At 38.0% G+C, this 60,948-nt stretch overlaps 4 protein-coding genes across 8 annotated transcripts; all 4 read right to left on the reverse strand.

The window, feature by feature from the left end:
* Positions 1 to 7,348: 7,348 nt before the first annotated feature.
* lpar3 (lysophosphatidic acid receptor 3) lies at positions 7,349 to 15,962 on the reverse strand. 2 transcript variants are annotated; one of them, XM_042007043.1, is made up of 3 exons: positions 14,256 to 15,962; positions 12,774 to 13,531; positions 7,349 to 9,525 (listed from the first exon to the last, which is right to left on the reverse strand). In XM_042007043.1, the coding sequence occupies exons 2-3, from the start codon at positions 13,516 to 13,518 to the stop codon at positions 9,233 to 9,235; spliced, it is 1,038 nt and encodes a 345-aa protein (XP_041862977.1). In that variant the 5' UTR covers positions 13,519 to 13,531; positions 14,256 to 15,962; the 3' UTR covers positions 7,349 to 9,232. The 2 variants fall into 2 exon arrangements, with proteins under 2 accessions (XP_041862977.1, XP_041862978.1); XM_042007044.1 differs by having other exon boundaries at positions 14,122 to 14,260.
* A 343-nt stretch (positions 15,963 to 16,305) lies between these two features.
* Positions 16,306 to 35,329, reverse strand: mcoln2 (mucolipin TRP cation channel 2). Of its 2 annotated transcripts, XM_042007040.1 has the most exons (14): positions 35,169 to 35,329; positions 34,397 to 34,550; positions 33,935 to 34,108; positions 31,859 to 32,015; positions 31,670 to 31,748; positions 31,500 to 31,596; positions 31,322 to 31,421; positions 30,957 to 31,069; positions 30,506 to 30,655; positions 28,694 to 28,795; positions 28,344 to 28,466; positions 24,659 to 24,865; positions 23,718 to 23,851; positions 16,306 to 16,774 (listed from the first exon to the last, which is right to left on the reverse strand). In XM_042007040.1, exons 1-14 carry the CDS (start codon positions 35,210 to 35,212, stop codon positions 16,738 to 16,740), a joined length of 1,671 nt encoding a protein of 556 aa, XP_041862974.1. In that variant the 5' UTR covers positions 35,213 to 35,329; the 3' UTR covers positions 16,306 to 16,737. The 2 variants fall into 2 exon arrangements, with proteins under 2 accessions (XP_041862974.1, XP_041862975.1); XM_042007041.1 differs by lacking the exon at positions 35,169 to 35,329 and having other exon boundaries at positions 31,859 to 32,010; positions 34,397 to 34,537.
* A 375-nt stretch (positions 35,330 to 35,704) lies between these two features.
* On the reverse strand, positions 35,705 to 48,254 carry clcc1 (chloride channel CLIC-like 1). Of its 3 annotated transcripts, XM_042007037.1 has the most exons (13): positions 48,197 to 48,254; positions 46,085 to 46,214; positions 45,867 to 45,974; positions 45,477 to 45,587; positions 45,072 to 45,293; positions 40,360 to 40,500; positions 40,168 to 40,267; positions 39,861 to 39,958; positions 39,256 to 39,402; positions 38,715 to 39,159; positions 37,495 to 37,541; positions 37,336 to 37,386; positions 35,705 to 37,001 (listed from the first exon to the last, which is right to left on the reverse strand). In XM_042007037.1, exons 2-13 carry the CDS (start codon positions 46,211 to 46,213, stop codon positions 36,897 to 36,899), a joined length of 1,704 nt encoding a protein of 567 aa, XP_041862971.1. In that variant the 5' UTR covers position 46,214; positions 48,197 to 48,254; the 3' UTR covers positions 35,705 to 36,896. The 3 variants fall into 3 exon arrangements, with proteins under 3 accessions (XP_041862971.1, XP_041862972.1, XP_041862973.1); XM_042007038.1 differs by lacking the exons at positions 37,336 to 37,386; positions 48,197 to 48,254 and adding an exon at positions 46,478 to 46,482 and having other exon boundaries at positions 36,900 to 37,001; positions 37,495 to 37,591; positions 38,596 to 39,159; XM_042007039.1 differs by lacking the exons at positions 35,705 to 37,001; positions 48,197 to 48,254 and adding an exon at positions 46,478 to 46,482 and having other exon boundaries at positions 37,369 to 37,386; positions 37,495 to 37,591; positions 38,596 to 39,159.
* Positions 48,255 to 48,879: 625 nt separating this feature from the next.
* ftsj3 (FtsJ RNA 2'-O-methyltransferase 3) lies at positions 48,880 to 60,653 on the reverse strand. The gene is made up of 21 exons (XM_042007036.1): positions 60,489 to 60,653; positions 60,240 to 60,345; positions 59,885 to 59,931; positions 59,697 to 59,776; positions 59,448 to 59,547; positions 59,117 to 59,311; positions 58,908 to 59,023; positions 58,630 to 58,734; positions 58,303 to 58,403; positions 57,573 to 57,659; positions 57,347 to 57,490; positions 57,104 to 57,239; positions 56,732 to 56,928; positions 53,154 to 53,268; positions 52,877 to 52,958; positions 52,614 to 52,776; positions 52,378 to 52,472; positions 52,018 to 52,120; positions 49,759 to 49,942; positions 49,572 to 49,666; positions 48,880 to 49,463 (listed from the first exon to the last, which is right to left on the reverse strand). The coding sequence occupies exons 1-21, from the start codon at positions 60,553 to 60,555 to the stop codon at positions 49,199 to 49,201; spliced, it is 2,583 nt and encodes an 860-aa protein (XP_041862970.1). The 5' UTR covers positions 60,556 to 60,653; the 3' UTR covers positions 48,880 to 49,198.
* Positions 60,654 to 60,948: the final 295 nt, after the last annotated feature.

Raw genomic sequence — 60,948 nt, forward strand, 5'->3', positions numbered from 1 at the left:
GCGATGCGACCAAGCTCTGGGTCTTCTAACCAGATACTCCCACACTAGGTGCTCTGATGAAAGGGCACCATCAGCTCAGTATTTAACAGCCTGTTCACAAAAGACAAATTTTTACCCAAATACAAACATTCAAAGCCAGGGCTGAACCGATTGAGAGAGGCAGTGTTGGTGTTGTTTGATTTTAACTGCATCGTTTGTTTATCATTTTGTTTTACATTAGTATTGCTTAGTGTGTCTTTTTTAACATTTACCTACCTGGGCACTTGATTCTGGCCAATACAGCAGATGAATATTAGATTTTAGCATTGTCTGGCATGAAAAACAACATATATTGTGTCTGTCCCTGTAAAATAAACATTATACACTGAAAACTGATTATTGGAGCTCTTAATAAGATAATAGTTACAGTAATAAGACACTGTCAGAAACCCTTTCACATGGACTGGTGTATATATATGTATATATATGTGTGTGTGTGTGTGTGTGTGTGTGTGTGTGTGTGTGTGTGTGTGTGTGTGTGTGTGTGGGTGTGTGGGTGGGTGTGTTAAGATCTGCATAAATTTATTGGTCCTTGCCACTATTTACCTCTGTACTCAAGCTTGAAATTAAATACTCTGAGCGTCTGCTGCCCAGCCTTAATCAGTCACCAGATTCAGTAATATACTTCCCAAAGAGCCACAGTTTATAAAACTCCATCTCTGGGGAATGAGGTGTTACTTCTCCTCCACTAGATGGAAGTGAGTGCATTTGAATTAGTTGAAAGATTTTCTTTTCATTCTTGCAGAGAAGCTTTCTTATCAGTCATCAGACTGAATAAATGTATAACAAACAATCAGTTTTCTGCTTGTCCTTGATTTCTGTTTTGCTTCTGGAGCCCATGGACTTTTTCATTTGCAACTAAAGAATATGTGTTTTGGATTCTCACAGCAATCCAGGTTAATGATTATCTGCTGTTTAACAAATTCATTAATCATCATTAAAATGTCCACAGGGCTGAACTTTATGTTTATTTGTTTTTTTGTTTTAGTTTTTTTTTTTTTACTGGCTTGAATGCGAGTGTCATTGTGGTACTATGAGAAAGGAGACATGCTGCAGTGGTTCATAATAACTTTGTATAGAATATTGCTTGCATATCAAATATTTACTTACCATATCGATCACAAGTTATCAATAAAAAGTTAATCAATACCCAAATCATCTAACACATTTGTTGATGGGACAATATTCAGTTATTGTTGTATAGTTTCTCCTACAGAGAGCGTCTCCTGTCCCTGCTTGGAGATCAGGCAGAAGAGTCCACCACATGATAACCATCCTCCTTCCCTCAGCCTACTCCTGTTAAAGAGCTCTGCTGGTTAAAAAGCAAAGATCAAAAGGAAGCAGAAGGTTGTAATCTGCAGAGAAGGCTGTCACGCTCACGGAAAGGAGGTTACAACAAACTGCAATCTCAACCAGAATCACAGAGTAGCTGAAAAGATGAGGGCGAAGAGGAGAAGGGATATCATTTTCTATTTATTTTCTAGTGCAGTTACCAAGATTGAAGATAAATACTACAGATATTTATAAGGTTTACAGTTCCATTGTAACCCATGCATTTACCTATCTCAATAAAATAATCCAACAAATCTCCCTTCGCTAAACATTTGATCATTGTGTGTCACTCAAACACACTTATAGATATATATATCTGCTGCTGATGTCATGTTACAGCTTCCACAGGACCTTTAGAGCACAGCATGTGAGTTTTACATCCCAACAATTGACCCCATTACTCACAACTTCAAAGTTTTCCTATCTGTAGGCTGTGTGCCCAAAATGTAAAAGCTAAACATAAGAAAATACACACAGCAGTGAAGCAGGATGTTGTTTTTCACTTTGCTTTCATAACAACTATGCTGCAGGTGTAGGATGTCGCTGCATTAAGGTGTATGAATCTGCACATGTTGAGTCACATTCTATGAGTCACTGCAGAAAATAAATAATTCAGTTATCAAAGTGCTCATTTCCACTTGTGTTAATTCAAACTAAACTTGTGTGTTGAGGGTATTTTGTTACCTGTGATTTTGCACACCCAGCAGTCATCAAACACCATGTTTATTAAGTGATATGTCCCATGAAACCTCTTCTGCTGGTGGATATGAGACCTGCAGGTGGTGTCAGATTGCATGAGCAAAGATATAATCTGCCTTCAATATCAGATAAAGTTAAAGGAATGAATTAACTGAGTTTTGTACTTTACAATGTGCTGTAATGCAAAAATGAACTGTTTCATTCATCCATTTTTATTTAATTTAATTATTGTTTGTTTATGTTATGTTTGTTAATTGTGTTGTTTATGATGTAGTATAGCTCTGGAAAGGATCTCTGCTATTACTTATTTAAGAAGGTGTGACCAAATTGACAGTTTCTGCTACAAATGAAAAAATGTCCAGTATCCAGGATGAAGGAGATCCAGGAGTGCATCCAGAAGATGGCCCCCAGTAATCACCTGCTAAGAGAAAACAGGTGAAACCCAGGACTGAGGAGGTGGTGGAACCATCATGGAAGGATAAAGCCCTGTGTAGTGTCCAAAATGCCACCAACAAATTGAAGAAGTGGCATAACATCAAAAAGTCCTATCAGTGGCTAGAGAAGACGGACTTGAAAGACAGCACAAAATCATTGAGCATGGCCACATAGAAACAAATCGATGTGATGATTCTAAACAACCACAACCTCCAGAAGAACACGAGAGGCTCAACAAATACCAAAAACTGAAGAGGAAAGTTGACAATAAGTGAAGAAAGAAGACTACAGTATTATTATTCCCAATAGTAATTGTAACACTGTGACCTCTAAACTGGGAGAGTGGCTTCAACAGATCCCAGGAACACCACCTAAGATTTCTGTTCAGAAGAGGACAGACCTAGAAACAGCCTTTAGGAACCTTAAAGGATACATTTTAAATATATTGGTTGGTTATGTTCTTTATATAATAGTAAGTACAACATAAAATGTAATTTCATAATAACAGTGCTGATTGTTTAGCTGAAGTTTTTAAAAGTTGTCTATTCAGTGTCAAAAACAAATCCAGTGTCAGCAGATAAGAATGCAAAAGACACTTAATGTCTAAACCAACATTCTCCAGGAACCATGAACCCCAGATGTGGGATGGATACAGCAGTTCATCCCATTAGGGTTGTGTTTCCATAATGGACACTTGCATTGTGGCTATTAGCAGAAGTAAGCTGTCAGTCTAGTTGATTAATGGATTATTGATTGTTGTCATGTATTATTTATATATACATATATATATATATACATATATGTGTGTGTGTGTGTGTGTGTGTGTGTGTGTGTGTGTGTGTGTGTGTGTGGAGAGAGAGAGAGAGAGAGAGAGAGAGAGAGAGAGAGAGAGAGAGAGAGAGAGAGAGAGAGAGAGAGAGAGTGAAAGAGAGAGAGAGCTTACTCCTTAAAGATTATGTCTGATTGTCAGTAGCTTCACACAAAATATCTTCACAAGCGCTACTGTGTAAACTGTGTAACTTCTTTTCATCTCACTTAAAGTTCAGTGATTAAGCTCTGTGATGGATGTATGGTCGCATTTGTGTGTCTCTGTCTGTGTGTGCATTGTAAGTAATAAAAGAGGCTGGCATTAGGAGATGTCACTCGCTAACCTGAACAGGAAAATCTTGTTTGTGTCTGCATACTTGCAGAAGGAAAGTAAAGCTTCACTGTGTATGAGACAATGAACTATTCTTTCTCAATTACTGCGTTTGTAGAATGCTGCACCCAGCCTATCAAATTCCTGTTATGTAGATCAGTATTCATGCATATATATAGTCATAGTCAGATTTCACAGTAAATTATTAAACATAAAACATTGAAAACAGCTTACACACACAAACAAGCAATGTTTGTGCAGCACTTAATCCTTGTTTTTTAATTGCTTTAAAGAATTTTCACTGAGTCAGGGATGACCATAAAATAATTGTTTTGTTTAGGCTATAAAGAACAGCTTAAATTTGAAATATGAGTAGTATGTGAAGTATGCTGAGCAAAAATTACACTCATAGTATTATCAGTACAAGAATGAGTGGATAACGGAAATAGTGGCTGAACATGTGACATATCCAGTATAGCACACTTACAAAAGCATTGTAATTACGGCATATAAAAAAACGTAAATTCAATTAAATTCTGCTTTATTTGTATAGTGCTTCACAACAACGTCATCTCAGGGCACTTTACAGACTAATTAATTCTAACCAATTTATAATAAATAATAGTTTAGTTGAGTAAAACCCACAGACTGCATCAAATTTTGATCCCCCCATCCTGAACATGCAAGGGGTGACATTGGAAAGGAAAAACTCCCTTTTAACAAGAAGGAAAAACCTCTGGCAGAATCCGGCTCAGGGAGGGCAGCCGTCTGCCTAGACTGGTTGGGGGGGAGAGGACAGGAAAGAGAGACCAGCAGATGCTGCAACTTTTAGCCAGGAAGACCTGCTGAGAGAGGACAAATGTGTTAAATCATTTAATTGATTATTGTATATATATCACTGTCTTGATAACAATGCACCCTTAAAAGTTTGGGGGAAATCTTTCTAAGACAAAATTTGTTAACTGATGTCAACCTGTTAACTGTTTTAATTTGAACTGAATGTCCCTACATGAATCTTCATTGTAATAAAAGGCTGTGCATCCATCGTCGCCTACATCTGTTTACTTTGAGATTTAGGACCAAACAAATCACAACATTGCTGAACATCTGTGACTTTTAACTGGCTTTTCAAGCATGCATAATTACAGCACAGCCGTAAAGAAAATCTGCCTCTTCGTGCAGTTTACAGTTCATGTTTTTGGGAAAGTTAAACCAGAGTGGCAGGCAGCAGTCACGAAAGGTCTGCAAAGAGCTCTGCAAACAGAACTCAGTACTTAACAGCATGTACTTGATGCAAAACACATGAATTCACAGTCAAATGTAGATTATGTGTGTGAGGAAACAGTCAAAGCAGCATGAAGACCAGTGACAATATTACAGCATTTGCTTTTCTGTCTCTTCAGGCACAACAGACTGAATGATGTTCATGTGCTACTTGACAAACAGAAGGAAAGGAAGAACTCTGTATTTGTAAATATACCTAAGAAAGAACCAGTCTTACATGCTTTCAGTTTTGAAATGGAAACTCCATTGAGTTTAGCAAAGCTTGTATATAAATGTAGGAAACCTTTACATAATTGTAAAGCTATTTCTGGAAAAGTATAGAGCTCTGTCTTCCCCCTTTGCTTCAAAGCATTTGTACAGTATACTTAAGAGGTACTTGACAAATTATAACAGTTTCCATTGTGGTGTCCTTGGTGATTTTCTATGCTGCCTACAGACTTTGGTCTAAATTTTCAAACTTTCATTTGTTCAAAATGACTCAGATACAGTAGATGTTTTTTCTCCTTTAAGATGGGTAACACTCCCTTGAGTGTTGTATGACTGTTTGAAACACACCTTCTTATTAACCAATAATTGTCCACCTTAAAAATCAATGTGGTTCATGCTGAAGTGTGGTCACTTGTCCTTCCTGTCAGTTCCATTAGTACAAAGTGAGAGTAAATGAAACCAAACCACATTCAGCTACAACTTTGTCTCATTAAAAATGTAAAAATTTAAATGGATTTGAATACTTCAGTGATCCTTTACCAAATATCCCAAAGCAGCTGTAGATACTGGAACATCTTATGATCAGACACATCAGAACATTTAATATTAAGGGATTAAACCCAGTGCATACACCCTACTCTTGCAGTTTGCAAGTGAAAGATCTTGAGCAAGGTTCTGTAATATCCATGCTTGTATTGTAAATTAGCCTAAAGAGTTTCCAGATATGCAATATTAAACTAATAAAACTGAACTTTTTAAGACTTGAGCTTTGGTTTGCATTTTCAATTTTAGATTCCAGTTGCACATAATTGAGTATTATAGTACTGACAACCAAAGATGTGATGTCCACATATGTAGGTACCTGGTCAGAGGGGGTTGACTAAATATTTTATATGCTTTAGCTTGCTGACTTGTTCATACCATTATGTTTATACTTCAGCTGGGCATGTTGGCTGTCATTTATCTCTTTTATTTATCTAAGCTAGGGGCGATAAATGCAGTGTGTGCCTGAAATGACTATCACCAGGCAGTATACATAAGGGCAAGAAGTATTATGTGTAAGTCATTTAAGTACAAACAATGGACTACTAGCTATCAGAAGAGTCATAGATCATGCAAGTCTAAAATTACAATAAGTATTTATCCCATTCAGTATTAGTATTACTAAATGCATTTTGCAGTATTTGTGCCAAATTACCCGTTTCTGTCAGATATGAGTGGTGCTGACTAAGACACAGAAATAATGGAAAGTAAATTTGTTAAGAATAGTTACATTGACCTGAATTTAATTAGTACATGTGATACAAATAATTGAAAAAATGCATTTCTATGTCAATTAACAAAGACAATCAAGGCAATTTTTTTATTTTATTTATGTCATAGTTTTGCAAACTCCTCTGGGTCCTTAATGCCATTTGTGTTCAAGGGAAAATGCCCTTAGGGTTGAAAGGGATACTGTCAAATGCAAGGTTGTGGTCAGCAACAATACTCTGGTAGGCTGTGGGGTTTAAATGATGCTCCATTGGTACTAAGAGGTCTAAAGTGTGCCAAAAGAATACCTGCCACCGTTGTCACAAGGCAGGATCAATCCATGCCCTACCATCTGAATGTTGCAGCTGAAACTAGACTCATTAGACCAAGCAATGTTAGCCTGTCTCCCATTGTCCGAGCGTGTTTAGATTGTAGCAGCTGTAGTTCATCATCGTGTTGTACGTTCACAGATGGTATTCTCCATATCTTGATTTTTACAAGTGTTTATTTGCTTTTCTGTCATTTCCAACCAGTCTGCACATTTTCCTCTGACCTCTAACATCAACAGGGCATTTGCATTTGGGCAACTGCTGCTCACTGGATATTTTCTGTTTTTCAGACCATTCTCTGTAAACCCTTGAGAGGGTTGTGAGTGGAAAAAGGTAGAGCAGCAGTTTCTGAAACACTCAGACCAGCCCATCTGGCATTAATAATAAAGCCACATTTAAAGTCACTTAAATCCCCTTCATTCCCCATTCAAAGGTTTGATTTGACCTTCAGCAAGTTTGTCTTGACAGCGTCTATTGGCCTTAATGCTTTGAGTTGCTACCATGTGGTTGCTTAATTAACAATTTGTGTTAACAAGCAAATGAATAGATATACCTACTAGCGGCCAGGGAATGTATATGTATGTATGTACTGTATGTGTATACATAGAGTTGCCACAGAGAACTCACACTAACGCACCAGTCATATTTATTTACATGAATTAAAGTACAAATTGGAAATAATTCAAGCAATGCTGTGTGCAAGATAATATGGGACCGAATCATCTACTTTCCTTTCCTTTCATAAAGAATGGTTTTATATTTTCTTTGCTAAATGAGACAATGAAGAAAGAACAGAAACTCCTCACACTTGGCATTAACAAGTTCTTATCATGGCTGCTACCTGAATACTTGCAGGTATTTCATTCAGTTGGAAATGTTTATTGGCAAAAGACAGTATTTGATTGGACTCATAGTATCAACTGGTTTCCCACCAGTTTCACTAACTATTTATAATGTCCTATGTCATTAGAATGACTGAGTCAAATGACACAAATACTGCTTTCAAACTGGTGGTCTACAAACCGCTATGGGGTATTATAGTACCACAAATCTGTTTTACAGTCAGATGCCTGACTGATATGTTGCTAGAAATGTCATGAATACTAAAAGATTCATATCTTTAAAAAAAGGAAATAAAATAAAAATAAAAAAAAAACAGATGTCAATGTATGAATTTACAAAAATGATCTCTAAAGTTACATAAAGTTATGGGGCGTTAATTATTTTAAAAGTCCAACAGTCCAGAGTGCACAGGAATAAACATGGAAGATCTCATTTCAGTGAACAAACTGGAGCTTAAAACCTTTCCAATCACCACTCTCATAAAGGCTAAAACTCCCAAGATCAATAAAAAAAAATGCTTTGATTATGTAAGGTCCTTTACAGCATAACAGACATAAATACTGTACATGTGATGAGAAGTCACTGAAAGTCTGTCAATGATTTATCAAAGGTATAATCAGAGCAGTCTGTAGGGATTTGTGTTGGTGTCTGTGTGGGAAGGGAGTTGTCCTCGTGCCCTCTATGGTTCCTGCAGGCACACAATGTGTGCTGAACATCCAGCAAGAATCCAGTGTTGCAACATACTTTTACAGCCCTTCTACGGTCAGATACAGTCATAGCTGTTTCATCACTTTAGCAACTGTTACTCAAACAGGTAAATAAGAGAAGCAAAAGAAAAAGTTACATTAAGTTTGTGTCCACAAGGTGCTGTAAGGGGGAGTTTCTGTTTGAATAGGTGAAGTAAATGTTGAGAGAACTGACAAAATGTAAATGGTGGCGACAATGTTGTCAAGCTGAGCATGAAAAACATTCAAGTAGAGCTTACAGTACAGCAGTTTACAGTATTTTATACATTGTATTCTAAAAAAAAAGTACTGCCCCTGCCAATGCAAAAACTAAAAAAAGAAATATTAAATTTACTTATTGACTAGATTTTCCACAGCAATATTTTTCTGTCAAAAGCTGCATTAACAGTAAACATACCAGATAATTCCAACAAATATACACAAAATGTATATTTATATTGTACACTAACTTTTGCAGGGATAAAAGGACTAGTATACAGCTGAGTACCTAATAATGACTTCTTTCAGTCGTGATGCACAGTATCAGCCAAATTTAAATGACCCAAAAGAATGCGAAAAGGAAGAAAAAATATGTATATCAGGATGAAAATGCAACAGGAATCTTCCATTACACAAAAGTGAGAGTCACATGTCCAACTATTTTAAAATTCCACAATAACACATCTTTCCGTGCATTAGACGAATCAGTGGCACACGAAGAAGAAATCTAACAGCAACTTCAGCACAGCATTGCGGCTGGTCTGCAGCATTTCTCTAAGAAAATTCTTCTGATTTGAAGACACAGAAGACAGCTGCAGCTGAAATGAGAGGCCATTCTTTCATGTCAACTCCAAGCTGTACCTTCATAAAATAAATCCACTCAGAGGTGACCAAGGTTCTGCAAAATATTTCATTAGCTCCTGTTTCTTTAGTTTTCTATAATCATCGCTTTACATTTCCTCGGATGGACTGTTGCTGGTATCCTGCCCCGAGTTCAGAGGCCTGGCGTTGGCCCGCGTCGACCGCTGCCTACGAGTACCATTGCCAATGCAGCGCATGAGGTTCTTGAAAGTTGTCCACATTTCTTCATCCTTGTAGGAGTAGATACAGGGGTTCATGACAGAGTTGAGTACAGCCAAGAGCAGCAGCCAAGGTTTAAATTTCATGACATTACAGCTTTCGCAGCCAAGGCCATCCATTAGTAGGACCAACAGCCCAGGGGTCCAGCAAATCACAAATGCTCCTACAGGAAGAAAGAAAGAGAAACATCATTCAGGTTGTTTTCAAAAAGTACCTCTTTGTGCATGTAAGTTAGATTCAAACAATCTCTTGAGGGTTTCATAATTAGAATTGCAAAAAAGAAACAACTTAGGGAGAAACAGGGAGAGGGCTCAAGAGAGATATTAGACTTAGCTTATTGTAGCATGCTAACACGATTACTACAACCATATTAAGAAAACATGTGGCAGAGAAACCGCTTAAAAGGTAGGAGGTCAGAAAATGATAGGGTTTGATAGGGTTAATATTAATTCAGTTACATTTTACAATACTCTTGACATGCTGCTTTTGCAGTGTTATTTCCATGGAGCAGCAGACACATCTGTCAGATGCCTGACTGATATGTTGCAAATACTAAAAGATTATTATTATAGTGTTATTTCTACGGAGTACAGAGGAATACTAATACATTCTGAAGCATGTGTGTAGGCTTTGGGAAACTTGTTTTCAGTTTGTGATGATCTTCCAGGAAACTTTGATGGCAATTTACTGTTAAGGCAGTGTGATATAGCATGCATTAACAGTATTTTTTGCAACAAATTTGTCCTTACAGTGTTTGCTAATGGTTTAATAAACAGTCTTTTTTAACCTTTAACTGTGTGTGTGTGCTATGTGTTTGCTCAATAATAAGGTAGGTAGGTCATGTGGTTACTGAAGGATCCAATTAACCATCTTCAAACATGTTTGGGCCCAAGCTGCCAAAGGATTTTCAAGTCTAAAAGAAGCTGCAAGCAGCAACTTGCCTGCACTACCATCACCTCTATAGCTTCACTCCTAAAATCCTGCAGAACAAACATGCCCTGTTCAACAGCTTCCCCTTCTTTGTCTCTGGATACGAAGAATTGTTGAGCTCAGTTATTATACTTTTCACAGTACTTAGGCCAGAAAAGAAAAAAAAAAAAAAAGTTGCCCCATTTTAACAGTGGGGTTATATTTACATGAGCAGGCTTCTTCCACTGTACGTCTTTTGTGTTTGATGTCCAAAATAATGTTCACTGAATTGTAATTCACTGATTTATTTAAATAGGCTTTCACTTAGAGATTTAACAGCCATTTCACTAGTTTAAATGATGACATTCTTCTTCTTCTTTAACCTCTGATCAAGGAAAATGGTTTTATAGGTGCATATTTCAAACACAGGTTCCTTATTATTTAAAAAAAAATCATAAAATGAGGCAAAGTCTAAAACTGGTGAGATTCATTTAATGGTGCAATTCACAAGCCCCAACACTTTGAGGTAGTAAAAGATTGACTCTAAAGTAGATTGTAAGTCTGCATGATTTTACTAAACAAGAACAAATAAGACACAGTAGAAATTTAAGCATGAGGGTGTAAGAGAAGACATTTCCCTCTACATGAAAGACATGTGAACTATTGAATTATTTCAATACAAAGTAAAACATAACTGCTATTTTTAGTTTTTACCCCACCTCAGGAATATATGTCTTTTACGTCATTTTATTCTGGAAATGAACGCATGTCTGGTTTACATGTATTGGAACTGGTTTATCCAGTTGCAGCTTCTATGTGTGCTGACGATTTTATGGCTAGGACAAAAGTTCTTTTCTTTTTTTTTTCCTAGTAATCGGCCAGTCCCCTAGACCTTCTGACAACATTTGAGACCTTTTCTTTTTTTACATATAGCTGGCATATTTGTAAGAGTGCCTCAGGTACTTTAACTTTGTACCCATGCTTGTACATGATTCCTTCTCAAATTAGAAACCCACTTTTTGCTATAAAGAAAATATTTCAAGCTGACTACAAAGAAATGATACTTGTGTGCCAAAATATGCACAACCTAAGGACGGCTGCATCTGAAAGCAACAAAGTTCTACAATGTGGTTTTTCCTTTTTGGTGTGGAGAGGTGGGGACGTTCACTGAAGGCCAGTGTGGTGGATGGTGCGCCACACAAAGCTGTGCCGCAATGTCCTTTCAGTGAGAGATAATTACACAGCAGTTTGGAATAAAGTGTGTACAAAGGCAAACAGCTCCTATGTACATCCAATACAGCATGGAGCCATGTGGACAGATGAGCCCAGTGCCAACAAATTACTGATCGTTTTAGTGGGGTGACAATAAGTATTTGATGCATGTTTTTTTTCAGATGACTGTATGACTGAAAACCCATACCTGTATATAGTCTCATCTTCCTGAAAATGTTTCAATCTGACCCAGCATCCTTAATACACACTTACTATGCACTTAAACTCAAAACATAATATGCTTTTTACAGTCTCTTAATGAAGAATACATGCCTAATGTCATATTGTCCCCTGCATAATGGAAAAAAACAGGGAGGGGAATGATTTCAATCCTGAATTGTTATTGTACGGCATCCTGTTGCAAGGTCTAAACAAAGGCAACCTACTCCCCCCGGGTATCTGGATGTCATATTTGGTCCCTTTCACACAAAAGGCCTGCTACAGTGCTATGAAGGAGACCTCCTGATTGTGCTTCCTGAGCTCATTCCCGACTGAAACAAAGAGCAGAGGTATTATACCACTCCGGTGTCTGTTTCCAGACAGTATGCCGGCATATTCAGAGGTGTGGCATGTCACAGTCTGTTTGTTGTGTGATGTGTCTTACCACGCAAGCTCAAACTTTCACAAACTCTTTAACACTGGCTCCGTGTCTGACTATCTGAACTGCCAGATTTAAGGTGCAATAACAAAGTCATTCATTTCTTCTCTGCAGTCAACACACAGAACAGGATGGTATAATAAATTTCTAAGAGGAGCTATGTGAGGAAGAGGCTATAGTAAACACGTTACTGTAAAATACATAAATAACTTTTTCAAAGGGCGACTAAATAAATCCATGTTCATTATTTAAAGCTTAAAAAAATAACATTAAATTGACAAAAACTTTATATTCAGTTAATGATTTAAGTTTGTCTGAACCATACTAATTTTTTCGCTTCCTATACGTGAGGATAAACTCCTCTGTACCTTGTTTTTTATTCATTCAACTCTTCAGCTTTTGTTTAAGACTCCCTAAGAGTTACTGATGATCAAAACACACTACTGAAAGCATGCTTGTGTTCTTCAGTTGGTGGTTTTCATGTCAGGAAAAGTTAGACTTATAAACATGCTCAGCAGAAAAGAAAACCTTGATGAAAGAAAGAAATGTGCAGAGCAGTCTTCTGTACTCTGACTCACTAATGCATCATCAGTTCTGCTGTGCAGATAAACATCTTTATAAGCAGCACTTACCAAGCACAACCATGACTGTCTTAATGAGCTTGATCGGAGTCCTCTTGCGGTTGATGGAGCCACTGGTGTGGGGCATGAGTATTGCCGTCTTCCTCTTGACGTAGATGTAGATCCTCATGTAGATTGCCACCATGACAAGGAACACCACCAGGTTAGAGACTGACCAGAAGATCAAGTAACTCTTGCTAAAGATAGGAGCTAGCTTGGAGCAGTCATCAAGGTTACAGATACAGTTCCAGCCTAGACTAGGCACGGCCCCCATGAAGATAGAGATGGCCCACACCAGAAAAATCAGCAGGGTCACCCTTCTTTTTGTCAGGTTGCTATGGACTTTCCAGTTCATCACAGAGATGTAGCGCTCCAGCGCTATAACAAGAAGATTAGCCAGTGAGGCTGAGAGGCTGATGTCCAAAATACCTTGGCGGATGAAGTATTCTCTGACCGTAAGTTTCGGTGACACATCGCCCGTGTTAAACATTAGGTACACGTATGCTATGCCTGCGAGGAAGTCCGAGGAAGCAAGGTTGGCAAGGAGATAGTAAAAAGGATAATGAAACCTCTTATTGGTGATGACAGCAGCTATGACCATAGCATTGGAGACCAGGATGAAGATGCAGAAGAGAGAGCCAACCACCCGGACCAGGATGAGCTGAGTATGGTCCCATTGATGACCACCACCACCGCTTTTGTTATAAAAGAAGGCCATGGACTCATTATAGTGACAGCTGTTGCTCTGCTGGGCCATTTTACAGGCAAGTCTGTGAAATGAGAATGCCAAAACAGAACGTACTTTAAATATACAAGACCATCTTCCATCTAACATCATCCACAAATTTGTAAGATAATTATTTTCCAGTGAGTATGCATTCAAAATAAAAGGATCTAACATTTAGACTCCAATATCATTTTTTTTTTTACATTGAATTAATTTCTTGTTAATCAAAACATATTGATAAAATATGGCATAAAAATTCATATTTGAGGAATTCAGTCTTCAGGTTGAATTAGATTAAAAAAAAAACTGCTGAAAAGATTAGAGATCAGCGCACATCGTGCCAATTTTCTTCAAGGCCAAATAACTTTCAAACTTAGAAGATATTTGAAGGACACCTGCCAAAACTCAATTACAAAAAACAAAGTGTTTTAAATCAAACTAAAATCACAGTGGCACAGTTTGGCAAGATTGTTACAGCACAAAAATTAACGCTAGTGAGTGGGAAAACTATTATCTCAGCCTGCATAACTATGTACAAACATTTCTCTTCCTTAACAATTCAAACGTGCTCGAAGACTAGTTTCTATGGCTTCTTTTGTTCTGCAGCTTTACTACAACTTAAACTTGGCTTACCGACGCCAGATGAGAGAAACTTCAGAAACAGACGGAGACAAACTGCATATCACAGAAAACTCGCGGAGGTAAAGTGTCTTTTTTGAGTGGAATTAACAAAACTGAAAAGCCACGATTAAGCCAGGTGAGATTACCTGTGGGGGGGAAAGGGCTTTTCCTGGTGCGCTAGTGAACTAAAAATTGCGAAATCCTCCGTGCCGGGTCAGGAACCATGTCAGCATGATGAGTAGGAGCTGTGGAGAGAGGGAGTGACAGAGAGCAGAGTACTAGACTGAAGGCGGAGAGGAGCAGTTTCACTTCACGAATCAGCGCGTTGACGCAGAGGGCGTGAACCAACCACACAGCTGAATTCCTCTGGTTGGCCGCGCGAGCTCAGGTACTGATCAAAGTTTTATTAATTTTGCACTTGTTTTTTCTTCATTCAAAGGCGTTTTTACAAAGATCGTGGTTCTCATTTCCTCCATCCCATTTCCCAAACCACCTCACCTGGTGAAATCAGTGTTGTGCTCGTCTATCGATAATGAGCAAACAGGGAGTCAGAGCTAGAAAAAGAGCCCGCTAATCCACTTATTTTTAATTATGTTTTCATTTCTGTTCCTCTTACTTGATTTTTATTTTTTTTTTTTTACTTTGTTTTAAATCCCATCTCAACTCCTCTGACTTCTGAACAACAAAAATAAAGTAGCTTAGTAAAAACTTTAGTTGCAATACAAACCTTGAACAGCTATACAAAGAAACAACCTCAATTCATAAGATATCGGGAAACCTTAAAAATTTAAATAACTGACTGCAATGATTGTCTTTACAACAGAACATAATCAAATGTTGAAGAGAAATTTTACAAATTCATGAAAAAAAGGAATTCTAGAATATGGTAGAAGCAACGCATCTAAAAAAAACATTAAAAGTTGGGTAAAAAGAGCTTACAGAGGCAGAGTCAGACATAAAGCTGGGTGGATTTTCAACTATCTGCAAAACTAAAATTAAAAAAAGAGAGAAAAGAAAAAAGAAATCAAATGTATCTACAAATTTTGAAGCAAGTTCAGGATAATGTTCAACGTAAAATCCAGACTTCCATTAGTGCCAATGGAATAGTTTGCACCTCTGGAAAGACACCAAGGTGAATACAGGTTTTATATCAACACATGCTCCCATCCAAACTTTTTCCAGGGAAGGCTTTGCAAACCTCTCCAGTTTATACAGCATCCATATGTGGGCTTGTAATACAATGTACAACACTAACATTTTTTTTACATTTTGAGCACTGTATGTCATTTGTCTACAAATGTGCTTGAACCAATGTCCAATGCAGAACTTTGTAAATGAGCATTTTTCTGCATTTGCACTTCAACTCAAGTAAAACCAAAAAAGCAAAAAATAAATAAATAAAATGTAATGAGCCTGTTCACACTGCAGACCAACAGATTCATCATCTACCTGAGTCCCCTGCTGAAATTGCATGTCTGTTCATATGGAAATCCTCCGTCTCTTTAATGCGGTGCTCACTCTGACTTTCAACAAATAAGCCTGTTTAGTTTGAAACAGTCCTTGCATATGGACTATTGTCATTGGGTCCCGTTGTGCTGAAAATTATTAGTCCAGTTTATTGATCCAAACTAAACACTGACTTGTTAAAAGGATCTCAGTTACTAACCAGCTCCTGTTATTAAAATGATTCAATTTACTGTGGCTTCTATTCTGCCGAAAGGTCTGTTTTTAAAGAAAGTATTATTAATATACCAGCAAGATTACCGCATGGAAAGAAATATTTAGAGGCAATTTATGGCCTGTTCTCATAAATGGATGTGATAGAACCACCTCCCCCTTAGGCAATGAATTAGTCAGGAGATGTTTTGGATAGCACAAAGGACAACAGGGAGATTAACCTTAACAGTAAACTAGATTAAATGAATTTTTCTTTAATTTTATCTACTTGAAAACTGGTAGTCCTTCGCATTGTAAGAAGTTCAGCACTCGTTTGTCTTATCTGAACTTGCTGAAAGATTTAATGATGATGCTGACTAATTTTATTCTGACATCATTATTCGAAACTCACCCTTTGCAATTCAGAGAAAACTTTGAAGCATGTAACTGTACAAGACTTATGTCAAGTTTCCATAGCTACTACTCAGCTACTGTGTTCTACTGGTCATGTGAATAAATAAAATTGAACAAATTAGACAATATGTTTCATTGCAATCTTTACTACAACACTTGACAAATAAATTACATCTAGCACTATATTATGCTTATCACCAATTTGTGCAACATTCAGATTCAGAAAACCCCGAACCTAGTTCTTTTGCATTGAAATGCACCTGCAGACCTTAAAAAGGCCCAATAAACATTTGATTAGTATCATGAAATCGCAGTGGACACAGCAAAACTTTTTTTTTCTTTGTCAGAGTTCAAACTTTGAAGCACATGGTCTAGTTTTATGGTCAGATGAGGGAACCTGATTGGATATTTCATGTTACACTTCACCAAATCTCACTAATGTAACACTATTTTCCAGGACTTTGCAGTGGAAGCCTTTGATCTATGAGTCTGTATAAGTGAAGTCCTCTTCCCAGCATCCTTCTCCCTGAAACAGCTCATCTGGAGGCGGGAGAGCTATCAGCTGATCAGTATGACATCATCATTTGCTGGAACTCTGCAACATGAAAAAGACTGTGTGTGAGCAATGCCAAAAACAAACTTGCATATTTCACACATGAAATCAGTAGAATTATTTGTGAGATTGAGGGACATCTCCATTTACCTTCTGTCATGGGATACATCTCAGTGCTATTAGCAGTTAAGATGTCAATATAAAAAAAAATCCACCCAAGTGCTCTTACATAAGCCTGTGTGAGCATTGCTGTCTTACAGAGTTATGTTTCACAAATGTGTGTTAGTCCCAACTGTAACCAATATCTACAACAGGGTTTAAGCATGTTAATGCATTAGCAAACCACAGGTTACATGAAACAGATTAATTGAAATGAGCATTTTACAACACTGGAAATGTGAGCAAAAAACCGACAGCAGATTAATTTAAATCCATTACAAGCCATCACATTTAATCAGCTAAGCTCAAAGCTGTGCTGACCAACTGCTGCCAATTGTTATACACACTGAGCAAAGACGAGAGTTAATTTATTTTATATTATTGCAGGAGAAAATAAATTAACACAAAACATTACCAGTAGGGTAAGCAGGTGTAACAAAGTGCAATATGAAATTAGCTTAATTCTGTGATTACTGCCCTATTCATTAAGAAGAGGAATGTTTTTCCTCTAAGGTCTATCAATGATATCTTTAAAAAAAAAAAAACATAGCATATTGGCAAATATTTGAACCACACCTTAAACAGACACGACTTCTAAGATTTTTCATAAACAACCTCTAGTTGCATTGCACTTGTTACAAAAGGATATCAATTCAAGTCAGAAGCTACTCGTTCCAACTTGTGGGTTTTATTCTAAACTCTTGCTAAAATATTCATTGTGATTGTTGGAATAATCCCCTGCATGGATCATTAATCAGTTTTTAGGAGTCATACTAGCCCAAGCTTGTCTCTTTCTTCTTGGAAATTACACCGTCATGCACTTACAACACTAACACATACACAATCAAAGGGATACAGAACAGTTTAAATTTCTAGTCCTTGTCTGTACAAATTCTGAGAATCAACAAAGAGAAAAACAGAAAAGCAGCTTGGACAAAAATGTCACAGTAAAATACAACACGAGAGCCAAAAAACTCAGAGGGGAAGCTTTGAATATAGTATAACCATATGATGTGATCTTTTCCTGGATAACCTCAGGAATGTTTACCAGGTCCATACACCAGCTTCAATGTCAATAAACTGAACTGATACTGAGATATAATCTCACCTCCTGTTTGTCAGCTTTGACTCTGAATTTTGGTTGGCTGTTATGGACACATCATTTAAGGAGTTAAAATTTGACATTTGTGGTATTTTATCTGAAGAACTGAATACATCACAGTCTGCCTCAAACTTTACTTTGACTTTATGTCCCAAATGGATAAACACATGCACCTTCCTGCACACTGGAGGCTCTGGAGCACATAAGGAGGCAGAGACATGAGCTCTGCCTCTTTGACATGAAATATTATCAGTGGACTGCAGACTGAAGAGGCCTGAAGTATGAAAATGAAGAAACATTAGGGTTTCCAAATTAGGGCAGTGTTTCTCAAACACTTTCTTCTGTTTCACTCAGTAGAAATTCTGCTCATTATGGAAAACTTTGAAACATTAGTTGATCTTAGACATCTGCTTAAAGCAGATGTATTGATATCGTAGTTGTGAGCATCTCATTTCTCATTGACCAACTCTCAGACTCTCGCTTCCACAAAGTGGTGAATTTTAAGGATTTGAATGCACGTCGCAGGGAGGAAGTTACAAAGCAAAACTGAGCTTTCAACCCAACAATCACGGTGTGCAACTTCACATCCTCTTTCACAAATAATATTCTTGAAAAATAAACAAGAAATTAATACAAAAAAAATTATACTGTATGTTTATAAAACAACTCAAGATTCAATTTAATTCATAATCAATTAAAATTTATTAATGCATAATTTCTTAATAAGAGCAATTAAAAGAGCAACAACCACACTCATATTTATTTAAAATTACTTTAAATCAGTATGTAAAGAGCTACACAGATTTTCACCAACTGTAAGATTTGCTTTTTGGTTTTGAGTTGGGAAATCCCTTCATACCCAGTTCTTGCCATTTACAAATGCTGTGATACTGCTTTTAGCCGTTTCACTCCAAACCACTGAAACATCTGTCTAGACAATGTGAAAGCAGCTGCAAACACGAACATTTAAATATTTAGTCCGGCTTTTATATGCATGTTAAAAAACAAAAAAAGAATTATCAGAATGATTAGATTTTAATTTCCTTTAATGAACAATACATTATTGATAATTACTTAATTATATTAGCATTGTACCGTTTAAATTTAATAAATCTTTGGGATAATATCCTCAGGAACATTTACCTTTTATTGCTTTAATAATTTGTGCATCTTTTAAAATCTAAACAGCTCATAAATGTCTTATTATTTAATTAACTTCTTAAGCTTCTTGTGTGGTCGCCACCATCTTAAATTACCTATATTTTCAAGTAAATCAGATTAAAGTGATTTAAAATGTTCTGAATGAAGCTTTATTGATTGATCAGATTGTTGGGCCAGTATGATTTCATTTGACAAAAGGTAATTTTCCACATACCAAATAACTTTAATTTTTAAATCTAAACATGCAGTGACTATTGTCTTTCATCTAAAAATGATGGCAAAGAGGTTAATTGTTTATAGATAAAACTTCAACTATATATGCAGATCTAATTTTTGCCAGGCCATCAAGATAAAAGGCGGCAATTGTCTGCAATTAAACAGTGTGTGCAACTTGACAAGAGACCTAATGACAGAACTTGGACAAATCTAAAAAGCCACTAGCAGTTTTCTGTTAATTGCCACCACAAAACGCATATTTAGTTGCATTACATAATGGCTCTGTAACTAAAACTACACTCACTTGAACAATTAAGCATCCAGAGCAGGAAACCCCGGATGGTCCAATAATAGGAAACAGCTTTCAGACATGCAGGAAAGACTCCAGAGTTGGAGTGTTAATGTCTGGTGAAACAATAATGATGCAGGAGACCTGAAAGCGGAAACAGCTGCAATATTCAGAACAAAGCACAGAAAATTCCTATAGCTACTTAAGAATTCAGCTCTCCTCTTCTAATGATTAACTTTTTACAGTGTTTTTTTTATTTTGTGACTAAAAACTGTTGAAACCTATTCAAATGACTAAAGCATTTGCCTCTTCTGGAGTAAAAAACATAGTTTTAAACTCAGTCACAAAAACAAATATATATACACTATATATAAATATATATATATATTTTTTTTCTTTTCTTTTTTCTTTTTGTTGCTATTTTTGGTCTGCCTGTTTTGTTGTTTCTTTAATGTAAAGATGTATGTAGAACTTTAAACTCTTTCAAAGCACAGACATTTTTTCAGGACCGCAGTTGAGTTCAGAAATGAATGTATCAATAGTACGTAGTATGTATCAATAGATATAGCACCATAAAAGCCAACCAAAACAACAAAACATATTTATTACTAACAGTACCTTGCACAAATTACACACAGATTAAAGGTGACCAAGCATTTTTTTTATATTACTTAATCAAGTTTTGGCTTTCAGGAGAAAAGATATTGGCACTGAAACAACACAACAGAAATTATTTATATACCTCCAGGCAACGTTTGCTATTTTACAGTTATTTATGTTACCGTTTACCCACTATCCTAACTAAACCAACTCCAACTCAGTTAATATTTGGCACCAACATGCGTCAAAAAGATCTTCTTGGCATCATTTCAAGCATAGAGGACCATTATTTTAGTTGTTTTCAGATAAACAACTTTGTGATTTGGTAATCTTATTGATCAAAGGTTTGACAGGAATGGTAAAATGGTAATTGGTCTGTATTTATATAGCACTTTTACTGTACCTGGAATAATACCCAAAGCTTTTTACATTATACATCACATTCACATATTCACACACACATTCACACACTGATGGCAGAAGCTGTCATGCAAGGTGCTAACCACGACCCAACAGGAGCAATTTGGCTTTCAGTGTCTTGCTCCAGGGACACCTAGACATGAGCTCAAAAGGCCAAGGATCGAACCGACAACCCTCAGGCTACAAGACAACGACTCTACCCACAGCCACGCCGCCTCCCAGGAAGTGGCATCATCACAATTTCCAGGTCAAAATAAAGATCCATTAGCAACATACAAGTAATAGCAATCTTTTTTTTTTAAACAAAAATGTGATAATCATGTTATTATTGATCACTCATGGTGGATTTACTATATAGTGTCTAAATAAATCCCACATTTTGTAACTGGATTGTAAACCTTCTGGATGGGATGTAAATACCTGAAAATCTTCTGTAGACCACCTAAAGATTAATGAGGTAGTGCACCCAAAAATGTGTTTTTTGAGCTGTAAACAACACAGAATTACTTAATTGTGATGAAAACTACATATACTGTTGTTAAAATTTGTATTTTTTATTTTTTTTTTGTTTATTTTAATAACGGGATTTTGTGGGTAAAAAATGACTCATACCGCCCTCTACATGGCAAAACCAGGTTATGTTTTTCGTGACATAGAGCTGTATCACCAGAGAAATTTTTAAAAACCCCACAGTACCTTCCCTCTAGATGCAAACAGACGGGTCCTCGCCTTAGAAAACGGCATAGAAAACCAAGGCAACCAATGCATATAAAGGGATGTGAGCTTATATGGTGTAGATTTGCTAGTTTCAGACTTCTATTCTTTCACAGTTTCTGATGAAATATTCCTGCAATGGGATGGATTTGTGGTTTGAGGGACGTAAAAGTAACAACAGACGGACAGCAGCTCAAATTGTAGCAGCAACGTACAGCGGCAGTTCCTACAGCTGCCACAACCTGCCGCGAGTCTCCACAGCTTTCCAGAGTCTGCTGGAGCTGCTGACAGGTCAGCCTAACAGCTCAGATTGATACGGTTCAGGACCACCTTGTTCATGTGTAGCTGAGGAGATTCATAAGGGGAAAAGTCTTACACCACAATAACCGCTCTGTGGTGTAGGTGCTTTATGAATCTCGCTTTCCATCTTGCCAGTGAGCTGAGCTGCTGTCTGTCAATCATTTCTGCCTGAGTATTCACGACCCACCCACTCTCCACTCGCTGATCATCCCACACCTCCCACGCCAACCCTTGCAGTTTCAGGTATTTTTCAAATTTGACAGTGGGTGGAGTTACACAAAAAGTAGCAGGTGTAATTACACTTTACCCCACAGAGTTACACAGTACTGTTCCTAAGAAAATGTTGACAATATAACTGGTAACGTTCAGGGGTGCTGGTGATCTAGCAAAGTTTAAAGTGTTAAAAAGTTATTATGAAAGAAAGGAAATTACTCATAGTAATTCTACTAAACAAAACCAAACACTAGGGAGACACCAAATGTACCACACGACACATCACAGAAGAGACGATGAGTTCAACTTCAAACTCCCAACAATAATCTTGTCTATCCACAGTACTGTAACAAAACATTATGGCTCATTATGAATCCCAGCATCGAGAATCACTTGTTTATGTCTAAGGCAATGAAGCAAATGGAGAGTGGTGGGTAGAGGGGAGAGGCTGTGGTGACAGTGGAAGGAAGGGGGGGGGGGGGGGGGGGGTTCTTCCCAGCATTCAGTCTTAGTTTCTCTGTAATCAGTCCATCACTGGGTGTGTCTGCATAGCTCCCACCACTAATTTCATTGCTCTCAGACCAAGCAAGACTGAGCCAAACCTCAGCGTGGAGGAAACCTTGTAGCCTGCTGATGATAGGGATTTGCTCATAGAAAAGGAATGCAAAGAAAAGAGAAACTTAAAGAAAACTAGGTCTTGTTGTAGCAACAAGGTATAAGCTATGAAAAATAAAGTCCAATTTACATTCATTTTAATTATTTAAATTATTTATTTAGTTCACTGCAAAATATAAAGAAGTGAACTAATTCATATCCTCTGATCAAGAAGGTTCGGTTTTTCTGCTGCATGGTGACATGTAACTAATTAAAGAGACATAAAATAATACTATAATCAAAAGGTAAAACAAGTTTTAAAACTTAAAAAAAAGTAGAATAATTTTCATGAAGTATGCATTTTACCCCCAGACCTCAAACTGAGCAGTTGGTTTTAAACTGTTAAACTGGGTCGCTTGCCTGAGAAGACAAACTCCAACAGTACGAGATAATCCAGTCCTTATGAAATTCAGTTCAATCTTATGCATGTCTGACACTACATATTATTCTTATGCAAATAGACAAAATGTAGTTAAATTAATTTTTAAATTAAGGTTTTTAAGATTTTATGGTTTGTGTGTCTTATGACTCTTGCACCACATTAATTTCTCATTTATTTTTTTTCTGATTTTTCTTTTACTATTTTATTGCATCTTTATACTGAGTTCAGTATTTAATAGGTACATGAGCAACAATTAAAATAATTTGCTTAATGAAAAAAAAAGTAAAAGCGTTAACTTTTTTGTGTCAAAACAAATGCTGTCTTGAATTTCAGCACAGCTTATGTGGAACTGTGGGCAGTGCTGACCAGTTAGGGTCTTTCTAGCAAAACAAATGTGTGTAAAGATGTTGATGATGCAAGTAGACCTGGTAAAGGGTTTGGCAACACATCAACCTTGTAGTATCTGCTCAAATCAAATAAAACCTCAACTTGGTACAGATGAATAAATTAATAAACATCACCAGACACTGTCTACAGAAGAGAACCTTAAAAAGTGAGTGAAGTACAGCGAATGTAGTTCAGTGTGGGGGGAAAAAAAGGTATTAGTGTCATGAAATCTTAAATCAAATAAATGTCACTAGCTGTCAAATCTCAGCTTTAGACTACAATATTATATTACATTTATGTTTGTGGAGAGCACCTCCTAAATGTGAAGTTGTTTTAGGCAAGGTGTTTGAATAAGAATATTGAGGAAGCATTATAACATCAGTCATACCGTCGGCAGCAGCAGACCACAGAGTGTTTCAGCTCCATTTCTGTCAGGCAATTCTCCTCTAAAATGGGGAAATCCCTCTGGTCTCGGAGGAACTTCTGCAGGTCCGTCAGCGGGAACCCATCCCTCTGATATTTCTGTTAGCAGGGACAGATAAAGTTACACAGCTTCATATTTCAGGTGAGATTTGAGACAAAAGCAAAATTACAAGTGAAGAATACGTGTAAAATCTGAACAAACAGCTAATCATATTACAATTACAATATAGTTTGCAAATTATAAACAAATAGTTTTAATTATGGTGCTATTAACAAAGAATGCAGGGCACTTCTGCTGCTGTGTATGCTGGTTAGATTAAGTTTAGTATTTGCAATGTTGATATTGTGCATGTTGATATTTCAAAAAGATAAAATGTTGATTGAAGTTCTAGTTTTGTACTGCATTAGCTGATCTGTAGCATAAGCTCCCAGCTAATACACTTGCTTAAGGCATTAAACAGATACTTTCAGTAATTATAAACAATTGAACTGAAGCTCTAGTAAAAAAAAAAAAAATACTCAAGCCAGCCACTTATTTAATCAAAGGCCAGACTATTTGCACATGTTCTTTTCTGTTATTTACCCCTTTGTCAGCCTCTGTTTCAGTCTTACTTTTGTTCTTGAATAATTTTTCTGTTTCTCTGTAAGAGACAGTTTGCCTCTTCTGTGGACCAGATCTTCTTTTTGACTTTATGTCCATGACATGGTTGATTTTACATAATCAAAAACAAAGAAATCACTCCATTGTAACTGGTGCACCTCTTTGCAGGGTGATTGTCATTACGTCCATATGACTCAAGACAAGATTCTGTATAAATGTTTTTTTTAATCCTAACATGTGTCGTAGCACGAACACGAAGAAGTGCAACAGCTTTCACCTCACATGCTTCACTAGCACAGAGTTACCTTGATAGTCTCATAGGAATCAGTGATGAGGGCGATGAAGAGTGATAACACCATGTAGATGAAGAGGGAGATGAAGGAGTAGAGGTAAGCTCTACTGAAGAGCCACACCAAAGTGTTTTTGTCCTTCAGCTGAGCAAAGGTGGTGAACATGTCATCGCCGTTCAACAAAGAGAACAGACACTCTGCCACTCGACTCAGGCCCTCAAACTATAGGAAAGCAAAGAGGGGGGGAGAACAATGCAATAAACTGTTAGCATTGTTAATGTCCTCGTACCCTTAACTGTTTAATCCCCACCACCTGACAATTCAATCTTCGTCATGGGGCCATAATGTTATGGTTCATTGCTGTACAGTTTAACCGGAAAAAAAAAAAAAAATTGCACATGGCCAAACTTTACAATACACATCTGTGAGGTCATTTTCTTTACCTAATAAACATCTTTGACTGTAGATTAAACAGAATACAGTTTTTCATAAGGTATGGGTGACTTTGAGAAGAATCCAGGAGACTGACAGCTGACAAGAGTGGGAGTGAAAAAAAAACTAAACAAAGGAAAACAAGGAAGCAAATGACTTTCAGGGAAAGTCTGATATCCAGCCACATACATTAAGAAAAAATGTTCCACCAAAGTGTGATAGCATCTAAAAACAGCATCCCTCTGTGGCGCTATGGATCCAGGGCACAGCACTTGAAGACGTGTGGAAAGGCAAGTCATAGGACATCCTCTGTTTATTCTTTCAGTAAATACACAAAGGATCCTGGAAGGGTACTAAAGGGGACTGTCCCAGCCACCACAGTGTAAATATTATTTGATTACTGCTCTGAGCAAATTGTGGAACAGAAACCTATTTCACCTCAACCAAACCTTCAACGAATGTGATACTGATGTTATACATTTCATTTCCTTTTCATGTTGGCTTTAAATGTTGAAAATACCTGTTTAGTGAATACAAAAACTGTTTCAGGTGTTTGTATTAAAACTATAAATAAGTCTGTTTTATCCTCTGTCATTCAAACAGATTCATGGCTGAGAAAAAAAAAAGGCTTGGAAATATTTGTTTTAAAAGCTCAAAATACAGATTTCTAATAAATTTGGATTTAAAAGCCCAGATCCTTAGTTTTAATTTCAGACAAAAGCTAAAGAGGTGAAGTTATATGGCAGGGTTGCCCAAGTCCAGTCATCAAGATCTACTATCCTGCAACTTTTAGATGCAACCCTTCCCCAACACACCTGAATCAAATAAATGGCCAGACTTTCAGGCATCTGTAGAGCTGAATGACATGTGGATGACGGAATTGAGCCATTTGATTCAGGTGTATTGGAGAAGAGTTGCATCTAAAAGTTCCAGGACAGTAGATCAAAGACTGGGTTGTTATATGGCATAAATCAGTCCAGACAGTTGGACTTTTAGAAAAGATTTAAAAGTATGAATAGACTAAGTCATAAAGACAGATATTGGAGGAGAGAAAGAGAACTCTCGAAAAGCTCTAGACCAGGGGTGGCACACCTGACTTAAACTAATGAGTCATTGTGCAGATCCTTATAGGCTGTTGGATCCATTTAATTTGAGTCAGGTGTGTTGGTGCAGGGATGCATGGAAAACTTGCAGGATTGTGGCTCTTGAGGACTGACGTTGGCCACCCCTGCTCTAGACTCTGTCTTAGACATATGAGCAGATGGTGTCAACAGCTGGTAAGGAGAAAATGATCTGAGAGTGCAGGAAGTAATGTATGGGTGGAAGAGTTCAGAAAAGGTGGGAGAACATGAAGTCATTGGCGTTGTTTAAGGATAGGAGTGATTTGTGACATTTAGGATGATGTGATGACTATAAACACAGGTTAGTTGTGAATGTTTAAAGATGGCACACTTCAACTGTCAAATTTCAATCACTGACAAACAAGAGAAAAAGAGAAGATTCTGCACATTAAACAGCTGCAGGAAAATAAACTAAAACTCTTTCGGTTGATGACCAGTATGATAAAGATTGTATCATTGTCCAAATATTTTCAGACCTGTCTGTATTTACACCAGTAACACTGCATCAGTTTGAGATCATCAACAAATTTATCATAAGATTGAGATAAGCTGACGTGAAGCAGCTGCTCTCCATCCTCCTCCATCTCACGTCTACTTCTGCAGAAGATGACTTGTTTCACTTCCGCATGGTCTTGGTCTTCTGTAAATAATTTATCTTAACAAGCAAAAACAGCTAAACAAATGTCTCATGTTTCCTGGTGACATTCGTTATCCAAGCATCTCCCAATTAAAGTCACCATCTGTTCAGAAGTGGTCTAATCTTTTGATTACATTAAAAAAAGAGAATAAATAAAAAAGAAAAAAAAACTTTATGTTCTCAAAGTGGCCAAACATTAACAATGCTGCTTTGTTTCTCACTTTCTTTTTGTTTAAATCTGCTGGCTATTACCCATTGTTGCCTGAGCAGAATTTACTTTTATGTGTGATCATTAATGGATGTAAATTTGAACCAATTTTGTTGCTCAAAAGAAAGAAACAACAGAAATATGATGTTGTAGTTTTCTGCTAATCTTAGAGAAAATAGCTGTAAAATCTTCCTGGTTCGAGCCATTCCCCATTTCTCCTTGGTAATTTCCTTAATCTGTAGTCTGTAAATATATAATTTAGTCACTTATAAATGAACAGAGAGCAGAAGTCACTGAAGCCAATAGAAACACACTGACACCTAGTGGTTACACTAGTTACTTACAGCTTCTTACTGAAAACTCAGTGACCTCGTATTGCACCCAACAAAAGATTTTTTTCCCTTCTAATTTCCTCAGTTTGAAGCAAAAAATGCTGAAACAGCAAATTAAGAGCAACTGTTGGAGAACACCCTGATGAGTAGCAGGTTTCTGTTTCCTCTACAGTAAGCAAAGTTATGAAGAAAGTAAATGATCACATGAACATCTGGATCCCAGTAACTGGAAACACAATACAAACACATAAACGCCCTATCTTAAACAATAAGAAAAGCTTCTGTTAAACAAATAAGGCAAATATAAGCAGGTAGTTGCTCAGAGAATTGCAGGATCATGACTTAAGATAACAAAATGGTAATAATAATAAGGTAATAATAAGGTAGTAATTTTATGACTACTAGCAAGCATGTAATCATAAAACAGTTACACATATCTTAATGAACATTTCCATGCTGCACAAATTAATAAGATGGCTTGCATTTCCTGGTAGACAAAGGAAAACTGACAGCTCAACAGTTTTCCTAAAGTAATGAGTGTTGAGATGTTGGGTGGACATTAACCAGTTTTTTTTTTTTTTTTCTCAGACTGGGTTCTACCTAAATTACATTAGTTACCAAGCAGTTAAACAACATCTACAAGTTAAGAAATGTTTGTAATATGACCTTCTTAAATAATTATATATATATATATATATATATATATATATATATATATATATATATATATATATATATATAAAGACTATGCAATCAGGCTCAAGTACATTTTTATTCAAGCTGATACTTTTGTTATTAGCAGATCTGCATGAAAAAGTCAGATTAGTCACTCAAAAAGTTTTGACAGTTCCTCATTCTGCAAATTTCCTCACATTTCTCACAGCAACAATCAGAGCAAAGGTCTAAATGAGAATTAATGTAACTCCCAGGTTTCCACTGCCTCTGCCCTTTTTAAACCCATTACACTTACCTTCTCATGGTACGGCCCCAGTACGATCCAGCCGCAGAATGTATAACCGAGGTAGATCATGCCAGCACAGCAGCAGAAACGCAGGACTTTGGGGAAAGCTGCTTTCATTGTTAAAATCAAGACCTAAAACAGAAGTGCACAGACATTAGGTCTTTTTTTAAATCTAGGAATATCATAGCTCAATTCTTCTGATTTCTCTTATGGATATTAATGGTTTTACTTCACCAATCTCTTTGAGATTCACTTAGCAAACTTAAGCTATAAATCCACAATCTATAAAACATCTTATGATAGCTCAAGTATCTATGCAAAGGCCCATGCAGCCAAAAAACCAAAAGAGTCAGACTCACATTGTATTTCTGGAAGTATCCCAGATACCTGATCACGCCGACCCACACCATTAACGTAGACGTGCCCAGGAAGATACTGCACACATCATAACTTGTCAGACTCTACAGAAGATATGGACAAAATAAGAGGACTCAGATGGCAGCAGCATCAGGAAATTAAAACCTCACTCAAGTAAAACTTGTTCTGACAAAAACTAAAACATTCTTAGTGTGATTTTATTTTCTGTGGCATCAATTGCAACCAACTCTACGGATTTCAGACTTTCTGCTTAAACAGGCACGCAGCTGGAAACTGCTGTGTGTACGAAATAAGTGCAGTAACTTATTAAGACATGTCTAAACATATATAGAAATACCCTATAAACCCGCTTGACCAGCTTATTTCTTGAGAAGTTTTTAGGAATAATTCTTAAAAGACTTTTAAAAACTCTTCTTTTGATGTTAGCCGCCTATTGAATAATGAAAGCCAAAAATATTTTATTATACTTTTTAAATATATTTTCTTTAAAGTTCTTGTGCAATTTTCTCCCCATTTGTTCTTGACAGCAGCCTACCGTAACCCATTTCTGATGTGGCTTCAGTGAGCATGAGATTGATCAACTAAGGGGTCAGAAAAACTCAGATCCTCATTAAAGTGTTCCAACAGAAATCACTGTTAGAGCCTGCTCCTCTGCCGTACACTGTTTTTCTAGACCTACACTTCTTTTGTCCAGTTTGCTCCATTTTTTAAAGGACACATTGCATAACGTGTTGAGATGAGCCATGTTTTTAGCCTGCAGCTCTTTAAAAATCATGTTGTTTGTGTCCCTTCCCGTCCAAACTGTTCCCTTTGGCATTTTTTCATAAATGCAACAAAAAAAATGGAAACAAATTTTTGGTCTTTGTTATAGGCTACTATCAATTATAAAATATACTATTAAAATTGCTACTTTGACAAGTTGTCTGTTTCACATCTGACCATCTGTATAAAATGCAGCTCTTTCTATAGCTATAAACAGCATCGACACTGAACTTTGGAATGAAATTACTCAAATACTCAAGATTATTTAACAGCTACAACTTACAGCTCATCACACAATTCCTTCATGAATAACTGGAAATCAAGTCAAAAGGTAAAAACATGATCTGCTCCACATTTACATGTACACGTTTCTCCATTAACCTTAATTAGCTACACAGACTTTATTATTACACAAGATGGAGATCTTGTGTCAAGCCTGCATTCTTTCTAAAGCCAGTAGGTGGTGAGGGCTCTAATTACAAAAAAGGGGTCAGATGTCTTTAAAATGAATGGAATAAAATCCCAGATTCAAAAATGACTCATTATCTCATTATTTATGGTCTTCTTACATACATCGTGATGTTTTGTTTTTCAAACTGAGGTGCAAACTAGAGTAAAATAGACAATAAACAAAAGACAATACCCAAGAACAGTGACAAGTCTACAATATTTGAATTTTATGTACAAGCCCTTGAACAAATCCTCTCCCACTCATAAGTTTTGAGAAAAAGATTTAAAACTCAAATATTTAAAACAGCAATGAAGGATTAATGGGTTATTATGGTGGTAAAGGTGGTTCTTATTTAATATGACCAGATCTCCATAACAAGACATAAGACAAAGGTTTTTTTTTTGTTTGTTTTCCTTTTTTTCTGAATTACAAGCTATGATACAAGATATGATTTTTCAGCTCATAAAACATGAAGACCTCGAAACGACCTCGAAGATTTTCTTCTACCATTTTTTTTTTTTCAGAATTGTTAGACATAGGCATACATATGGTATTGAGCCAACTGGACTACCAGGCTTGCCTTTGCTTGTATTTCCATCTTCAGTATGGATCCAATTATGGCCAAGATGTCGCTGACGATGACCAGCACATACCAGCCATTAAGAAACTCCCTCTGGTCATCCTCACACACTTTACGATTGTAGTTCTCATGGAAGAATCGTGAAAATCTCTAAAAAAAAGACATTCATTCAAAATCAATGCCTTGAGAAAAACCTACTACACAGATTTATTTCAGGAAGATTAAATGGCAAATTGTTTCAGTGTCATATGCAGCAGATTGTGTGCAAACCCTTTATAATAGGTTGCAGTATAAAGCGTAGAAATGAGTGGGTTTGAATGAGCTGAGACACTGATCTTGGACAACTTTCTTAAGTAAAAAAAAAAGAGGTTATTTTTGGAAAATTAAAAAATTTGTTTTAAAGCAGAATAAAGAAGGGATTACATGGTGCAGTGCAAGCAAAGCGGCTGACCTGAAGTAACTTGACAGCCAATATGATCGAGCGTGTGCACAATGCCGCTGACGTGATGCAAACCAGAATGACGAAGCCATCAAACACCAGCAGATAGTGAGTGTTCTTCTGAGCTGAAACAGACAAGAAAGTGTGAGAGAGTTTATCTCTTACACAATTCCCTCACACTATCTACTGATACAGGCGTGAAAGAAAACGCCTTCCTAACAGTCAGTAGAAACTAAGTAAAACTTTCAGTTATGAACTGAAAAGATGGGACACTGAAAAATTAAACAGCAATCAAATATTATACCTCTCTTCCTCTTTTTTCCCATTTAATTAATTTTCTCTATTTTTTCCCCGCTTAAAGTCAGACAACATCTTACCTGTTCCAGTTATCTTCCAGCCTCGACATACACTGCTTTCAGAATCTATGTCCAGGAATATTTTCACTTTTCCACTATGACACTTGTTGTCAAATGTGATCTGGAAACAAAAAATTGAAAAATAGTATTGATCAGTTTTAAGCCTCACATGTATTTTTTTAAGGCAGGAAATGTATACCGTAATATAGAAGGAGTAGCAGTCTGGTAACTCTCGCGAACGAACGGTCTGCAGGTTGATTCCCCTCAGCTGGAACGTTATCTTGAGGTCAACAAGCCTTGAAACAAAATAGGACAGGTTACATAAAAAGGCGATTTTAATGAGCAACACACATAGATGTCATTGTATACCTGTAAAAGTCCAGATCAAAAAATGATGCATTCAGGGTTTTCCATTGGCTTGTAGTCTTTGGATCATGTGACATACAGACTGAGAAAATAGAGGGTTTAAAAAAATAGTACTTTTTTTTTTTTTTTTGATCTTCTGTTGCTTTAAAATTAAAAAGAAAAATGATGAGAGAGAAATAAAAATAATCTCACCTGTCTCCAGCTCTGCATCAATGTCAAAGGTTTCATCTGAGGGCTTGACGCTGCCTTTCTTGTAGTACTCTTTACAGATGATGAGAGGCTGCGGCTTGCCATCTTCATCCTCTGCATAACTGATGGGACCCACAGAGAGCTGGCCCAACTGACTGTACTGTAAATATCAGAGGCTTCAGGTAAATGCACATTGTCCCAGGGTTATTTGGATAGTGTAAAGAAGCAGAACAGAGCCATATTACAGGTAAACAAAGAGCATTAGCATTAAAAGATTTGCCATCTTGTGCACAGGACTATCACAGCACCTAAGTTTCAGATAAACATTAATCATCATCTGTGTGCATCTTAATTCCTCAATTAAGACCATGATGTGATGTTTTACAAATAAACTACACACAAAATCCGAATACAAACCAAGAAACATGTTCATGTTATGCCCCCATTAAACTTAGCCGATGACATAAAAGTCAAATGACATATACAAATATGATGTTTACAATAATTCTTAAAGATAAATATATTAAAACATCTCAGCCATACCGTCCTGTAAAGACTATTGTAATTAGAAGGTCACCAAACAGCAGCAATTTTTTTACAAACATATCAGACTTCCCAAACCAACATACATGTTTAAACCTTACAGAGTTAGCTGAATTATTTTTAAAAATTTAAATAATTCTCACATTATGACAAAGGAAACCAGCATATTTTGTTGCAGTGATGTGTATGATTGCAACATTTGTCCAATCATGACGAAGGACAAGAGGTCAGTAAACGCAACAATGGCTGAAGCACCTGGTAATATATTATCCGGGGGTGTCGATTTGGGCCTTGGTATTAACCACTGAGATTCGTCACCTTTATGTACGTTTGCACGCCTCTTACTGCACCCCTTCATCAGGAAACAGGGAGGAATGTAGGCCTGGTCCTCACTAGAAGCAGGGATCATGTAGCTTACATACAATTGTCATGTAAGCTGGCTTTTAGACTAGATCTTTGGAGGTTCTGATACTATCTTTTACATCAGGTTTACTCAATTCTGTTCTATAAGGGCCACAGTCCTGCAGATTTTTCAATCTGTCCCTGCTCCAACAGACCTGACTCAACTTAAATGGATCCAACAGCATATTAAGTTCTGCACAACAGCATGAAGAAATATTTTATCAGATTTAAATAAAATCTGACCAGAGATTCCAGGTGACATGTTTACATGGGTGCTAGATACAGTGATCTGATCAGTTGTATTTACATGATGGACAGATTTAATATGATCGTAATGCTTTTGACATGCTCAATGCCTACTAGTTTGGAGGAAGAAGGGTTTTCTTTTGTTTTTTATTTTGAACCTTTTGACCGTCAAAATGCTCAGTAATCATTAATTTTTTCAGTTTCTAAAAAAAAAAGTATCCTTCACTGGCCTGTTCTGTTTTGCTGCTGCAATTTTTCCAAGATTTACCTTACACTCGTTACATCACGTAACCCCCACGTGGTTCAAGCATGCACAGAAACAACATACACTACAGATACGATAGCAATGAGTGTGCACATGGTTATATTTTTCTGCTGATCCGAGCATGACAAAGTTTAAACCACCCTTCTCAACCGAGGCCGATTGGATCAGCTGACATGTTTACATGATGCATTATATTCCGAGTGGACGTTCGACTGGATTAAAAGGCTCCATGTAAACGTAGCTACTGACTCATTAATTTGAGTCAGCTGGTTGGAGCAGGGAAACATCAAAAACTTCCAGCACTGCAGCCTTCATAGGACTGAATCATGTAGCCTTGTTCTATATGGTTTCAAGTCAGTATTTAAACACAGATGAGTGCATCATGAAAAAAAAAAAACTTTAGTATCCAGGTGCTACTAGATAAGATGGTAGCAATAGTAGCAACTTCTTCCAATACATAATTCTTGAGACACTGCACCTTTAAAGAAAGTAATAAGGGTACTTAATCCTGGTGCTTAGACTCTACACTAAGTTTCATAAAATTTGGTTAAGTTGATTTTGCAAAACTGTGCTGACAGTCAAGCAAAAGGGCAAACGGATTACACTACACTGATTGGACTCGCCTGTTCCAGGACATAAAACAAACTGTCATAGACGGCTTGTTGGGTGTAAACAGCAACACTGTAGTCGTCCTCATCCACACCACTGTAGTCCTTCAGGAAAAGTTTTTTCAGGGCCATAGTGTTTTCCTCTTTATAGGCAACCACCAGCTGATTATTCAGGCCAAACAGGACGAGCTGTGAAGAAACCAGAGGAAATGTAAACACAAATGTAGCCAAATCTGTTTAGGAATGCAAGTGAAAGTTTACAAGCATGTATTTCATTATCTTAAGATAATTTCTTTTGGTTATGTTAGACCTTTGATGTCAGAGTGTGTTCTCAAACTTAAAACAGATGTTGACATTTGATGCAGAGTCATTCCAGTTTACTGCATTTGGATTCATGCCTTGGATAAACTGAAGTTCTGGGAAGTTCCAGCTTGTTTCCAGAGCTTTCCTGTCATACAGTTTGTGCACTGTACATACTTGTGTGGTGATCATGATGATCTTCAGAATCTGGACTCCCATTTTCCATGGTATGTGTCGTCGGGCTCTGTACTTTTCACATGGGCTCATGAAGTAGTACTTCAGGTCATCTCTAAGGCTCTCCTCTTTGATTAGGTCTTGGGTCAGGATAGAGCTGAAGAAAAAAAAAGAGTAACATCTTAAATAAGCAGATTACAAACTGCAACCTGTGTCTATGGCAACTGTTTAGCGCTGCAGACTCTTGAGATTAAAAAGAAAAAAATACACCCATAACAGTTTATATTAGTTTTCAAGCTTTAGTTTCTTTAGCTCATTTTATTTGAAAAGGTTGTAATACACAGTTTTAGGGTGAAAATAGAGAAGTGAAAGTTTTTAAAAGCAGTTATTTTATGACTAATCGTTTTGTTAAGACTGGTGAAGAACTCCATGTACTGAGTACAGTGCCTGCATTCAGGGTGCTGCCTGGGTTCAAGTCCAAGGTTAGCTCAGTGAGTTACTTTCAATATTTTCCCAACACTTTGTCAACAACAGACCCACTGCAAACTACATTTTTATACCTTAAGTTTTATTAAGCATCATGTTTCACATCTTTGTTGCCACCATAATATCAACTAAAGAATTTTATCAAGAAAATGCTTTTTTTTCTTCTTCTTCTTTTAGTTTTGATGGTTGAATACAGGGTGTTTAAGCGGTATGCACGTCTAGGTAACCTCATTTAATATTATTGAAAGTATTTTAAAGTTCAGCACGAGGCTTGAGCAAACCCCCTTACCTAATGGAATTGCTTCTATCCAGATACCGAACCAATAACTCCATGACAAAAACACCATTTAACGAAGTGGAGGTATGACAGGGTCGGCGGACACCTCACGCGGAGACTCTCTTCGGCTGAAGTTTGTGAGTGACCACGCAGCTTCCAGTCAGCCAATGAGGAAGTGAGAGTCGAACGGCGCTCAGGTGCGTAATCTGAGGCGCGAGGGCCATCTGTGGAGTGACGGGTGATAACTGGAGGGCAAATGAGAAAATTTAGTTACTTTTAACATTTATCTTACGATTTAAGTGTGTAAATAAAAAGATAAAATAAAAACTCGAAACACCTTTAATTACAATTTAAAGACATTTTATTTTTTTCTGATTAATTGCCGGTCTCATAAGCTTGTTTTCGTTCTTTAATTTAACCTCATTCATTTCAATACTGCAGTCGTCACCAAATGTTTAACTTCTTTATTTCAGAATAATAGCAATGAATGAATTATGAACATCTGTTTTGTTTCTAGTTTTTGTGGTTTAAAAAAAAGACGTGAAAAATGTGGTATACATTTTTTAATCAAGTTTCAACAGTTGACAAGTCTTTCTTCCCCATGTTACCTCCTCCTCTCAAGCTGTAATGCATGTCAAAAATGTACCTGAGTGCTGAATGTTTTATTATGATTTATTTCCCCTAAAACAAAACCAAACAGGTCATTCATGGTCTCTGTTCTAGCAGGATGGAAACAGAGGACAGGGTAACATTACAGAGATTTCTGAGATGATAAAATAGCAGTTAAAACTACAACTACGCTCACTAGCTTGTTGTTCATTTGTTAAGTGTGCTAACTTTAATGGGTATAGCTTAGCAGTCCCAGACATATGCCTGAATGCAAATTGGTCTGAAATTTCTTGGCTTATTCCCGACTTAAAACAAAATTTTATTAGCACCCATGAGCATCAGCATTGTGAATCCACAATGAGAGACTGGCAAAAAAACAAAAGAAAAACAAACAAAAAGCTTTAAAATAATACAAATATATATATATATTACAAAACAACATTTATTTGTGCAAAACCTTGTATCAACACAGCTTTCTCTTGATTAGTAATTTTCTTTACTTTAAAAAAATAGGATTTTTAATCTGTAGGGAAAGAATTGTATTTTTGTACAGGTTAGCTTCTGAATTTATACTGCATTCAGCCAAGCTATCAGCAGTCTTCATGCTTAATGCAATTAACATCTTTTTCCTCTTCAGCCAAGCTGATCTGAGTATCCATATTTAAAAAAAACACTGTAAACAATAAACCCCAATAATATCAGAACAGCTTAAATAAATTCTATGCTTGATGATGATAAAATGCTAATTTTATATTTAAATCAAAAACTGAAACAAGTCATATGCAGAATATAAAACCTCATTTTTGTCATTGTCTTGCATTGTCACTACAGTGAAACTCTTCTGTAAGACCATGATTCCTCCCCACAGGTACACATTTTAAATACAGACAAATACTAATTAAACACAGCTTCCCGTTTCTCTGATACTGGCTTTTAGTCTGGCAGCAAATTAATTTTGAGACACTGACTGCAGTCTTTCCAGCCCAACCACAATCAGCTGACTGCATGACAGCGAGGTAAGCTTGATGCTGGGTGCCGCTCCCACAATGTTGCAGATTCTCATTAAACATTTTTGGAAGTCAATCAGGTCATCAAACTCCAGTGGCATCTTGCTGGTTAGACTAAAGCAGTCTACTCCACTTCTGCTGGACATGTTTCCTGAACAGGCAGTCCAACAGTCTCTACGTGTCTCAGTGAGACAGAGGATGTACTCTCTTCTGCTGAGTCTTCTGGATCCTGCAGAGATGGGTTTACATCAGAAACAGGTTACCCGAAATAGCTTTATTAACATATAATAAATTATCCAAGTCTCATACTGTCACTTGCAAAAGATTATGCTCCTTAAACACATAAATTAAAATTTTTGTGCAACACTTTAGACAGCACAGCATGATGTATGGTTGCAACAAAAATGGCATGCATTGCTGACTCAGCACATTCACAAACTCAGGTCAAGCTCCTCAGCTATCATCAAAACATGAAGAAAAAAAAATTACCAGACAAAGCAAAATAAAATTCAATATTTGCATATATATATATATATGTGTGTAGTCAGTGAATACTTATTTACCAGTTTACATCGCTGGTGAATATTCACCATTCCATTTGTGCGAACACAATGCTGCAGCATTAAGACATTAGATAGTCATGCAGGAGGTTAGACACACTCAAGAAGCTCATATGTACCCAATCTGAGCTAGTTGTGAGCATTTTAATGAGAGGAACTCACTGGAACAACTGTTTGTGATGTCTGCCGTCCTGCTGGCTCAGATCTTTCTGCTGGCTGGCTCAGATCTTTCTGCTGCACCACCTTCCTTGGGTTCATCATGGGTTCATGACGACCGCCACCGGGGCCAACGGTACGTCTGCCTCCGTCATGACGACCGCCACCGGGGCCAACGGCACGTCTGCCTCCGACATGACGACCGCCACCGGGGCCAACGGCACGTCTGCCTCCGACATGACGACCGCCACCGGGGCCAACGGTACGTCTGCCTCCGACATGACGACCGCCACCGGGGCCAACGGTACGTCTGCCTCCGTCATGACGACCGCCACCGGGGCCAACGACACGTCTGCCTCCGACATGACGACCGCCACCGGGGCCAACGACACGTCTGCCTCCGACATGACGACCGCCACCGGGGCCAACGGTACGTCTGCCTCCGACATGACGACCGCCACCGGGGCCAACGGCACGTCTGCCTCCGACATGACGACCGCCACCGGGGCCAACGGCACGTCTGCCTCCGACATGACGACCGCCACCGGGGCCAACGGCACGTCTGCCTCCGTCATGACGACCGCCACCGGGGCCAACGGCACGTCTGCCTCCGACATGACGACCGCCACCGGGGCCAACGGCACGTCTGCCTCCGACATGACGACCGCCACCGGGGCCAACGGTACGTCTGCCTCCGACATGACGACCGCCACCGGGGCCAACGGTACGTCTGCCTCCGTCATGACGACCGCCACCGGGGCCAACGACACGTCTGCCTCCGACATGACGACCGCCACCGGGGCCAACGGTACGTCTGCCTCCGACATGACGACCGCCACCGGGGCCAACGGTACGTCTGCCTCCGACATGACGACCGCCACCGGGGCCAACGGTACGTCTGCCTCCGACATGACGACCGCCACCGGGGCCAACGGCACGTCTGGACAAGGAGCGCTGTGGAAACGGCTGCTCCGTCGGTCTGCCTGTTCCTGTATGTGTTATGTGTTTATGTTTTTGTCTAGTCTTGGACGGGTTGTACCGAAAACATGAATTTCCCTGCAAAGGGATTAATAAAGTATTTCTGATCTGATCTGATCTGATCTGATCTGGAGAGAGTTGTTCCTTCCCTTTCAAAGGCTTATTTTTTGACTGTGATGAATCTGATTCAGTGTGTTTGGGTTTTGATTGGGCAGAGTGGGTAGCATTGCTGTGAGAGCTCGCTCCATCTGCCTCCTCTTGAGTCTCCTGCTGGTTTTCAGACTCTGACTGTTCAGGGAGATTCTCAGCTATCTCAGGACTTTCCTCATGCCGTTCAGCATCCGTCTCATCCCCACTGTATAGTTCTGCTGTTCTTAGTGTCTCAACAACCAGTTGCGGTTCTTCCCTGACCCTGGTGGGCCGTCTCTGATGAACATTATTCCTGTATAATCTTGCATCATTGGCTCGATATCTTGGAACATGCTGTTGTGCAGGTGCAGGTGCAGGTGTAGGTGCAGCTGCAGGAGCAGGAGCATCCCCTCCAGCCACTGCCAAGTTACCGCGGTTTTCAACCATCAAAGGGTAAGGTTGTGGCTGCTGCAGCTCTGGAGGAGGTGGATCCCTTCGCGGGCGTCGTAGAGGAGCCATGATGCCATGCTGAAAGGCTGCCTGTACACTCCCATACATGACCACCTGTTCAAGAGCAAAAAAAAAAAAACATAAACTAGAATAGAGAAACATTGCCTAGTTTTATCAGTTTGCAAGGGTGACATGATAGTTTGCCTTTACCAAAATGGCCAGTACAATAGTGAGGAGGACTGGAATCTGCAGGGTTACTGGTAGATCCTTCAGAAGTGCTCGCAGAAATTCACTGATTCCTTGTCCAAAGTGTTTCAAAGGCTCTGTGAGGAACGTAGTGATGGTAACTGAGATCGCCTAAACAGAGAGGATGTTTAAAAATACTTAAATACGCATGAACACACATATGGTCAAAACTGCAGCAAAAGCAGAAAGCAAGAGAAACATATTCAGGGAGACACTGTTACCATGGGAACATTTATGCACTGATGAATGTTAAAAAAAATCTTTAACTGCATTTCCCTCCACTAGAAGCTTTTCTTCTTGTTTTTGTTCAGTTCTTTGCAGCTTTCCATTGGCTTCGACGCTCATATCATAAGTTCCCCCACTGATCACATCATTAACATTAACACAATAGGCAAATAGGCATTGGCACTTCTCAACAGCAATGAATATTCTTTGCCCACTGTGACTTTTCCATCTCTAAACAGCTCACAGCGGATAAATGGACAACTTTAGGCAGTTATTGCTATAGTTGTGACTAAATCTGTTTATAGCCTGAACAGGTGCTCGAAAACACTAGTATGGTGACCTACCTTAGTTGGAGGTACCAGCAGGATGGGATTAACCATGAGGACTTCATAATATTTCTTACAAGGGTCATCTTGAAGAGTCCAGGTACTTCTGAACCACTCTGCATATAAAGGATTAAAGATATTCAGCAGAAATAAACCAGATACAAAGTTTTAGCACAGTGAGAAATATATACATGCTTAGCATAAGAGTCTATTAAAGCAGCTATGCCTTGCTAAAGAGATTTTTTTAATGTGGGTTATGATATCTAAATGTAATACGGTTTTCACAAATAGGACAACAAAATGTGTGCTACTGATGCTGGCTTACCTTTCAAACTATCACTCCAGTCAATTTTCTTCACTCCAGTGCATTTTTCATTGACACTGTCCATCTTCGCTATATTATTTTGGTGTTCAGCAAAAGCAATCTGAACAAAACATTAAAATATATATATAAATTTATAGACACAATAAACACAGCAAAAACAAAAGTAAAGTAACTCAAAGAGTAATTTCTCACCTTGTACAGATAAAACCAGTTCCAGATAATACTGACAAAAAAGCAGACAGCAAACAACCTTCTAAACTGCACAAACCAGGACACTACCGACCACAGCTGGGTGGAAATGGTGGTCGATATAATCAAAACAAATACGCCAATCTGGAACAGAGAGAGGATTATAACTAGCTGCACAAGACAAAAAAAAACCCTTAACATACAAACTAAACAAAAGCATTTTGAAAACTGAGTAATTTCAGCCTGAGACACAATTGGTTTGAGTAAACAGCAGTTACACAGAAAACAGCTCGATTACAGGCATGTTTTTGTTTCCCTTTTAGATTTGACCTTTAATACACTTAAAAGCTTTTCAAGGCTGATTGACATGCATTTTACTGAAGATAGCCTATATGTAAAACAGAATGCAAAGAATTCATTTGATGTTAAACACAATACCTAGACTAAACATGGAGAAGCCGCATTTAGCTGTTATGCTGCAAACAAGTGGAACAAACTGCCAGTGGAGATTAAATTTTCACCAAATGTAGACATTTTTAAATCCAGGTTAAAAACATTTCTTTTCTCATGCGCCTATGCATGAAATCTGCACGGAAACTTTTTAACTTATCTTGCTTTTAATCATTTTAATGTAATTTATTATTTTATTGTCTTTCCCCACACTGAAATTTTATTTCTTGCATTTTATCTGTTTTATTTCATTAATTGCATTTCTTTTAATCTTTTTTTTTTCTTTATTATTGCTTTCTGCACCCTGCTGAAATGTTTTATGTAAAGCACTTTGAATTGCCTTGTACATGAAATGTGCTATTCAAATAAATTTGCCTTGCCTTCCGGTTTCGCTAGCGGGAGGATGGCAGCGTGATTCGTGAGCTCCCGACGGTTTTTTTTTTTTTTTTAATATATATATATATATATATAAATAGCTCCCTACAGTCATGCGTTTTGTTAACACAGGTGAAGATTTGTTACGATGGAAAAGGGGGTTTTGACTAGAAGTAGGAAAACTACTAATCTGACTAAAGACGACGCCGAGTCAAGTCATGGTGGACGAGGCAGCACCCCGGAGCCGGTGTTCTGTCAGTTTAGCATACATTGTCAGATCAGCATACGCATAGTGCAAACTAACTGCATCTAACCCTAACCCTAACCTTAACCCTAACCCTAACCTTAACCCGCATGCGCATTAACGTAATGTATGCTACTCTGATGCGTATGCTAAACTGACAGAACACCGGCTCCCTGGAGCGGAGATGCACCAGGACCCAGTCTGCGAAGTATTTTGAATGAACTCCGCGATTTTCGAAGAGATAACAATGAGCAGCTATCAGATATTAAACATGAAGTGAAAAGGGTTAACGACAGACAGGATGAGGCAGAAGAAAGGCTGGGGGATGCAGAGATGGTGCTGCAAGCGGCATCCACGCTAATCAAGAAGTTAACACGACGCCAAGCTATGAGGAGATTCAGCTATTGTCCACCTGGCGCACGGTGGGCGGGCGGCGCACCCGGAGCGAGGGGCGGAGCACCGCAGTGGCAGGTGATTCTACACAGGACAGCCAACGCACACGATTCAAGGAAAAGCTTCAAGGATACAGAAGACAACCTACTATTGAGGGATGATTGACTGTGACCGCCACACAAAGTCAGTTAAGTTGGGTGTTTGTTGGTTTGTTTGTTTGTTTTTTATCAGTTAAAGACGACTCGCCTCATTCCCTTATGGCCGCTTAATAAAAGTTAAATAATCTATTTGTAGTTTCCTATGTACTCTAATTAAAGAGTCGGGACTGCCTATATTACGAAATGCCCTCAGTACAACTTTGTTTTGCACTGAATCCTGCTAGTGTGTGGACATTTTTTAGGGCCCCAACCCCGCATAGAGGTGGGACTCCCCCCTACTGGGACCTGGACCATATGAGGCCATGCAGGCTTTTCCGATACGAGCCTCTACCTTGGAAACGCCTGCCCTATTTTGTTTTTATTTGGCTATACCCTGGTTGAAATGGTTTTGTTTTTCATGTTTGCGTTTAATACTTGTTTTAAGGGAGAGACTATGTTAGTGCACAAGTTTGATACAACTGGGGTCACAGTGAGAGGTTTAATATGTGTAATGTGTCATATATGTTTAAAGAAGTATGAACACACAGGACATTAAAATAGTTTCATTCAATGTGGAAGGGATCTCAAATCCAGCTAAAAGGACTAAAATATTATCAAAAGTGAAGCATGAAAACGCACAGATTGTTCTCCTACAGGAGACACACCTGTCGATGTCAGAACATGACAAGCTAAAAAGAATGGGATATTCTAGAGTGTATTGTTCATCTTATAAATCTGGACGAAGAAGAGGTGTTATAATATTAATATCACAGAAAATACTTTTGAATACATAGAGATATCAGATAAGGAAGGGAGGTACATAATAGTCACAGGAAAGATAGACAGTGTGGTAGTATCTATATGTAACGTCTATATCCCACCAGGTAGTGGTTACGATTTTTACAGAAAGATGTTTGACCTAATGGTAGGAGCAACAGGGATCGTTATTTGTGGTGGGGATTGGAATCTTCGTCTTGACCCTAAATTAGATACGTCTAAAAATGTGCCTACAACCAAACTGCATAGAAAAGTGAACAATCTAATAGCGGAGTTGGGCATATTAGACCTTTGGAGAGACTTTTACCCTTCAAGCCGTAACTATACCTTCTATTCATATCCTCATGACCATACTTGAGAACAGATTATGTTTTTTGTTTTCAAGAGAGACCGTCACAGAATTTATAGCTATGATATTGTTACTGTTAATCTGTCTGATCATGCCCCGGTTTTTTGTACAGTACATATTGGAGATAATCCTCGAAATTCATTGTGGAGACTGAACACAAGTATTTTAAACAACCTGCAGTTTGTGGCTCAGATGAGAAAGGAAATAAAATTGTTTTTAGAGGAAAATGACAAAGGGGAGGTTGATTCAGCTATAGTGTGGGATACTTTAAAAGCAGTAACTTGGGGAAAAATAATATCTTGGTGTGCACATTATAATAAAATAAAACAACTAAAACAAGAAAAACTTAAGAAACTGAAGGATCTCGAAACACAACACAAACAAACACAATGTCCTAGTTTGTTGATTGAAATTAAGAAAATCCGTAATGAAATAAATCTACTATACACACAGGAAATCGAAAAAAGATGGTTTTTGTAAAGCAAAAATATTATGAATCTGGCCCTCAATCTGCAAAAATTCTTGCTCAAAAGCTGCAAGAAGAAAAGGGCAGACAAAACCATATACAAAATAAAAGATCCAGATCCTAATAGTATCCAATATAAACAAGAAGAATTACAAAAGGCGTTTGAAAAATACTACAAACATCTATATTCACAACCACCCTTAGAGAGCGATCAACACATTAAGGCATTCCTCAAATCTCTTAACTTACCAACATTATCTGAAGAACAGAACAATATTCTTACCAATGCCATAACTGAAAGAGCTAAACAGCGCTATCTCTGGGCTAAAAGCAAACAAGTCACCTGGGCCAGATGGCTTTCCCCAAGACTGGTACAAAGCATTTTGGTCTGAGTTATTACCAAGCCTTCTCAAAGCCTCCAATACGGTGCTTAAAAATTCAAAAATGCCTCCCTCGTGGAGTGAAGCAGTAATCTCAGTTGTCCCCAAAGAGGAAAAAGATAGTTTGGAATGTGGGTCATATAGGCCTATTTCGGTGCTGAATGTAGATTATAAGATGTTTACGGCTATTCTTGCTAAAAGACTGGAGAAGGTACTCCCACAGCTCATACATACAGATCAAACTGGCTTTGTTATACAAAGACAAACCCATGATAATATTAGAAGGTCACTGCATATCCTACATCATATCCAACAAAACAATCTAGAAGCCCTTTTAGTAAGTCTTGACGCTGAAAAAGCCTTTGATTCAGTCAGTTGGGCTTTTTTATATAAAGTTCTCGAACGAGTTGGCGTACATCAAAATTTTACTCAAGTTATCCGTACACTTTATAGTAAACCGTCTGTGAGAATAAAAATTAATGGACATCTCTGACACCATTATGCTTCAACGCGGAACGAGACAGGGATGCCCCCTTTCCCCACATCTCTTCTCTCTTTATATACAACCCCTCGCACAGTGGCTGAGACAGACAGAAAGTATCAAAGGTATCTTCATAAACAGAGTAGCTCATAAGGTTGCCTTGTATGCAGACGACGTTCTGGTCTATCTGAGTGACCCGACAAACACACTTCCTGAACTAATGAATCTTTTACAAAAATTTTGTAATTATTCTGGTTATAAATTAAACGTACAAAAGGTGTTAGACAATTAAACATATATTTGTAAGACAACTCATCCCTTTCAACTTCAACACTCTGGATATTTATTTATTTGTTCCTAAATTTATTTAATTTTTTTTCCCCCTTTTCCTTCTCTCTTCCCTCATAACTCCACGTGCACAAGTTTGACTCTCCCAAGTTTGTACAAAGTTTTGTTTGTTATGTTTACATAATAATAATTTTTTTAATGTTATTAAAAAAGAAAAAAGAGGTGGACAACAAATGGAAAGTATACCTTTCCAGGGTTTTTTTCTTTCTCTTCTCTTTTTATAATCGGTATACCTCTGCGTGAAAATAAAGAATAAAAAAAAAAAAACAAACACAATACTTAAATTTCTGAAAGACCTCAAATGAAATAAATTACCTTCAATACTGTGTCAAGCTCTACACCAAAGGAGTCTTCAAAATGCCACTTCCAGACCTCGTAGTCATGAGGTTTAAGGTCTACCAGTATGTGACTGACAGCGTTGTCCAGAGCCCCTGTTCTCCATCGGTCTTCACCTTCAAGAAGGGACTGTATCTCCATCATGGCTTGTCTAGACAGCTTGATTTTGGCATCATAGAAGATTTCTGTTGAATCAATGGGCTAAGAAAAAAATTAGAAAGGTGTGTAAAAATGGCAGTGCCTTATATTTATTTTTCACTAAACAAATAATTTAGCTGGCTTAAAAAAATAAAAACGCTAGAAAAAACTCAGACCACATGATAATCAGAAGAAAGATTTTAACATCTCATTTTTCAACTGAAAATGTGTGACATCCTAACTTACTGCACCAACTCTTTGGATTTCCTTCAGGAGTCGGCTAAGAAACCGTTTGAATACTGGATTGCACGTAGGTTGTTGTGACATGAGCGTCATCTCCTTCTTTAGCTCGTCAATCTGAATGAAAGCAAAGCATAAAGGCATGAAAGCAAAAAGAAAGACAATGCTCTTAATCAGACTGATAGTTTGATTCTTAAAAGTAAAAAAGCATTAAAGAATAAAACTGAAATGATGAAAACACATGTTAATTTAAAAAAAACTGGGCAATAAAAAGGCATATGAAATTATTAATCTGATTAAAACAGGCACAAAATGACTAAAATAGTGCTGTTTTGTACTTTTCACTGACTCCCAACACAACATCTATTAACTGTGGTAGCACTTGTTAGTACTAACCTGTCTCTGTAGATCAACTACATTCTGTTTACAAGACGTCAGCTCCTCCTGGCTCGGCTCCTGAACGTACTCTCTTCTTTTAGTGACCACATTGCTGTAACTTGTTGGCTACCAAGCAAACACACACACACAAACTTAATGTTAAGGCAGATACAAAGAATTCAGGACGCCTGCAACGTTATCAAATGCAACAGGTTAACATTCAGTATCTAACTAACCTCAGCAGGCTTTCTCATCGTTTTGGTGCTTGCATCGTAGTTGAGCATGTCATAAGGGTCAAGCCAGTCATCTTCCACCTCTTTTCCCACGGTAGACAGTAGTAGGCTACACACCACAACGAGGAACATCCTGGTCGAGAGAGAAAGGTCATTTCTAGGGCTGCTCGATTATGAGAAAAATGATAATCACGGTTATTTTGATTGAAATTGAGATCTCAATTATTTAACACGATTAGAGAAAGAGAGGGGGGGGGGGGGCATTGTGACATTTGAAGTGTTTACTGTGGTAATACAGACTAGTTTCTTTCTACTAGGTCCCCGTAGCTATTGTTTCTCTGAGACCAGCAGCTATGTTCTGCCCGGTGTGACCTGGGAAAAAAATAGTCTGAAAACATTTCGTTTTCACGTTGAAATCCGCGTCAAGAAAAGGTTGCGAGACATTTCTATACGGCTTGACCACAGTTCCATAGTGGTGGCGAAACATTGGACTGTCGCCACGTCTTTCACAATAGAGATGTGACGTTCAAGAAAGAATCGATTCTTTTGAACGGCTCTTTTAAATGAACGATGAGAATCGATTCACAGCTGTGAGCCGTTCATTTGCGAGCCATTCTTCATATATATACAAATTTTTGACACTGCCTTCATCAAATCAAATCAAACTTTATTTATTAAGCGCTTTCATGCCATAGGCAACACAAAGTACTTTACATGATTAAAAACATAAGAATAAAAACACTCAATGAAATCTTTCACACAGTCACACTCACGCACGTATACACACACACACGCCAAGCCCAATCCCCGCCCCCCTTCCAGCTAAGACTGACTGAATGAATAAATAAATAAATAAGTAAATAAGAAGTAGCACAGTTGAGTCAAATGAAAATAAAATAAATAACATGTGACATCATAGAAGCCTGATGTCCAACACGCTCCATTCATGTGAAGCATCTATGGGCAGAGAGAATTGTTTGGAAACAAATACTGTGAGTTCTATCCAAAACATTTACTAGAATTTGCACTGACTGCTCAGGTTTATCCTTTTTTATCTATATTTTCCTATAATTTTTTACACTTGTATAGTAGATTTCATATAGGTACATATTTTCATTGTTTGTCATTCTTATATATTGTGAAATTTTGTAAGATTCTGTGAGAACGAGCCAGTCTTTTGAATGGCTCTTTAAAAGGAACGGCTCCTCAAGATCCGGCTCCCTTCAAAGAGCCATAAATCCCATCTCTATTTCACAACACCCTCACCACACTCATCATACAGGGCAGGAGAGACACTCCACTAAAATGGTGTTGAGATGGCAGTGATGCCATTTGTCCAAAGTGTTGATGAGTTTCTTAAATCCCGGATTGTTTGCTGTGTTAAATGACAAAAAATGTCTGTTTGTTTATAACGTTTGTCTCTCTGTGACTCTGGGAGCTGGTGGATTATTTAGTCGCGACTCACAAAAATGGAACATTTTTCTATTTTCTTGTGTCGCATCGCAAGCCCCCGTGTGCACGTCTGCGTGCACGAGCGCAACATTTCACATCCACGACTGTCGCCTGGCTGGAGGAGGGCAGCGATTTCCGCCTCATCGCGCAAGTTCGATAGAAAATGATGGCGAAGGAGCGACGTCGCCTCCCGTGTGTCCAGCCCATTACTGGCGAGGTGTTTGCAACTCGCGCTGAATAAAACTAAAGCAGTCGGGGCTGTGGGAGGAGTCTGCACCAGAGCGCTGCAATGCCGGCTGCGCTCGATTGGCAACTGAGAACAAACAGCACGGGAGTAAACTGTGAAGGACAAAAATAATCGGACCATTTCATTTTTATGATCGTTGAAAACCCAGATCGTAATTGTGATTAAAATTCGATTAATCGTCCAGCCCTAGTAATTTCCCCAGATAACAAGCGTGTAGCGTCAGCTAGCTGGAGTTGGATTTCCCAAACAAGGATTCCAGCAAACGCAAGTCCCAACTTTAGCTAGCTACGTTTGGCGACAACAGCTACACCTACAAAATCCGATGCCGACTAACTGTTGGACGTGTGTGCTATCTGATACACAGTCATATGCAAAATATCACACATTTTCGTTTAAAAGAAACGCTTCTACACTACCTTTCGTTTTCTCTCCAGCTACACTGTAGTAATGGCGAAGGGAGCGAATGACGCACACTACGCTCATAACGCAGTGCTACTACGGCAAACGTGAAGGACAAAAATATTTTTCGGAGGGTTTTTTTTTGGGGGGGGGGGGGGGGTGAACGTACCTTGTGAACCTCTTTCGTGCCCCTGTGTTAACATGTGTTAAATTTGTCCTGCAGTTTCCTGCAATTTCTTTATGGCAAGGGAAACATCCCGATGGCTGGGGAACTCGCCATCACATACCGTTACCCTGTGCTGACTTATCTTTCAAGATAAATCCGGTAAATTAATTTTTTCCATTGCCCATTACTGCAAAGGGGGCTTGGAAATCAACCAATACCATTCCAACTGTGGTATGTTTGAAGGGCGGGCAATAGTGTATTAAATTCATACTGTCAACTTATTAGCACACAAAATACACATTAAGTTTTCCTCTTCCAAAGACTGTTCATATTAGCAGATGAAACATCCTGATCACTGGTAATTATAGTGTTCCCCATGTGTTTTGATAATGGTAAAATACAGTTTAGATGCTTACTTAAAAAAGAACTAAAACGTAGATTCTTCTTCAGAACAGATCTCATTAAACTTTTATTTCCAACCATGTAACCATTGCTCTAAGTGAACAATGTGATTAAAAAGGCTTCAGCAACTGATATGAACAAAAGATTTATTTCAAATATTTACAACATTTTCTGAACACATTTTTTTTTCGCATACTTGAACTTGAATCTGTTCAGGTCTTGCATGGAGACCTTTCAGTGTGAGAAGATGAAGGCAACCACGTCCAGAGTTTAAACTTCAGTCAAACTTAGTAAAAATACAGCATCAATGTCAGTGACCAAAGTTAATTTTGTCCAAGACGGGAGCATCTTAGCTCACTATGTCACATAAACGATCACAGGCAACATGATGCCAGAGATATTTATGTTAAGACAGAAAGGCAGGACATGTGAGTGTTCTGGATGAAAATATTCATTTTCCTTTACGCCCTTTACCACCTTTAACTCCTCCTTTTCCACCCTTTGGCTGTCTTCCTTTTCCTTTACCTCCTTTGGACCCTTTACCCTGTTGGTCTTTCCTCTGCGTTCCCCGCATGTCTTTCTTCATGCGGCTGTCAACCACTTTGAAGACTCCTTTGACACCAGGAGGCCGTCTCACTTTCTTGCCTGCTCCTTTCTTGGCTACTACATACGTTATTTCTCTCTTTTCCTTCCCCAAGCCCGCTTTCTTGTAGATGCTAACACAGTTAAGGGAAAAAACAAACATATATAATGACATTTTTGGTCAAATTCAGATCATAATGCAAAGTGCTGCAAAACTTTAGACTACAGAAGCGACCACGTACCTCTTCAGCTGTGACATCTTCTCCCGCTCTGAGATGTCCACGGTGTTAACAACAGCCTCAGCTTTCTTCTTGGCTTGCTCCATCTTTTTTAACATCTACAAAAAGTCCCACCAAAAATAAGGTTTTAGCATTTGGTCCACTATTTTTATAGCCACGTCAGAAAATGTAATTACACATCTCCCATTACCTTCCTCTTCTTCCTGGCCTTAGCCTCAGCAACACGTTTGATAGGCCGAGCATTGATCTCTTTCCATTTTTGTTTGTACTCCTCCACCATCTCCTTGGTGACTGGCAATGGCTTCTTTCTGTGTTTACGTTCATCATCCAGGAACCACTCGGGAACATCCCATGGCTCATCAGAGCTGGCAAACCTACAAGAACAAAGTTTTAAGTTTTCAGTACAGGTGCACAAGTTATTCACCCAGATCAACAGTGTAGGTCATGCTGTGTGTAGGTGCCATGTTAGTATTTGCATATTTATGAGGTGGCACAGGTGACATGCAGCATCGGAATCTGGGTGGTGGGTGTGGTGCTGTGGGCGTGTGTGTGTGTCACGAAGTTTGAAAGGTACCAACTCACAGGTGTTTTAGATGAATGGATGAGGAAGTGGGGTGAGCTCGGTGGTGGTCACATTTCTGTTGACCGTGTTATCAAGCAATATATAGCATAAGCCTGTTTCAGTCAGAATAACGTTTACTCAGTGTCTGGATGTGTTTTGGAACAATGAATGGAAGGAATAAACGTATCGCTGCTGACACAGAAGTGGTTGAGAATATTTCGGAACTCGCGTCTGGCAAAGAAAACCCAGAGTTTAGCCCACAGCGGCCCTTAGACAAAGTTATTGTTTTGCCATTTGTGAGCTTTAATTGCATTTAATTTGTTTATGATATAAATTTCTGTATTCCCAAATAGTTTGTTGGAATGTGATTAGGGATGCACCGATGCCACATTTTTATAAACAAATAAAAGTACTTACATTTGAGTACTTGACAATACAGAGTACTGATATGAATAATCATAAATCCCGTTCACTGGTAAGGTGTGTGGACCAGGGGCAATGACTGATTGGTTGACTGTGTGATATACGAATCATCCTGTAGCCATCTTCTAAATGTAAGGCTGGAAAACTGTCTGAATCTTCATAAATAAGGAGGGTGAAGTATTTTTGGGTGGATTCTGTCCACTGCTGTGACAAAAGTATCTAAATGCCTGAAAATAAGGTTCTTTTGCCTCCAAAAAGGCTCTTAAGGTTCTCAATGCCAAATTAAGATTTTTAATATGACATGAGTAATAAATAATTATAATACATTATAATATAATTAAAGTAAATAAAAATTAAGTAGAGGACAAACTAAATTAAATAAAATAAAAAAAGGAGAATACTAATAATGATTGTGATTACCACTTCAATTTAAGGTAGCTATAACTGTGCATAGCAAACACTGATCATCATCATCAGGTCTGATTATTTTTTTAATCCCAAAACTAATCAAGTAAACGGTCAGGAGGGCTTGGATGAACTGCTCTGCCTCAGTCACTGACAATGAAGCCATCCTGCTGGGTGATGTGAAGCCTAGGGGGAACAAGAAAGGCTTAAAATCCATCTTGTAAAGGCAAGACATCAGTTCCTTATATTTCTTCCTCTGGTTGAGCACCTCCGAAGAGCTTTCTTCATAAACTCTGAATGAATGACCCCAGTTAAGTGGCATTCCTCTCCTCTGAGCCTCCCGGACCAGGAGTCTGGTCCAGTTCGGGTGAGAAAGAGAAGATTTTCTCACGGACTCTTGCAGAAGTTTCTAAAAGAGCTGCGTAGGTTCTAGACCTTCAGTTTCCTCAGGGAGCCCAATCAGCCCAATGTTGCAGTGTTGCCTCTCCCCTCCAGGTCCGTTAGCTTAGCCTTTAGCTTCCTGTATCAGTGTGACGCTGAGTGCTTAAAGTTTCGGCCTCCTCCAGTGGCTGGTGAGCAGCATCAGCCATTTCTTCTAGTGACTCCTTGCAATTTGCCGTTAAGTCCTTGGAAGGATGTCTTGAGCTCGGAGAGCAGGGCTGATCTCTGATCAGCTAGAGCTATAACGTTGCCTTTGCAAAAAATAAATAAAAACTGTCAAGTTTGCTAACATGGGTGTCAGTCTTGGACTTTTCACCTGCTTTAATGTTTTTTTGAGGTTTATTTGTTAATGCATTAAAAAAATGTGGGTCAATTTCACAGATTGATCTCTTCGCATTAACGAGTTAAGTTTGACAGCATTAGTATTTTCCCACTGGCATTTCTGTAGTATCGGAGCACTTGTATGAATACAGAGTATGAGTACACGCACATGGTATCAGGGCGATACTGGTATCAGGGCGATACTGGTACCGCTATCGGTGTATCCCTAAATGTGATAGATAAAAGGATATCACAATTCATCAACACAGTATGACTCAAGTGAGACAACAAACACACCTGTGGAAGGAACTGTCCACCAGGTCCCTTTCTCTCTTCTTAGATGTAGCGATCTGACAGCCCATTGCCAGGCCTTCTGCATTCAGGATCCTAGCTTTCTTACCTAAAGAAGACAAGATACAAAACCAACGACAGTTTACCAGGAGAACCAGAAGTCCTCTTACCTATAGAAGAGTTCAAGTTTGTGTTGGCAAACCAATCTCTTAATCTGATTTATTTAAATAAAAATGTGCTGTGACTTGAGGGCTGCAAGCAAAGATATGGGGAAAAAACAGTCATCTGAACACCAGACAGTGAACAACTGATTGCTGAAGATAAAGCCAATAATTAAATACCTGTAAAATAAATACGCATACTTACTGGTACTTTCAACAGGAACAACCTGGAATTCATCATCATCGGCCTCACCAGATTTCTCACCAGCCCCTCTGGCCCGCTTCATTCTGGATATTTCTCTGGAAAAAGCAACACTGGTTTATATGTTGTTGTTTTCATTTTTCTAATGCTAAAGAATCTAAAATCAATTTCCCTTCCATTGATTACATACATTTTAAAAGAAAAAGAAAAAACACAAGACATGTTGGATGAGGTTTTACTTTTCATCATCACTGCTGTCATCTGAGTCGCTGTCGCTTTCCTCTGCAGCCGTGTGTGATGGTCCTGCCTTTTCCTCATCTGGCAGAGCAACTTCCTCCTCCTTCTCTTCTTCCTCTTTTCGATCGAGATGCCCTGCCTCAGCTTGATTTTTTTTGCCTTTTGCTAGAAGACATACAAAAAATGTATTCATCAAAAGTTGCAGAAATTAATCTGAGGAATAAAACCACAGGAGTGTTAATACATGCATGAGAAGCATGGTTACCTGAGTGTTTACTCTGGAGCCACTCGGTCTGTCTGAGCTCACTTTCTGCATCTCCTTCCAGGTCGATCTCAGAGAAGATGCCCTATAGAAGGGTTGGGTTCGGGGGCAGATAAACACACTAGATTCAGCTATTGCAAAAGGCTGAGATCAACCACTATGTTAATGAGTAGGCAGAAGACAAACTGTTTAAAGCCACACAGTGGACCAGTCATGATGTGGAGGAACATTAGAATAACATGCGAGTTTGGACATGTAGTATTAAGTGGCATGGACAAACCTTGCTGAACCACAGGTTGGTTTCTCGCTCTTTCTTCTCATCCTTTCCCTCCAGTTCCACCAACAAGCCACTCTTTTCCTCTTTATCATCCTCCTCCTCCTCTGCAAACTTTACTCTGGAGAACACAAATGAAAAAAAGGAAGAAAAAAAAAAAGACTGACTCTACTGTGAAAAGTACATTATTTAAAAATCTGAAATGCAGAATAGATGCATTTTGTGCAGGGAAACAAAAAGATGACTACCAAATCATTCTGTTATCAGCTCCTGAATAAATTCACTATGCCCTAAATAAAGAGTAGGTAAAAAAATGCTGGCCAGCTGGAACAAGCCTAAAGTCAATCTCCACTTCACCTAGGCATACTTATGACTTGTATTCAAACAATGTCAATTTGTAGACGTTTATACGACCTCTGTCCTTACTCTGCAAAGACTGCATATACGTTTGTAAACTTTAGCTGACCATTTATCTAAATGTTAAGCTGACCATGAAGAGCTCATAACTTCTTCATGTTGCAGCTTTTAATCTATTCTTGTTGGAAACCATGAATACTTCCATCTGGAAAAATATCTTCTCTGTAAAATAAAGATGTAAGATCGGTATTAAATAATCAATAAATGAGATATACTGGAAAATAAAGTAATGCTTAAAGTACTATTTGCTTAAAGTTATATCATTTTGTAATTATATATTAATATATTATACTTATATATTAACATATAAGTATAAAAATTATTATTGTACTTGATAAAATAAGGCTGGCCGATATAGAAAAAAAGCATAACGATAAAAAAAAATCACATTGATTGATATTTTTATTATTGATAATTATCAAAATATTTAAAAAATATATTTTAAGTGCAGCCCTGGTAATTTGATGCTATTGATTATTGACCTACTTTTAATGAACACAGAAACACTGAATTCATATTCAACCCTTCATTCAACCACCTTTTTAACCATATCTGAAAGTTTTTACAAAAGAAAAAAAATCAGCTTAAGAGACCTGACTGATGTCAGTAAATATCATAAATACATATTTAAATAACCTTTGATGAAAATAAATGAAACAAACAAATAAATAGCTTCTTCTGGTGGGAATAGCACACTACAGTTCAAAAACTGGCAGGGCTAGGCTACCATGTACACAAACACCACTCAACAAGAACAAAACAAACTTTAGGCAAAACTCTCCCTTCAGCCTAGAATCACTATGGGGTATTTCTTCCCTCAACCCAACCTCTTTTCAAAACAATCCTCCGCCTCTCCTTGCTCCTTGCTTTTGCAGTGCACATGCTTTTTGTTGTGGTTTGAGAGGGGCGGGGACTTGGTGACATAGCGTGCCTGGGTCTGCGTTTGTGATTGGTTGGGAGGAAGTAATGACTGTAGTATTAAGCTACATGATAGGCTATAAGGGCTGCAACTAATGACTATTCTGATGGTCGATTAATCACCGGCTATCAAAACGACTAGTCGACCAATCGGATTATATATCTCATGATTATTATATATGGATCTTATTTCACTTTCAGCTTTGAAATTATGCATAAGGTTGTTAAGTAAGTCCGACTTGCCTCCTCTTTAAATGTTCGAGCATTGCAGACGTACTTCTGTGGTACACAAGGTCCGCTTTACAAATCTCACACATATTTAAGTTATTTTGTAAGTTTAACGTGACGTTATCCCAGACTTTTAACGTTCTCCGTCACCGTTTTCCTCCCTGGTCCGCCGCCATAATTTTCCCCTGGCGGACTTTATTGTGCATGTGCAACTCTCAGCAGAGATTAAAAAAAAAGGCGACTTTGTATTTTTTCCCCTCTTTGCGCATGTGCATTGTGCAACTCTCAGCAGAGATAGGATTAGAAGACGATGTCTCACTCTGTAGTTTTGTTGTTTTTTTTTTTGCCGACAATAGTCGACGGCTAAATTGTTGTCGACTATTTTTATTGTCGACTAATCGTTGCAGTCCTTTGGGCTATAATAAAAAATCAAGGAAAACTGTTTCTCTATTGAACTTTTTAAATCGAACGATTTTGATCGATATATATTGTATAAATATATATTGTTATCAAACTATCGCCCAGCCCTATGATAAACCATCATTAATCAGAATAAAGTGAATTTTATTCTTCATACTTGACCTGTTTAAAACTGTAAGTCAATGTCATGGGAGGAAAATGCAAACTTATACAATCCATTACTAGGATTAAGTGCTGGTCTGTTTAGAATGAAATATTTAGAGCTCATTAATTCATAAATCCATTTTGCAAATCCTGTGGTGGCCATGGGCCTCATGCTAACACTTTCTCATGGTTGAACACCATCGCTGATGTGTTACGCTCTCACTGTTTCAGATGAGATTTTCCTGCCTTTAATGAACATGTGGATCAGATGAAAACAATTACCTTATTTTATCAACCAAAGACAATTAAAAGCTATCAGCAGCTTTCAACAAGGAATGTTTTCTACAAGTATATTTACTGTCTGTGTTGTTGTGAATGAAATTCACACATTTTTATATTAAAATTACAAGAGACATTTTATTGCTCTCCAGAATGACATGGTAGAGTGATAACCTAATATAATATTCTTTTACATTTAAACTAGGGGTGGGACTCGATTAACAGAAAAGTAAAAAAAAAAAAATCAAATTAATTACGGCTTTTTAATTAATTAATCTTGGTAAATTACATTTTAATCGCATAACAATATTTGCCTAAAAAAAAATAGACTTTTTATTTAAATGGGTCTTAGTGGATGACTAATCAATTAATAGACACAGACATTAATATTGTAAACTCAAGCTCTAGTAATATCTGGAAAAATGCATTTAACTGCATTTAAATTCAAAACAGTTTAAAAAGAAAGAGAAAATATCTTTGGCCGAAATGAAGGGACCTATAGTGAAAGTATCATTTTAAGTACTTTAACTAGCAGCTCCAGCTGTTCTTTATTGATAACTCTACAACATGTTAAAGTACTTTTAACTTTTTAAATCTTTTCGTCCACGATCTTCATTAATAGGCATTAATATCTGACTGTAAGCCAGGATGGGATCAGCCAGCAGCGGCTTTGCACATTTCATTTTTGGTCTGGTCATGCTGGAGCAGAACGTCTGACTGCAGCTTTGAGCACTTTTGGATAGAGGAGTGGCAGACGCGCATCAGTTTCCAAAATTCTACAATATCCCTGGAAAAAGTCACTATAGTTTCAGATGAGTCTGAAAACTCACTAAATATAGCACCAAAGTACTTAAATTAGCAAAACTGATTTAGCCGAGCTCTGAGGTGTCCATCAATTTAACCGGTGTGCCGGAAACTGCGGTGTGCACTGACAAACATCCCATGTTGTTTTGAATACATACTTTTTTTTTAAATGCAAAATTTTTAAAATTAATTAACAGTAATTACTGCATTAAAGCCCACCCCTAATTTAAACTTAAACAAGATAATGTGATCTGTGAGTATTATGCAGCCCCAAACAAACGCCTACCCACACCTAACCTGCCACTTTCACAGCAATCCAGAATCTTGTGTTCTTTATTAAAGGGACGTTACCTTTGATGTGAATGGCCACTTACTTCTTCTTTGGTGCTTTTTTTTCCAGTTCTTTCTGTCTCCGCTCCACTTCTTCAAAATCCTCTTCATCTAGATCAGATGCCAAGGACATTTTATCCGCTTCATCATCATCCTCCTCATCAGAGAGGTGAAGGTCATCTTCTCCATCTACCAAATTGTCTGCTGCATTCATGTCTCCCTTAGAGATATCAGCCAGCGCCTGGTGGACAAAGGCAGATACCAAAGAAGCTTCAAACAAGAACTGTGTACAGCTGCTTCTCTGCGTAAATATGACTAACTCAGATCAGAAGAAATCAACATTTTTGAGCTCCTGTAGTCACGGTAGTATTTTCATGCTCAGTCTGGTGCATTGGGAAACAACATGTGACCTTCACCTTTTGCTTCTTGATGGTGGAAAGGGAAAACAAGGATGTGTCGGTGGTGCTGGCAATGGAGACGCCTGGCAAGTCCATCTTCAGCTCCACTCTCTCTCTCTGCTTCCTCCTCTCCTTCAACAGCTTCCTCTTCTTGCTAGTGGAGCATGACAGTTCAAAATAAATACGCACACTCTAGCCACAATCAACATATAGTAAAAGAAAATTGCAGAAAGGTATAAAGTGAGAAAGTGTTTGTAATACCGTCGAAGTTCTGCCACCTCTTCAGCTTTCAGCTCTGCCAGTTTATTCTCAATTTCTTCCTCCTCTTCTTTATCATCCTCCTCTGCCTCCTTCTTCTTGTCTGATTCATCCTCTGAATTGCTCCCTTCTTCGTCAGAACTTAAACTACGAACAAAACAATCCTCTGTAACACATTCCAGTAACACTGACAAGATATTTCAGTAGCTTATAGTAAATAAAAGTATACCTGATCTCCTGATCGAGCTGTTTGGCCTCCGCTTTTAGTTTCTTTGCCAGGTATCGTCTCAGCTTGGTCCTCCAGTTTAGCAACAGCCTGCAGATGTAAGGACGGAAAAGAAAAACAAGTGGAAACATGCATGTTTAACACCAACAGCTACAACTTTTTATTTTTTAAATGAAGCACTGAAAATCCTTTTGAGGCTATATTTTGTAGTATAAGATCACAACATTTTAGCTGATAATAACATTCATAAAAAGTCATTATTTAATTATTGTTTACATTGTATGCTATTATAACTGTTTACTGTTGTTATTATTCATAAAAATGTTTTTTTTGTTGTTTTTTTAAGATCACCACCTCTGAATTACTCACACTGAGTGACTGAACTTACAGAGTTCTGCTTTCATCATTTAGATAAAATGCAACAGAAGCTTTTGGACCAAACAGCAGATTAGAACATGCTGCACTTAGAATCTGTACTGATATAGAACAAAATAAACAGGCTGAAATTTTTAAATAAAATAAAGCCACCACCTAGAGCTCACCAGTTTTTTTACCCAACAGTATTTGTATTGAATCCTATCAATTAACTTTTACATATTATATATATATATATATATATATATATATATATATATATATATATATATATATATATATATATATATATATATATATATATATACACACACAAATGCACACAAACAAATGTGAGAAATAAAAAAAGGGGGTTTACCGAAGTTCTTTGCGGCCCAGGACTTTGATGTCCCGGCAGCACTCCTTTATTTCATTACTAGTGATTGAGTGAGACTCCAGGTCTGGATTGTCAAAGGAGATCTTAAAGAACAAGACACAGTGAGAGCAGAGTTACAGAGAGGATTCTCCTCAGCTTGGCTTTTATTTTTTCCTCTCTCAGTAGCATTAGTCAGTGTATATTTCATAAGCAGATCTGTGTATTCTAATATAGAAACGTCCTGGGCGTTAGCTGTTATACATAGTCTATTAACAGACAAATTGCTTAAATGCTCCATTTTCTTTTAGAATTTAAGTAAAGAAATCTCACCGCACTGGCTTTTCCTAGAAAGTCCACAGGGTTGTCTGCTTTCAGAAAATCTGTCACCGTGAAACTGTGGTAAAGCGTCATATCACCATCTTCATATCCCTCTGCCTAAAACACAAGAACAGCTGTTGGTCAGTGGTGGATGTAATAGAGTTAAGTGGGAATGAGAACCACTACAATGAATAACATGAAAACACCTCATGAGATTAAACAGGCCTAACAATTTACTTGAATTCATATGCGATAAGCACTGTGTTACTACATCATTACAGTGTACTTGCCTTTGGCTTCTTGTCAGGAATGAGCTCCTTCACAGTTTTGGCCTGCACATCAACCTCTTTAAACGCATGTTTGGGATCAAAGAACTTGGTGTCGATTTTGTCCGGTGCAACAAAACCTGGTAACAACAAAACTTAGTTTAACTGATCTGAAGAACTGGTTAAGAAAAAGAACATGTAAATATAAATACAGTTCTGTAGCTGCCACCCACCCTGACAGACGACAAAGATCTCAGCTGATTCATTTCTTGATGCCTGAGGTTTGGTGGCCTGCACCTTCTTAAAGAATTGCTGGAAGATCCAGAGTAGTGGCTGGTAGTCTTTAGAGCGGAAGACCTTGGTGACAAAAGTACCACCTTTGGTCAGAAACTCACAGGCCAACTTCAGAGCCATGAGGGTCAGGTGAGCTGAGGGTGAAGACAATGTGAACATTAAGTTTAATGGTAAGGAAAAGTTAAATAGGTTACAGATGAGAGTAGCAGAGAAACAATAGCTGGTTAACCATAACATATTCATATTAAATAAAGTTTTCTTTTGTCTTACCCTGGGAAAAGGCATCATGCTGCCAATTGGCTCCCACATTTGGGGCTCCGTCATTTAATACAACATCCACTTTCCAAGTTTGAAGCTCCTTTCGAAGAGCCTGTACAAGGAACAGACAGTATGTCATTAAACGCAACCAGATCACTCATAAACGTTTATTTTCACTGTGGTAAAAAGTACAGCTCTGCAGGTCTGGTGTTATCATATTTGATGCTCATGAATAAAAAAATCAAGTAGCAGCTTCTCCACCTGTCTGCACTTCTCAGTGGTGATATCTTCTTGTAGCGTCACCACATTGGGGATTGGCCTAATGGGAACCAAGTCAACACCTGAACACAAGGGCATGATAGATTAGTATCATTACAACTGCTTTATAATCCTCAGCAGAATGAGAAAAATCTATTGTCACATATTCCTGCTGATGACAGAGCTCTTACCAATGATAAGACTTGAAACTGGCATAAATTTGGAAGCCACCTGCAACCTGGAGAGACAATTTTAGATTTGATTGAGAAGTCCATATTTGACAGTAATGATGTGGATGATCCGTTTCTGCTTTCGCTTTTTTGTGTCCATAAAAATCAGTGACCACAATAAACAAAATAAATAAAAATGAAAAATGAGAGAGAGAGACATACACTAAATTCCACTGACAACTCCAACAAGTTACATATTTCATACTATACACATAAATTACAATGTATTAATGGCCATTCAGGATTATGTTTACTTCATAACAGCTGGAAATATGGTGACAGAACAATCAGGGAGAAATGTTTACAGGCTACATACCATCCACCAGGAGCTGCGCATAGATCGACCACAGCTCTGGCTTTCTGTAGAAACTGGAATTTACGGTTAAGCTGAATCAGTTTAAATGAGGAGCGAGAGCGATAACCTAAGAAAAACGAAAGTTAAAAACACATGTAACTAAATTTCTTCAACGAATACAGCTTTCCAGTATTACTGATGTAGCCAGGCTGCTAATGCTAATAAACCTCCCAGGGCTTCAACTTGTGGCTTTTTGTTACTAGTATCTACCTGTTTCTTTGGCAAGGTGGTAAAATTTATCCTTTCTGGTCTTTCCAACTTTTAGTTTTTTCCCCATCTTCTTTACAGCGGTTTTTCACTGGTCTCTGTCACGGATATGCCACAACCAGTACACTGCTGAAAACAACACGTGTAGCTGTCCCTGCGCATATATTTGACGTCACACTACTGCTTCTTCTTCCACAGTTTGCATCCGACATGACGCCACCTGCTGTCAGAAGCACAGAATGCAACTCTCTAATCAGAGGTACATAATAAAAACTGGAAGACAAAGATATTCTAAATAAAGACACACAACCCTCTCAAACATCATCTTAATGATGAGCAAGCCTCCTGTGACTACACTAATTCTGACTAGTAGCTTTTCAAGTTTATTTACATGAGAACCAACATACAACCTTTACCATAACAGAGGTCATGAGGGCTCTAAAGGAGCTTAATCTTAGAAAAC

The sequence above is a fragment of the Melanotaenia boesemani genome, chromosome 14 (genome assembly GCF_017639745.1).
Source record: "Melanotaenia boesemani isolate fMelBoe1 chromosome 14, fMelBoe1.pri, whole genome shotgun sequence".
NCBI classification, from domain to species: domain Eukaryota; kingdom Metazoa; phylum Chordata; class Actinopteri; order Atheriniformes; family Melanotaeniidae; genus Melanotaenia; species Melanotaenia boesemani.

Coding starts and splice junctions, on each gene's coding strand:
- lpar3 (XM_042007043.1), bottom strand. CDS start 13,518: ATGGCCCAGCAGAGCAACAGCTGTCACTATAATGAGTCCATGGCCTTC. Junction 9,526..12,773: donor GACAGTCATGGTTGTGCTTG/GTAAGTGCTGCT, acceptor TTCTTCCTGTAG/GAGCATTTGTGATTTGCTGG.
- clcc1 (XM_042007037.1), bottom strand. CDS start 46,213: ATGTTCCTCGTTGTGGTGTGTAGCCTACTACTGTCTACCGTGGGAAAA. Junction 39,160..39,255: donor CTATTGTACTGGCCATTTTG/GTAAAGGCAAAC, acceptor GCTCTTGAACAG/GTGGTCATGTATGGGAGTGT. Junction 37,542..38,714: donor GGAGACTCAAGAGGAGGCAG/ATGGAGCGAGCT, acceptor GCCAGCCAGCAG/AAAGATCTGAGCCAGCAGGA.
- mcoln2 (XM_042007040.1), bottom strand. CDS start 35,212: ATGGAGTTATTGGTTCGGTATCTGGATAGAAGCAATTCCATTAG. Junction 31,749..31,858: donor TGATGCAGAGCTGGAGACAG/GTGAGATTATTT, acceptor CTATTTTCTCAG/TCTGTATGTCACATGATCCA. Junction 16,775..23,717: donor GTGGTCTGCTGCTGCCGACG/GTATGACTGATG, acceptor TTCATGTTGCAG/AGTTCCAGCAAATGATGATG.
- ftsj3 (XM_042007036.1), bottom strand. CDS start 60,555: ATGGGGAAAAAACTAAAAGTTGGAAAGACCAGAAAGGATAAATTTTAC. Junction 59,024..59,116: donor GATCTTTGTCGTCTGTCAGG/GTGGGTGGCAGC, acceptor TGTTGTTACCAG/GTTTTGTTGCACCGGACAAA. Junction 49,667..49,758: donor AGGCCAGGAAGAAGAGGAAG/GTAATGGGAGAT, acceptor GACTTTTTGTAG/ATGTTAAAAAAGATGGAGCA.